At 31.2% G+C, this 72089-nt stretch overlaps 1 protein-coding gene and 5 pseudogenes across 6 annotated transcripts; all 6 read left to right on the top strand.

Annotated features, from left to right (window-relative positions):
* Window positions 1-3644: 3644 nt before the first annotated feature.
* LOC149515627 (uncharacterized) lies at window positions 3645-7096 on the top strand (annotated as a pseudogene). The gene is made up of 2 exons (XR_016346867.1): window positions 3645-6003; window positions 6963-7096. The product of XR_016346867.1 is annotated as an uncharacterized LOC149515627 (transcript).
* LOC149515626 (tubulin alpha-1 chain-like) lies at window positions 6351-8737 on the top strand (annotated as a pseudogene). Its single transcript, XR_016326323.1, has 4 exons — window positions 6351-6442; window positions 6963-7177; window positions 7268-7467; window positions 7571-8737. The product of XR_016326323.1 is annotated as a tubulin alpha-1 chain-like (transcript).
* A 23370-nt stretch (window positions 8738-32107) lies between these two features.
* LOC149515625 (uncharacterized) lies at window positions 32108-35447 on the top strand. Of its 2 annotated transcripts, XM_089769201.1 has the most exons (3): window positions 32108-34350; window positions 34717-34855; window positions 35311-35438. In XM_089769201.1, the coding sequence occupies exon 1, from the start codon at window positions 32325-32327 to the stop codon at window positions 34113-34115; it is 1791 nt and encodes a 596-aa protein (XP_089625327.1). In that variant the 5' UTR covers window positions 32108-32324; the 3' UTR covers window positions 34116-34350; window positions 34717-34855; window positions 35311-35438. The 2 variants fall into 2 exon arrangements, with proteins under 2 accessions (XP_089625327.1, XP_089625326.1); XM_089769200.1 differs by lacking the exon at window positions 34717-34855 and having other exon boundaries at window positions 35311-35447.
* On the top strand, window positions 34135-37087 carry LOC111297952 (tubulin alpha-1 chain-like; annotated as a pseudogene). Its single transcript, XR_016326322.1, has 6 exons — window positions 34135-34139; window positions 34502-34597; window positions 34717-34855; window positions 35291-35525; window positions 35616-35815; window positions 35919-37087. The product of XR_016326322.1 is annotated as a tubulin alpha-1 chain-like (transcript).
* A 21620-nt stretch (window positions 37088-58707) lies between these two features.
* Window positions 58708-60852, top strand: LOC149515624 (uncharacterized; annotated as a pseudogene).
* Window positions 60853-60989: 137 nt separating this feature from the next.
* On the top strand, window positions 60990-63351 carry LOC149515623 (tubulin alpha-5 chain-like; annotated as a pseudogene). Its single transcript, XR_016326321.1, has 5 exons — window positions 60990-61087; window positions 61579-61794; window positions 61885-62084; window positions 62188-62696; window positions 62844-63351. The product of XR_016326321.1 is annotated as a tubulin alpha-5 chain-like (transcript).
* The last annotated feature ends 8738 nt before the right edge of the window (window positions 63352-72089 follow it).

Genomic DNA, 72089 nt, shown 5'->3' with positions numbered 1-72089 from the left:
TCGCTAGTCATTGCGAAGGCATTAAAATCTCACGAAAGCATAGGTACTTTACTCCCTCCTAGAGGGATGGAGCTCGGGTATAGAGCTCATGTTATGCTCATACATATGAATGACATCAAAATAAAGGAATAGAGTGAATGAATGAACAAAGATCTTTAAAAAAAATCAATTTTATTAGGCTTTTGGATAACATAAACTTATTTGTTGGCCTGACTCTTAGCTTGTCCCCAGTAGAGTCGTCAAACTATCGTAACGTCTAGATCTAGGGATCTATCATTAGATATTGACTTGAGGAGTTATCACCAAATTTTTTTTATTTACGTACAATTGGCCACCTGATTGAATCTGTCCATCTTTAAAGAGAAATCCTAAGTTTGGCTTAGACATATTTAAAAGGTAGATTCAATGTCTGCAAAATCAGAACTAGGTCCGAAAGTACAATTACATGTGAGAAAAGTTATAGCACCTTCACAACGCTCATCGAAAGATGGTACCAACTCAATTTTGTGTTATCCATTAAGCCTTAAAAATTTTATCAAATGATTAATTATTGGAAATAATTCTTAATTGACTCCAATACTTTTGACAGAAAATTAAGAAAATTTTTTCACCTCAAGAGTATACAAGAAAACTACTATTTCTCTTACAAAAGCTCTATCGTCAAATTATTTAATATTAAAATTTTTTCAAGAAAAGAAAAAAAAATGAGAAAGGAATGCTGATTTGACTTTCGATATAGATCTTTTTTTTGTTTTATAAGAAAAAACTCATGCTTTTATACAAGAAAAGATAGTACCAACTCAATTTTGTGTTATCCATTAAGCCTTAAAAATTTTATCGAATGATTAATTATTGGAAATAATTCTTAATTGACTCTAATACTTTTGATAGAAAATTAAAAAAATTTTCTCACCTCAAGAGTATACAAGAAAACTACTATTCTTTTACAAAAGCTCTATCATCGGATTATTTAATATTAAAAATTTTTCAAGAAAAGAAAAAAGAAAAAATGAGAAAGGAATGATGATTTGACTTTCGATATAGATCTTTTTTTATTTTAGAAGAAAAAACTCATGTTTTTATGCAATGAAAATTGATATTTTCAACTTTTCCTTAAAGCATTTTAAGGTTTTTTTTTTTATTTTTAAGAAAATTGATACTTTCAATTTTTTCTTAAAATTTTTTTTTGAAAATTTTATTTTTAAGGAAATTTGTACTTCTAACTTTTCCTTTAAAATATATATTTTTTTGAAAATTTTATTTTCAAGGAAAATTTATACTTTCAACTTTTCTTCAAAAATATTTTTTTTTGAAAATTTTATTTTCAAGGAAAATTGATACTTTTAACTTTTCCTCAAAAATATATTTTTTTAATTTTACTTTTTATATTTTCAAGAAAAATTGATACTTTCAACTTTTCTTCAAAAGTATTTTTTTTTTTGAAAATTTTATTTTAAAGAGATCATTGAAAATTAAAAAATGTTTAATTAAATGAATAAATGATTTCAATTTAATACATAGATAAATTGGCATAAAAAAATCATATTAATAGATAAATAAGAAAAAAAAAAGAAAATAAATAAAAAACCTTGGAGGTGCTCGGCTCAGCATGACAAAAGTGCGGCTCGAGAGACAGAAGCGACGGATGGCTTGATACGCGGCTTGGCTCAATAACTTAACAACGGCTAAACGAAATGGGTTGAAATGCTGCGGGTCGGGTCCGATTTTGGGCAACGCGTAGATCCTATCCACTTCAACTTCCCTAAAATAGCATCGTTTTCAAGTAATATAAAAGGTAAAAAATTTTCTTTTTCGCCAGATGCTTCATTCCTTTCTTTCTCTTTCCTTCAGTTTTTTATGTATCTCTCTTTAGATACAAAGAACACTGGTGAAATTCTCGTCAGTTTTTGGGTTTTTCGCCATAAAAGTTACCGAAAAACTTGAATTTTATTGAAAAATTCATTGGAATTTGGAATTTTTTAGAAATTTTTCAGAAAAAGAAAAAAATCACCAAAAAATTTAAAAAAATTCCTAAAAATCTTAAGACCACTTATGCACCTTTTAAACACCTTTTTTTGCTTCTCTTTTATCTCTATTTGCTTTCTGTGTCTGTGTTTGTCTGTTCTGTCTCTGATCTATGGATATTTATAGGGTGAAATCCGAGAGTTCTAAAACTAGATGGGATTTCAATCCCTTTTAAGCTTTAACTACAGGCTTTAATCCAACTAAAATGCCTCAACCTAGTCTTACCCAAATTCAACCATATTTTTTTTTCATTTTTTTAGCTTTTTTATTTTTTATTTTTTTATAAAATCACTTAGACCCCTCTGACAGATTGGGGTGTCTACAAAATTTAAATGAAAGTGTTCTAAAATGAATTAATTATTTGAATAAATATTTTTATAAAGGAATTTTGAATATTAAAATTGGATGAGAGTAATTATAATAAAAAATAATGATATTAAAAATAGAATAAACATGAAAAAATGCAACATACATGTCATTATATTTATAAAAAAGTATAGATAACACTAATAACATAAACAATAAAAAATAAATTTTTAAAAGAATTTTGTAGTTAGAGTTGAAAAAAAATAAAAGTTATATAAAAAACGAAATACAATAAATTAGTTTATTACTCGTGCAATACAATAATTGTCTATAATTATTTAAATGTGTGTAAAAGCATAATTAACATTCTTTAATTATTTATATATTCAAAATATATGTGAAATACATATAATATAATTAAGATATCAAATCATTATAGAATTAAATTTTTTTATTAAAAATTTAACAAATTTTTAAAATATGAAAAATATTATTTAAAGAAGAATAAAATATTCAAAAGATATCATATATATAATATATATTATATTAAAAGTAAAGAATGCAGTTAAATATTAATCTAAATGTCTGTTGATGAAATGTCTCAAACAAAGTGCTTACATATTCATCTATTCTCTATTAGCATCTAATATTGGAAACAAAAAGTTTTATATATTTTAAAAGAGAAAGATGTAAATAAGCATTAAAATAAAGTAGTAGTAAAGCATCTAGATACCAATCATTCTTTGTATAAGATTGGTGTATGTAAAACTGTGACATAGTATCATTGCTTATGATACCGTCACTTAATGCTTGCAAATAAATTTATCAATCATCATTTTTATTAGTATTATGAAACATAAAACCTATTTTAAAAATTAAAGTGATTATTTAAAAAGTAAATTTAATGTAGATGTTTGTAAGTTAAAGTTAAGAAACTTAACATCAATAGTTATAAAAGAGAAAAATAAATGCTTTTGTAAATTTTAACTTTATACTTCACAAAATATAAAATAGTAAACATAAAGATTTGAGAAAAAATATAAAGAAATATAATTGGCTTTAAGAGTTTCATTGAATTGTTTACTCTAATATGTTATACGTGATCTTAATTATTATTTTAATATAATTTAATATATATCAATATTTTGATTCAATAAATTTTTAAGATTTTAAATATTAAAGAACATCAAAATATATATATAAATTAATTTACTATTACATTTTTAAATCAAAATCTTTAATAATAATTATCTTACTAACATTGTTGCTGCTTTTAAATTTAAACGTATATTTTAATACTGATTTTATTTCTACTACTAAGACGTTATATCATCTCTACGATTATTTTCAATATCAACAGATATAATTTCACTCTATATCCAAATTAACCATCATTCAAATATCCGAGTTGGGATAGACGAGAATTTGAATGATAGATTTTAAGCAGCCCTAAATTGGCCAGATCCGATCTCGGCTTTTGAAACAGGTAAATGGTTTAAATGGAGCGCATCAATTAGGCGTGGGTCCGAAATCAGGTTTGGACTTTTGGCAGCAATTTATCATTTGAGCGCGGTGCGTGGGTGTCTCATCCGACAACGAAGCAGCTGAAGGAAGAAGAATTGGAGCTTTCGGTTTGTTTTTTTGATGACGATGATGATGATGATGATGATGATGAGGGGTTGGAGAAGCTCTTCTCTCTCTTCTTTTTCTTCTGCCTTTGATCATCTCCGACAATTGGGATCGGGTAACCCTAGATCTGCCACTTCTCTCTTTTATTCCCAAATCTCTTATTTCTCTACTACCCATTGCAAGAAGAAACCCAAGTATGTGTTTGATCAAATTGATGGTGCCTTAAACAAGTTTGATGAGATGCTACATGTGCATCGACGTCCTTCTATTGTGGAATTTAGTCAATTATTAAGGGCCATTGTTAGAATGAAGTATTATGAAACTGCGGTTACTCTGTTGAGAAAAATGGAATTACTAGGAATTAATCCTGATGTTTATACTCTCAGCATTTTGGTAAATTCTTTTTGCCGCTTGCATCGTGTGGATTTTGGGTTTTCGGTTTTGGGGAAGATGTTGAATTTGGGCATTGAACCAAATACTATAACACTCTCCACTTTGATCAATGGACTTTGCATTGGAGGTAAAGTAGCTCAAGCTGTGAGGTTGTTTGATGACATGATTCGAGAAGGGTATCAGCCTAGTTTAATCACTTATACTACGATAGTAAATGGTCTTTGTAAAATCGGGCTATTAGATTGCTAAGGACTATGGGAGAAATAGGTTATGCACCTAACATTGTAACATACAGCACTATCATCGATAGCCTTTGTAAGGAAAAGAATGTAACCGAGGCTTTGAAGCTTTTCTCGGAAATGAGAGGTGAAGGCATTCCACCTAATGTTTTCACTTATAATTCCTTAATTCATGGTATGTGTAATTCATGTCAGTGGAAGGAGGTCACAAGATTATTGAATGAAATGATGGTGAACAATTGCAAACCTAATGTCATCACATATAGTATTGTGGTTGATGCCCTTTGTAAAGAGGGTAGGGTTTTAGAGGCTCAAAATATTTTTGATAGAATGATTCAACAAGGTGTTGAGCCTGATATAGTTACCTATAGTTCATTGCTTGATGGATATTGTTTGCAAGGTAAAATGTACGCGGCTAGAAAACTATTCAATTCAATAACTAACAAGGGTTGTGCACCTAATGCATTTAGTTACAGCATCATTATCAATGGATATTGTAAAGCTAAAAGGATTGATGAGGCAATGGAACTTTTTCATGAAATGACTCGAAATGGATTAATCCCTAATGTTGTTAGTTACAACACTCTTATAGGTGGCATGTCACAGGTTGGGAGACTTGCATTTGCACAAGAACTTTTGAAAGAAATGAGTGCTCGTGGCCTAGTTCCAAACGTGATCACTTATTGTATGTTGTTGGATGGCTTATGCAAGCGTGGTCATATTCATGAGGCATTGGGACTTTTTCATGTAATGCAGAATAGTGGGTTAGATGCTAACATTGTCCACTATTCTATCTTAATTGATGGCTTGTGTCGAGTTGGGCAACTTAAAGTTGCAAGGAAATTATTTTATGCTCTCAAAGTCAAAGGGATACACCCTAATGTTCACACATATAATATAATGATCAGAGGACTTTGTAAAGAAGGGCTGCAGAATGAAGCATACAAACTGTTTAGTAAAATGGAAGTGGATGGTTGCATGCCAGATAGTCGCTCTTATAATGTAATGATTACAGGATTTCTTCAAAACAATGACATATCAAGGGGAATCCAAATTCTTCGTGAAATGGTTAACAAAGGATTTTCTGCAAATGCATCTGTAGCAGCCATGCTAGTGGATCTAATCTGTCGTGATTCAATGGGTGAATATATTCGTGCAGTAGTTCAGAAACTTTGAAGACTATCAAAGTTCTAATATGGAGTGATTTCTTCCCAGCCAATATTAGTGCAATATATCCAAACAAGTTTTATAATCTGTCGGGGTTGCTAATAAATATCTAAGCAGTCCCTAATTCCGTCATATGAACTTCATATGGATGGCAGTATTTTACTCCTTGATTAGGCATTAGGCCGCATGCAAGTATCCTATTAAATTCAGGAAGAGGGCTGATTTTGAATTTTTCAGCCTGCAGGTACTCTTTTTTCTTCTGTTTTTCTCCTCCTTTTTTTTTGTTTTTTTTTCTTCTAGGGCACCTATAGGCATAGCAGTTTTGGGCTCTATTAATGGTTTACCATTCATTCTAGTTTTGATAATCTTGCAAAACGTATAATATTCTCCTTTGCAGAACAAATGTCAATGCTCGTTCATCCTGCTTTATAATCATATTGTCTTTTCCTGGTGGTGTTTCTTTGGAACTGGTAGCATTAGAAAGTTTTTTGTTGTGAGTTTGTTGCATGGAAATGAGATATTTGGTTTGAATTGAAGTGAATGGTAAGAATTTAAATAATTCTTTTTTATTAACATAAATTTCCATTTGAAATGCATTTCCAATGCTCAGATGGCGAAGTCACCAGAGCTATCTCCTGTGGTGGTGCAGGATTTCTGTTGATCCTCCACCATTTGGGGAACTGGCATGGCTAGCCGCCTTGTCTGCTCTAACTGAACATCTTACAGGGATAGGATCACATTGTGGAATTGTATGTAATGAAATTCAAAAAATTTCCCTGGATCTATTATGAATTGACATGATTCTAATATAATGCATCTCTGTTTTCCTTTATTCTTCTTATCATATAAATTTATGTAGTTATGTTCTTATAGTTTTCCTCTCGATTTTTCCTCTACTTTATAGTTCCTAGTGAGGGACTTTGAACAATTTGATTAAACTTCTTGCCTTGCAATTTTCTCTTTTTGTTGGTGTCATTTCTTTTGTGCTACTTGCCTTACTCTTTGCTTATCATTCTCAGATGTATGGTACAAATTTAATAGCAACAAATGCATGCCGGAAACTACTTATTTTTCTTAATATAAATTTCAGATCAAAGTGGACATAAACATTGAATGGGATTTATAAATGGATCACTGAATTATGGTTTTACCTCTGTCATTTCATGATCTGAACCTATAAAACTCGTTTGTGTTTGCTTGCAGTGACACCACCTTAGGTGTTTGCCACGATGATTTTAATACTTTCTTTAGTGAGACTGGGTCTGGCAAGCATGTGCCAAGAGCTATATTTGTTGATCTAGAGCCCACTGTCATTGATGAAGTTGGAGGAGGGACTTTTAGACAACTCTTTCACCCAGGGCAACTTATTTCTGGCAAGGAAGATACTGGTAATAACTTTGCTAGAGGACATTATACAGGTACAAGCATCTTTTCTGCATTTCCACAGTACTGGCAATTTTGTTATATTTGATCACTGGCTTAAACTTCTTTGGTGTTGTATACTGCAGTTGGTCAGGCAATTGTGGAACTTTGCCTTGACCAAGTGAGAAAATTGGCTGATAACTGCACTGGTTTGCAAGGAATTTTTGTGTTTAGTGCTTTTGGCAGTGGAATTGGTTTTGGTTTGGGCTTGTTGCTTTTGGAGTGCTTGTCCGTAGATTATGGAAAGAAGTCAAAACTTGGCTTCACCATCTACCCTTCTCCTCAGGTAATTTCTTGAAGACTTCAAGGAAAAGTACAGGTTTCTTTTACCCTATGCTTGAACTATTATGTTTGTGCAATTCACTGAACAATTATCCCCAATTGTGCAGGTTTCTACTGCTGTTGTGGAACTTTTTAATAGCGTGCTCTCAACTCATTCCCTCCTTGAACACACAGATGTTGCTGAGCTTCTTGACAATGAAGCTATATACGATATTTGTAGGAGATCCTTAGACATTGAAAGACCAACTCAAACAAACTTGAACCACTTGATATCCCAAATTATCACTTCTTTGACCAGTTCATTGAGGTTTGATGGTGCCATAAACATGGACATCGCAGAGTTTGGACATTTTAGAGTTTCAGAATAACCTCGTGCTGTATCCTTGTATCCATATCGTGCTCTCATCATATGCCCCAGTAATCTCAGCTACAAAGGCTTACCATGAGCAGCTATCAGTTCCTGGGATTACAAGTGCTGTTTTTGAACCATCAAGCATGATGGCTAAATGTGATCCAAGGCATGGGAAGTACATGGCGTGCTGTTTAATGTACCTAAGGATGTCAATGCTGCCGTTGCTACCATCAGAACTAAGCGGACAGTTCAGTTAGTAGATTGGTTAGTAGACATCTCTTACATTTCATTTCCAAATAATTATGTATAAGCAATCTGATTATCATTAGTGCACAGAGTTCGCCAAGGGGAAAACATTGATTTTGCCTTCGGTTTGTTATCTGAATGATTGCGATGCGTCTTTTATTTGAGGTGCCCCACTGGTGTCAAGTGTGGTATCAACTATCAGCCACCCACTGTGGTGCCATGGGGTGATCTTGCTAAGGTACAATGTGCAGCATCCATGATCAGCCACCCACTATGCATGATTGGCAGAGGTTTTCTCCCGAATTGACCACAAGTTTGATCTCATGTATGCCAAGAGAGCATTTGTTCACTGGCATGTAGGTGAAGGAATGGAGGAAAGTGAATTCTCAGATGCCCGTGAAGATGTTGCTGCTTTCTAGAAACAGAAGATTACTAGATCCATATTTCATGAAAGCAGCAGCTAACGGTCCATCATGTTCCTCAACTCATTTCAGTTCATCAGCTATTCTTATTCTTGTAAATTTGTGCATGTGTACTTCATGTCTTGAATTTGTCTACCTTTGTATGTCTTTGCTCTGAACGTGAATGGTTTTAAGTCTGGTTGTGAGAACCTATAGTTTCTGTGTTATAAGATGTGGCCCCTTTCAATGTCTAATAAAGCTTCTGCTTTGTGCCACGATTTATATAATGCAAGTCGAAATTTCCAGAAAAATAACAGAAACAATAAGAAAGTAAAGATTTCCCAATTTTCTGTTTGGTGAGTGATTAAATGTTTTGCTACGGACTGTATGTAATTGGAAACATAAGTTTTCCATTCAAGAACAACAATATTTAAAAAAAATAATAAGGATTGATGAATAAGGTCCAACTTGTTGTCAAAAAATTTTAAATGATTTTTTTTTATATGTAATTACTAATCATGTTTATTCATCAAATAAATAACTTGACTAGATGAGAACTTTACTTATTTTTTCCTATTATAATGAGAGACAAGACTTAATGAAATTTTTATTTACAACTTGTGAAATTCAATATTAAAAATAATTTATTAAAAATTTTAATCTAAAATTGAAATTCATAAATTAAAAGATTTTAGATTAAAAGTTTTATTAAATCATTTTTAATATTAAATTTCATGAATTTCATTTAAATTTTTCTATAAAAAAATAGCTATCTTGACTTGTGAGCAATTTTTTAAGGGTTCAAAAATAACTTAATTAATCAACTATTTACTTATATTTTTGTATTTAAAATTGCTTAGAATTGAAATTTTATTATTAAAATTAAAATTTTAACATTTTATCAAATTATTGACTAAAGACTTTTTTAAATCTAATGTCTACAAATACTAATTAATTTCTATCAACAATAAAATTTATTGGTCAATGGTTGTCAAACTTGATTCAATAAAAAGTGGATTTTGCTAATGATGATCTCGGGATAGTTTTTAAAATTATAAGTTTCCATGGAATGGACGGCTGATTCTCTCTCCCTTTTTTTTATTATTATTTTATCCACGTCAATCTTCATAAGTTTCTCTCTTTAAAAGTTTTAGACTTTTTTTTAACCTTGAAAACTTTTTTCCTTAGAGTTAGCTTTAACTTTAAGAAAAGGATAATTTTTGTTGAGCTAAATGCTCAAATCAAAATCAAACGTTTGGATGTTTGCTCAATTCAGGATCAAACGTTTTAATTCATACAAATAAAGATCAAACGTTATTTATTTGTAACAATATACGATTTATTTCAACGGTAAAAGGAATGCGTATCTTACGCGTTATTATAACACATAAAAAGAATAAGAAACAACTGATGAGGAAAAATTATACTGATTTAGATTTTTTTAATGAAAAACACTTTGAGTACTAACGTCATAAAAATTTATGAAAGGATTATTGAAGGCATTTTTTACAAGAAATGCTTTTAATAACCTCATTAAATTTTTTTTGGGTATATTTAAGACATTTTTGACGAAAAATACCTTAAATAATCATATCATAAACATTTATGAGAGGATTATTGAAGATGTTTTTTACCAAGATTGCTTCAATTTTCTTTGGGTTTGCCTTTATCCCCCTCTTATTGATTATATAGCTGAGAAATTTACCCGACACAACTCCAAAGGCATACATGCTCGAGTTAAGCCTTACATTGTATTTTTTTAATGTGTTAAAGGCATTTTCAAGTCCTTCAAGTGTTCAGCCAGGCTCTTTACTTTTTACTATTATATCATCCACATATACCTCCATATTATGATCGATTTGATTTTTTAAAATCTTGTTGATTAGTCTTTAATAGGTTACCCCTACATTTTTCAAAACAAAAGGCATCATCTTGTAGCAATAAAGACTTTTTTTCAGTAATGAAAGCCATTTTTTCCTCATCTTCCTTCAATATTTTAATATGGTTGTAACCAAGGTAAACATCCATAAAATTGAAAAGGTTATGCTTAGTATTATCATCCACTAATTGATCTATGTTAGGGAGAGAAAAATCATATTTTAGGCATATTTTGTTAAGGTCGGTAAAGTCAACATACATCTTTTATTTTTCATTGTATTTCTTGACCATGACTACATTGGCTATTCATTCGGGATAGTAAACCTCCCTAATGAAACATGTTTATAGTAGTTTTATTGACTTTGTCCTAAATAACCTTTTGCCTTTTCGGGGCAAAAATCCTATTCTTTTGTTGAATTAGTTTCATATTAGGTTGGTATGCAACTTATGGACTATTACCTCGATGTTAATACCAGGTATATCGAATGGTGTCCAGGTGAATAGGTCAATATTATTCCTCAAAAGTTGGATTAATTGCTCTTTATATTCAAGTTTAATTCTAATATATATATATATATATGTTTTCCCAGAATGGGATGAATACAAGGTTTTTTCTTGACTCAGTTCAGTTTTCATTTGCCTCAAGTTTTTGATCAATTTTTTTTATCTAGTTAAGTTAAGACCACTTTATGTGGAGACAAATCTTAATGTGACAGATAGTATATTATTGATAAAATGATTAGAATGTAGAACTAAAAAAAATGTGTGTATATTTCAATTCAATTTTTCAAATTTTCTTTTGATCGACATGTTAGCTCAATCCCATTAACACGTGAATATTCATTAGCTTAAGAGCTTTGTCATTTTCAAGATCTATTCAAAAATTACAAAAAATTATTGTTATCTTCTGTTGGAGTGGAGCTTAAAAGCTTAAAGCAATTTAAAAGAGTGCTTTATCAGGTCGATTTTCTATTGTTGTAGGTGTTTGCTCTTATTTTCTTGCTTCTCTTTGGTTTCAATTGTTTGCTTCTCTTTTTTAACCTTTTCAGCCTCAGTTGAACTGTTAGTCTGCTTTTTAGCCCTTTATTTCGTTATTGTAACATAGCATTGTCATGCCATGAAGTGGTCTCCTCTTACTTCTCTAATCCCAAAAAAGGTTGGAAACTTTACTTTTAGATAGGGAGCTAAGCCCATAAGCCACATAATAAATTGACAAGGTTAGCTCAGTATCATGTTATAAGCAGATAGGATATCTATAACCATAAATTCTATGATCGACGTGATCGTTCTCGATTTTATCTCCAAAGAGATTGGTAGTTTGATAGTTCATTTAATTGTTACTTATTCATTTCCAAATTCAATAAGGGTAATGGTGATCGGTTGTAGCTAGTTTTCTCTAATTTTTATCTTTTTCTTACTGGCATGGTACGAGACGTCAGTTAAACTTTTATTATTGAACAAGATCTTTCTAACCATACATTATTACTCTGATCACTATAGCATCATCATAAAAGATTGGGTTTCTTCTAAGTCCTTCGAACTGATTAAGATTGGTTTGTCCCTTTAGTCTTTTTTTTTTTTTGAGAAATCAATAGCCATAACCATACCTCGATCAAATTTTTTTTTCATTGAAGTGGAGCTTCCTTCAGTGGTCACGTTGATTACCATGGTAATTGATCTATTATTCGTAGCTTAGCCCTCGTTCTATCTTTACTCATCTATCAAAACTTTTCATCTTTTGTTTTCCTCTGGCCTACCTTTTCTATCATTTGTGGGGTTTCTTCAATCCCTTATGTAGTATGATCTATTCTGCCTCTGCCTTTATTGGTCCACAAACCTCGATAGTTGACTTTTTTTATTAGAGCTTCAATATCATTTTTCAAGTCAAAACGATTTTCGATGTTGTGATTTATGTCTCTATGGAAGATACATCTTTTGATCAAATCCCTTATTATGTCTTGCCTCAATAGCTTCGACCATCTGAGCTCTAGATTTCTTTCAATTTGCATCAAAATCCTCTCTTGATGAGATATTCGATATTGTGTAGTTTTTTTTTTTTTTTACTGGAACTCTTAACCCTGTCTCATTTTCCTTTTGGGATAGGATCGTAAAAATTCTTTCTGTTTTTACAACCATGAAGGACGGATAAGCTTTTCTCACCTCAATCGCAGAGAAAAGGGATGAGCTTCTCTTACCTCAGCTATTTCTCATCGTAGCTTTAATATTTATGTATTTTTTAGCTACAAGTAGCACATCGACCAAAGTTTTAGGCAGGTCTAAGGACAAGGTCAGCTCAAGGTGATACTCTCTGTCATTAAGCCCACTTGTTAAGGTGGCTACAACAACCGTTTGTTACAGGTCTTTCACTTATAAGGCTTTTCGTGTTAAAATGTGTGATATAATCCTTTAAAGATTCATTCAAGCCTTGATGAATCGACATCAGGTGCAATGTCATTTTTTTCATTCTTCAGCTACTCACAAATTAGGACAGGAATGAGTGGCTAAGTTCTTTAAATGATGTGATCGACTGTAGCTTTAAGCTATTATATCAAGACCAAGCTATGCCCTAGAGGGTAATAGCAAGGCCTTTACATATCATAGCTTCGTCTGCACCATGCATCATCATATTCTAAGTTTCAATTATTTGAATTTGCATGGTTAACCTAGATATTATAACCCATGCAGCAAAAAAATGAAAAATAGTAGTAGAGACATGAGACAGATATTAACCTAGATCTTATTCTATGTATTCAATCAAGCACAAATAAAAGGAAATATCATTTACCTCATGTTGTGAATTTACTCCCTTGCGTAACATGTAGAATACCTTTTTTATTCTTAAAGAAAGAGCTAGAACTGATGATTTTCTGTATATATAAGATAGTAGCAATTGATAAATATGAAACTTTCTATAACATAACATGACAGAAGCTCATTTATCTCATTGGGCTTTTCTAGATTTTAAACTTATGTTTAAGGCTTTTTACCCTCTCACTTTAACACTCATAACATGATCTAAAGCACAATTGATTCCCTAGTAATTGAGTAATTTGATCTTTCATTAAAATATATCAATTTTTAAAATATGACTGTGAAATAAGAAAAGCTGTCAAATGATAGCAATTCTTTGTAATGAATTATCAAATTCATTTAATGAAAATATCTCAATATAAAATCATTTAATGAAATAAATAATGAAAAAAGATTTCAAACCATAATTGAGTGCTACCAGCATATCAACAAGAAGTCAGAGCTTTGAATCACATTTCAGAGAGAAAAAGAATAACGAAGTTCAAATAGACCAGCTTAAAACTTATAAATTTTATCATTTTAACTACAAGCTAAATTATCATGGTTGAAACTATGTATCATTTCAATCCTACACAAGAGTACAACCAAGAGCGATTTTTGTCCACTATTGAATCTTAATTGAATTGAAATATGAGTAATTAAAGTCATATAAAATGTTAAACCTTTTTATTAATTGACCATATGAACTATTATTCTTGTACTAAACAAAATTATCTAAATGATAGTATGAGGTAATCATTGGTCTACTTTAACAAATAGTCCATAAATGGCATAAAAGGTTTTGCAAAATTTTGTCATACATACTACAAGACAAAACATTCACAACAAAATATTATTGGTTTTAATGACAGAATTTTACTTTTGATCTTGGCCTTTTTAGTGCAATTCTATCGATTTTGCGGAGAATTTCTCCGATCGAGGCACTTCTACGTACAAAACTTATTTTACTTTTAAAGTAGTTGAAATGAAAAATAAAGGATGTTAGTATGATAAGAATAAATAATAAATTATATTCATTACAACATATACATCCACCTAAATCCATTTTCATAACACACATTCATGGATAGATTATGTAAAAGAAAAATAAAATAGAATAATTTAATTTATTTATATTAATTTTGATTAATACAATAAAACCATAATATTTCAATAATTAATATTGTATAAATTTCACTAAACTATCAAATATATATAAGTTATTTCAAAACAAATATAAATCTTAATAATATATAAATTATTTCAAAATGGGATAATTCTTAGTAATATATAAATTATAACATCAAATCAGCATAAATAATTTTAATTTCTATAATTATTATTAAACTGTAGAAAATATCAAATATAAAACATCAATCAAAATATATTTAAATCTTAATATACATTAAACCCAAATTAACTAATATAAATCTTAAACATAAAAAAGTTAATAAATTTAAAACAAAACCCAACAAATCTCAACAAAACTTTCACAAATAAAAAATAAATAACTCAACAAATAAAAAATCCAAATAATACTAAAATAAAATAAAAAAAATTAACAATACTCAATATTAATACTCAACAAAAAAATCCAACAAAAATATATAACCAACAAATTGCAACAAAAATTTAACCACAACCCAAATAAATTTCAACAACTATAAAACTAATTGATATTCAAAACCCAAATAAATTTCAACAAATGAATAACTAACAAAACCTCAACACATTAGTAATCAAAACTCAAACAAGTTTCAACAAATTTATAACAAAAAATTAAACCCTAAACTCAACAAATATATAACATTAAATACAACATAAAATAAAATAATTAAAAAAAACTTAATAGATGGAAGAGACACATTTATGCCGGTCAATGTGTCACGGACCTAAGGATGAGTCCTGAATCCCACATCGAACATAATAGAAGGGTCACTGGGGTGTATAAGGGTTCACACCACCTCCGCCTTAAGAGGCACCTTTTGTAGGACAAAACCGTAAGGTCAGAGGGGGTCAGAGCAGACAATACCTCACAAGGGTATGAACCGTGGCAGTTAGGCTGATCTGAGACGTCGGAAGGGTGAATGCCCGGGTTTCGGAGCTGTGCAGGTTCGGAGCTTAAGTCTCGACCCGTGACAAATGCACTTGGATGGCGGTGTAGGATGGCAAGGTGGCAGGGAGAGAAGGAGAGAGGGAAGGGGAAAGAAAATTAGGGATTTAGGAAAGAAATTGGAGGAAAAATGAATTGCCTTCAATAGGGGATTTGAATTTTTGTAACTCTTCGCGATGGTTTTATTTACGAAAATTTCGTCAATAATATTAAAAGTTTTTAAAAATACTTTTAACGATGGTTTTAGCGATAAAATTTCCATCGGTTACGTCAAAATTTTTTTTTTTTTAATTTTTTACCAATGAAAATTTTCGTTGGTAAATCCATTAATAGCTTTTAATGACGAATTTATAGATGAAAAAAATTCATCGATAAATTTGGCTGTAATTCACTTCACACTTTTAGTGACGGACTATCAACGGATTTAATTTCGTCAGTAATTTGTTCAGTAATCTATCAGTAAAAGTTTTTCTTTTTAATTTTATCAAAATTTTATCGGTAATTAATGATGAAAAAATTATGTTTATAAAATTTTTTCGATAATGCTTAAAATTCTAATGGTTATTAAACTACAAACTGTTTAGTGAAGGTAACTAATCCAATTTTCATGTACCCCATTAAATCAAATTTATAAAAATTATCTTGATATCTTAATATGATATCATTATAAATTTTGTAAATTTCAAGTATAATAAATAACTATTTATGTAAATTAATGTAAACTTAATAATGCAAGATTTTGATATTTTTAAGGCAAAATTCCCTAAAAAGGAAGGCATGTGAGCCAAAAGTCGAGTTAACCAAAACAAATATGTTGTAACATTAAATGCAACATCAAATTATACAAGTTCTTAAGTGTGAGTTTGTATAAAAGTCCTAAAATTTTTTAAAAATTTTTGTTGCAACATCTAGATCTAGGGATCTATCACTAGATATTAACTTGAGGAGTTGCCACCAATCTTTTTTTATTTAGGTGCTATTGGCCACCTAACTGAATCTGTCCCTTTTTAAAGAGAAATCCTAAGTTTGGCTTAGGTATCTTTAAAAGGTAGATTCAATGTTTGCAAAATTAGAACTAGATCCAAAAGTACGTTTACGTGTGAAAAAGGTTATAGTACCCTCACAACGCCCATCGAAAGATGGTACCAACTCAATTTTGTGTTATCCATTAAGCTTTAAAAATTTTACCAAATGATTAATTATTGGAAATAATTCTTAATTGACTTCAATACTTTTGGTAGAAAATTAAAAAAATTCCCTCACCTCAAAAGTATACAAGAAAATTATTGTTTCTTTTATAGAAGCTCCATTGTCGGATTATTTAACATTAAAAATTTTTCAAAAAAAGAAAAAAGAGAAAATGAGAAAGAAATGATGATTTGACTTTCGATATAGATCTTTTTTTTTTTTTTTATAAGAAAAAACTCATGCTTTTATACAAGAAAAATTGATACCTTCAACTTTTCCTTAAAAATGTTTTTTTTTTTAGAATTTTATTTTTAAGGAAATTGGTACTTCCAACTTTTCCTTAAAAATATTTTTTTGGAAAATTTTATTTTCAAGAAAAATTGATATTTTCAACTTTTCCTCAAAAATATTTTCTTTGAAAATTTTATTTTCAAGAAAAATTAATACTTTCAGCTTTTCCTTAAAAATATTTTTTAAAAATTTTATTTTCGAGAAAAATTAATGCTTTCGACTTTTTCTCAAAAATTTTTTTTTGAAAATTTTATTTTAAAGAGATCATTGAAAATTAAAGAATGTTTAATTAAATGAATAAATGATTTCAATTTAATCTATAGATAAATTGGCAAAAAAAAATCATATTAGTAGATAAATAACAAAAAAGAAAAGAAAAAAAATAAAGAAAACCTTGGAGTGGCTCGGCTCAACGTGACAGAAATGTGGCTTAAAAGACAAAAGTGATTGGATGGCTTGATTCATGGTTCAGCTCAGCGGCTCAACAACGGCTAAGCGAAATGGGTAAATAGGTTGAAACGCTACAGGTCGGGTTAGATTTCGGACGACGCACGAATCCTATCAACTTTAAGCTTCTCCAAAAATGGTGTCATTTTCAAGTAGTATAAAAAGCAAAAATTTTCCTTTTTCGTCAGATGCTTCACCCTTTTCTCTCTCTTTCTTTCAGTTTTCTCTCCATCTCTCTCTAGTCGCAAAGAACACCAATGAAATTCTCATCAATTTTTGGGTTTTATCACCGAAAACTAGGTTTTTTTGTTAGAAAAGTCATTGAAAAACTTGAATTTCGTTGAAAAATTCACCAGAATTTGAAAGTTTCCAAAAATTTTCTAGAAAAAGAAAAAAAATCGTCAAAATTCAAAAAAATTCCTAAAAATCTTAAGACCATTTCTGCACCTTCTAAACACTTTTTTTTACTTTTTTTTCCTCTCTGTTGCATTATGTGTTTGTGTTTGTCTGTTTTGTATATGATATATGGATATTTATAGGGTGAAATCTGAGAGTCCTAAAACCAAATGGGATTTTAATCCCTTTTGAGTTTTAACTCTAAGCTTTAATCCAACTAAAACGCCTCAACCTAGTCCTACCCAAATTCAACCACCCTTTTTTTTCATTTTTCTAGCTTTTTTTTTTTTATTTTTCTATAAAATCACTTAGACCCTTAGACAGATTGGGGTATCTACAGCTGCCCCTCTTTTCACATTTTTTGTGAAACAAAAATTGTACAAAGACATAGACAACCCAATCCACTCAACACGTATTTTTTATTTTTTTTTGAAAAAGTAAACAAAGCTCTTCTAAACAGAGGCTCAATGACTTTGAGAAAAATAAATGCTCTTCTAAATAGAGGCTCTACAACTTTTAAAAAATAAATTGCTCTTCTAAGCAGATGTACCATAACTTTTGAAAAATAAAATGCTCTTTTAAATAAAGGCACCACAACTTTAAAAAAATAATTGCTCCTCTAAACAGAAGCAACATAAGTTTGAAAAATAAATTGCTCCTCTAAATAGAGGCACCACAACTTTGGAAAAATGAACAAGGCTCCTATAATCAGAGGCTTAGCAACTTTGAAAAAATAAACAAAGCTCCTTCAATCAGAGGCTAACAGCTTTGAAAAAATAAACAAAGCTCCTTCAATCAGAGGCTCAACAGCTTTGAAAAAATAAACAAAGCTCCTTCAATCAGAGGCTCAACAGCTTTGAAAAACTAAACAAAGCTTATCGACAATCATGTCCAGAGGAGTTGTAAATCGTGTTTAAAGAAATTTTAGGAGATTATGTCCGAAGGTCTTACAAATCAGTCATAATACTAAGAGATATCATTTTTCAAGGATTAGAATCTTACCTCACAAGCTTTTTTTCAAACGAGAATTTGAAACTTTTACATCGAAAAGTCTTCATATTTGTTTTCTCCATGTGGGATCCTGGAATATCTTTATTTCTTGAGTTTATGCACTAGACTTTCTAAATGCCGTATATGCTATACACTAGGCATTTAGAAATGCAATGCATGCTAAACAAATATTGATTAATTGTGGTACTTAAGCTTTTTAAGCTCTTTTCTTAGGCCTCAAACCCTTTAATCTTCAAATACTAAGACCACATCAATGTGACTCTCAATCATCCCTCTTTTTTAATTCTCATATTCTCTTTGCAAGAAATCTCTTTTCGAATTCAATGTCCTTATCAGGAACTAAACATTTCAAAAATTTTTTTATCACTCTCAACCTTTCCAATGTAATGTAGAAGTCTTTCATGCTATTATTCATTTATCAATCATTATTTCAACCTTAAAAAGTAAAAAAGTACTCACACATTTCTTTCAGTATAAAGTATAAAAAAAAAAGTAAGAATGGCTGAAAAATAATCAACAAAAAGAGAAACTCAAAGAATGAAATGGAATATCTTTTATTAGTAAAAATGCTGGCAAACTTTGGCACAGAAAAGAAAACAAAAGAATTACAATAATGGTTATGGGGAGACAATGCCCAAAAATAAACAATCAGACAATCATGATAACATATCTCAAAGTCCTTTTGAAAAACTCAACCACCCGATGCACTTAACAACTTAGAGCTCTTCAGAATATGCTAGCCTCCATGCCAATGAATTTTTAAATTTGATGCTGTATTTTCTTTACCTAAGCTGCCTTCTTAGGTTTTCAACTTAGATAAACCCCTTTTGACTCAAACCGTCCTTTTGAAGTTTTCGCCTTAAATCCTACTTTTTTCGTTTTTCGTTTTTCATTTTTCATTTTTCTTTTATTTTTTATTTTTTTCATTTTTTTTTTTTTTAAGCATAATTTTTTTTGTAGCATTAGAATTTATAAGATGAGGCAAATTATTTCTATCCATCTTAGCTAATATCAATGCTTTGCTTTAGAAAGCTCATTTCATGACATATGATCCTTCTCAATTCAGAGTCCATTTTTCTCTATTATCTTATTAACTTGAAAGAATTCTTTTCAAGACCAACTTTCCTTCCCGGAAACAATGAGGTCGAACCATTTTATCATGAGCCCTCATTATTCTTTTTTGATATAGTTGACCATGGTATGGTGTTGTTAATCTCTTTTCCTAAATGAAATTCAACTGTTCATAGCGCTTTTGAATTCATTCAACTTTTTTCAATTCAACCTCTTTTAGAACCCTTAAGGATGAGATTTTCACTTCCACTGGTAATACAGCCTTTATCCCATAAACTAAAGAGAATGGGGTTGCCCCAATAAAGGTACGCACTGATGTTCGATATGTATACATGCAAATGGTAACTTCTCATGCTAATCTTTATAGGTCGCGATCATCTTTTCAAGAATTTTTTTATATTCTTGTTTGCCGTCTCAATTGTCCCATTTATTTTTGGATTGTATAGCGCTGAATTATGATGTTTGATCTTATACTGGGCATATATTTCTTACATCATCTTACTATTTAGATTCTTAACATTACCTAAAATAATTTTTTTTTGGAAGTTCATATCTACAAATGATCTTTCTTTTTATGAACTTGCAGACCACAGATCGTGTTACATTTCTAAATGATGCTACCTCCACCCATTTTGTGAAATAGTCTATCATCACGAAAATGAACATATGCCCATTAGAAGCTTTTAGGGTAATAAGACCAATGACGTCCATGCCCTACATTAAGAATGGTCAAGGTGGTACCAAAACATGTAAAGTAAATGGCAAAGCATGGATCTTGTCAGCATAGGTCTGACATTTATGAAATTTTTGAGCATAGTCAATGCAATCACTCTTCATTGTTAACCAATAGTACCCTGCTCTCATGATCTATCTTGCTATCATATATTCATTGGCATACGCCCCACATATTCCATCACGTATCTCTTCAATAATTTTTTTACCTCAGCTTTATTTATGCATCTCAATAATACTTGATCCCAGCTTTTTTTGTATAAAACATCCCCATTCCGAAAAAAACTCATAGCTAGTTTTCGGATGACTTTTTTATCGTTCTCCGTTGCTTGGATGGAGTATTGTTGGTTCTTAATATACTGTAAGATATCATAATACCAAGGCTTTCCATTCTCTTCTTCTTTCATATTAGAGTAGTGAGTCAGTATATCTTTGACATCTAGCCTGATGGGTTGAATGTCAGCGCTATCATTAATTCAAACCATTACTGCTAAAGTAGCCAAAGAATCAGCAATTAGATTTTCCTTCTGAGGTAAATGATCAAATTGAATATCTTTGAACTAGTTGATCAACTCTAGAAGATACTTACGATATAAAATGAGTTTCGAGTCTCTTATCTCCTATTCTCCTTTTAATTGATATATAACTAGAGCTGAGTCTCCAAACACTTTTAATGTTTTAACTTTTCTAACTATAGGAACTTGTAAACCCATGATACATGCCTCATATTCAATGATGTTATTTGTGCAATTAAAATTCAATCTCACTGTTATAGGGTAGTATTATTCTACAGGAAAAATTAGAATTACCCTAATCCTATGTCTTAAAGCGTTGGTGGCTCCATCAAAATACATTTTTCAACACTTCTCTTCATGCTTTTCTTTCTCTAATTGGGAAACAGTCATAAGATCTTCATAAAAAAACTTCAATCTCATTGGTTCATAATCTTGGATAGCATAATCTATGAGAAACTCGACTATAGCACTCTTTTTTACTGCCTTTTAGCTTACATCTATGATATCATACTCTGAGAGCATTACTTGCCATCTAGCAATTTTTTCAGACATAGAAGGCTTCTCGAAGATGTATTTAATTGGATCCAACTTTGCTATAAACCAAGTGGTGTGATAGAGTATGTATCATCTGAGTCTTTTGATAGTCCAAACTAATGCACAACACATTTTTTTCAAAGAAGAATATTTGAACTCATATTCTGTGATTTTTTACTCAAATAATAAATAGCTTTATCTTTTCAGCCATATTCATTTTATTGTCCCAGCACACATCTTATTTAATTCTCACACACCGTTAGGTATAAAATTAGAAGTCTCCTTGGAACAGGTGGCACCAATAATAGAAGATTTGATAAATATTACTTAATTTTATCAAAAGCTACTTGGCATTCCTTATTCTATTCTCTAAGGTTGTTCTTGCGGAGAAGCTTAAAAATAGGATCACATTTATAGGTAAGCTAAGACATGAACCGTGAAATATAGTTCAATCTTTCTAGAAAACCTCAAACTTCTTTTGGTGTACTTGGAGGTGATAAATTTTGAACGGCCCGTATTTTATTTGGATCAACTTCAATACCTCTTTCACTGACCACAAAGCCTAGTAACTTCCCTATCTTTACCCCGAAGGTGCACTTGGCTGGGTTTAACTTGAGTTGAAATTTTTTCAACCTCTCAAATAGTTTTTTGAGGTTTGTGACATGATCTACATCTTCTCGAGATTTTGCTATCATATCATCCACATATACCTTAATCTCTTTGTGCATCATGTCATGAAAGAGTGTCACCATGGCTCTTTGATATATTACCAAAGCATTCTTTAACACAAAGGGTATGATTTTGTAGTAAAAAATTCCCTACATGGTCATAAGAATGGTCTTTTTCATGTCAACTACGGCCATCTTTATTTAGTTATACCTGAGAACCCATCCATAAAGGAGAACATTGAATGCTTAGTCGTATTATCCATCAGGGTGTCAGTATAAGGTAAAAGAAAGTTATCTTTTGGGCTAGCCCTATTCAAATCATAATAGTCTACACACGTTTGCACATTCTCATTTTTTTTAAGAACTGGTACTATATTCGCTACCCATTTTGGATATTTAGTCACTTGTAAGAAACCTACATCAAATTACTTTTTCACTTCTTCTTTGATCTTTAGCAACATTTCAGGCTTTATTCGCCTTAGTTTTTTTTGTACTAGCTTACAATTTGGCTTTAGGGGTAGTCTGTGCTCTACTAACTCTGTACTAAGCCTTGGCATATCTTGGTAAGACCAAACAAATACATTTACAAATTCTCAAAATAGATTTTTCAAACGTTGCCTGTCTTTCGATAAAAGTGAGGTATCAATTTTAACCTCTTTCTTATTCTCTTCATCTCTTAGATTCACCTAGTCAGTTATCTCCTGATGAGGCTCAGTTGGCTTACTTTCTTGCTCCATCAATCTCATTAGATCTGGAGGTATAACATACTCTTCAAAATCATCTTTATTGTCAAGTTCATCAGTGTTAATTGAACTCTTAAAATTAACCTCTTGATCATTATCATAATTATCTTCTTGTTCATTTAAAGACTTAAAATTGAATGAGATGAGATATGTTGGCAAGACATGTTTAGAAAAATGAAAAAATGACAATAATAAGGGCACAAGAAAAAATGAAAGAAAATGTATTCTTCTTAATCTTTATTAAAATAATAAAATATATATGGTCCAAACAAAAAAGATCACCTTAATACCTTGGGTAATAGCTATTGGGATATATAATTACATTGAATTAGTCTCAAGGGTAAAAGGCATTTTAATGATACTCCAATTGTTCAACTCATAATCTGGCAGACAAGGGTAGACCCATCCTTCTTATTCAAGCCCCTTTTTATCTTCAATAGCATGGATGGATAATTGAACAAATGTTTCTTCCATACTTTGTTCAAAATCTCTTTTTAAATTTGAGTACATAAATTCTCCAAGCATGAAGGTCTTGTACAAGTGTGGGATGATCATTAGTCTTGTTATTTTACTTGTTTATCTTCTTCTGATCTCTCATCCTTCTATTTCATAATCTAAGCATAACCTTTCACTATTGTCCACCATTGTTGGGGGCTCTCTTATTCCCTGTAAGTTTTTACTTAGTCCTACTCTAGGATACTAGCCCTTATTGATGACTTGACTCAACACTATCTTTAAAAATTATCAATTTTTAGGTCATTTTTCCTATAAAGTTGACTAGTTTAAAAGATCGATAGGAACACTCCACTACTTTTTCAGTAGCTTCCATATATTGAGCAGTCAAGGGTTGGGTCACTAGCATGTCTTCCTTCTTAAATACCACTACTAATCGACCTTCTATATTAAACTTGATCTTTTGGTGTAGGGTAAAGGGCATAGCACTTTGCCATGTGAATCTATGGCCTTTCTAGCAAACAATTATAAGATAGAGAGATATCCATCACTTAAAACTTCACATTAAAATTACACGACCCAATTTGTAAGGGCATCTTGATATCTCTCAAGACTTCTCATCTGGTCTCATCAAAAGCTCGCACGACCATTTGACTGTCCTTCATATGAGAGTAATCGATAGATAACCTCACCAAAGTTGACATGAGCATGACATTGATAGCGAAGCTATTATCAATAAAGATTTTGGCTATGATATGGCTCTTGCACTTGACTGTGATATACAGAGCCTTGACGTTTTCCCTTCCTTTTGAAAGAATCTCTTCATCACTGAATGATATATAATTTGGCATGACAAGTTTCCGGCTAAATGGTTCACATACTTAATAGACACATTATGTGCCACATATGCTTGGTTTAACACCTCCAGCAAGGCATTCTAATGTGGTTTTGAATTTAATAATAATGATAATAATGAGATTCATGCTGGCATCTTGTTTAATTACTCAACCACTGAGTATTCACTATGTTTTACCAGCTTTAAGAATTCACAGGCCTCTTTTTTTGATATCGAGTTTTGGGTTTCTTTTTCGGGTACCATATTTGGATTATTTTATTCATCTTCCACCTTAGCTTTCTCTCTTCTAGCCTTTTCTAATATTTTGAGAGTGTAGCATTTTTCACTTTGGGTGATTCCTCTTACACTAGTTATATTGGCAGTATCAGACTTAAAAGCATTCTCTTCTTGCCCTTGAACTATCGTATCACAGCCATATTTTTAGGGTACAACTTTGTCATCCTTATATGGAATGAAGCCTGGACTTTAAAAATCACTGGCCTGGGAATGAATTTGTCTATAATTGACTTTGGCTTATTCCTACAATGAATTGTTATCGACTTTGAAAATAGTTTAACAAGCCTATTAGTCATAGATACTTCAACACTCTTTGAGACCTCTCCCTTTTCATAGAGTTCTATTTGGTATGAATCCATGAGCTTTTGTACCTCTTGGCAAAACTACTCATAATTTTCAATAGAGTGATCAATTGCCCTATTATGATATTTACAGTTTGTACCTATCATATATGCTCTATGATAACCATGCGGACCTACTGGTTGTATCATATCAGCTTTTCATAAAGTATCAAATAGCTGACTAATAGGTGTTTTAATATTTGTCACTTTTTTCTTCAAATGATACTCATGTTCCTTACTCAGAGCATTCACGTTATGATTAGGTAAAAGATTGCCACTAACATTTGGTGTAGTTATCCCTTCTGTATCGAAGTTAATCATTCCATCCTCGATCAATCGTTGCACTTTATGTTTCAAAGTAGTGTAATTCTTAGTGAAATGATCGGTAATCCTATAGCGATAGTTACAATGGGCTGTGGGATCATACTACTTAGGGTAAGGCAGTTTGAGTGGCTCTAGTCGGCTAGAAGCAATCAAATTATTGTTGTAAAGCTCATGATATAACTTTGTATAGGTCATGGAAATTGGATCAAATACAGGCTTTTCACGAGTAGTTCATAACTCCCGTGAACCACCTATTGGGCTATTCAAATGGGTCTGAAGTTTTAGAGTAGGTTGAATGTTAAGATTGTATGTGAAATTTTGAGGTCTAAAAGAATGTTGATATATTTAAGGGTAAGATGACTATAGGATTGGTTGGTATAGGTAAGGGGAAGCATTATTCATAACAGGATAATATGAAGAATATCCTTATGGTAGGTAGGGTTGATAACCCCTAAATTGTTACCTATCAAAACTCACAGCTTGAACTTCAGTATCCTTTTTCTTTGGGGCTCTTTTAGTGGATGCTTCCCCTATCTCTAACTTGTCATTCTTGATGGCACTCTCAATAATTTCTCCCAAAATTACCATATCGATAAAATTCTTGGTTGCATTCCCTATCATCTTTTCATAATAGAGAGATTTTAGAATGCTAATGAACAATACTGTATTTTTCTTTTTAGTTAAAAAAGGTTGCACTTAAAAAGCTACATCCCTTCACCTTTGAACGTATTCCTTAAAAGATTATTTTACCTTTTTTCCATGTTTTGTAAAGATAAAAGATCAGAAACCAAATCCATGACATACTGATATTGACTGATGAAGTCATGGGCCATATTACTCTAGGAACAGATACGAGTTCTATCTAGCTGGATATACCACCTAGCAACGAAATCCGTAAGGTTATCTTAAAAAATATGCATTAGTAGTTTTTCATTATAGGCATGGGCTGTCATCTTTTGACAGTACATGATAATATGAGTCTTTAGGCACTTTGTATTCTAGTACTTTAAACTTGAGAGGAAAAATCATATCCGAGACTAAACAAAGCCCAGCAGCATCGACAGAACCATAAAATCCAATTCCTTCTACAGCTCGTAACCTTTGTTCTAGCGTACTAATTTTTTAGTTTTCTTGAAATTCAACCACTTTTGACTGTTCTTTCTCTTTTTCTTTCAAGTCATCCAGATCAGGAACTTGGATCGATTATACTACCTTTTCAATAAAAATAAGATTCAGATAGCTATGGTAATGCCCTAGGTTCGAAGTTGATGGCATTCCAAGGTATACAGGATATGTGAACTACTGTGGTGGTATATCCTGTGTGGATTAAGCTTATTGTGGATCAAAATCCAGAGGATACAGAGGGTTAGCCACTTCTTATAATGGAGTACCCTATTGGCTTGTGTTCTCTTCTACTCCCTTTCTCTTGTTTAACTTGTTGAGAGCATCCAAATCTTACTCAACTCATTTTCAAGCTTTTTTTATACCTTTTCTATTTTTTTAAGTCGATGAGAGTTTTCTTACTCCATTTATCTAGCTCTGGCTCTTATGTTATATCGGTGGGTAAAGTTCCTACTGGATGGAGCTATCTTTTAACCTTAAATACCATATTTCAGAATTAGCAGGTTTATACGACTATCTCATGAAAACCTAAAATGGTTATTTTGTTAAATGTAATGAATGAGAGTGCAATGAATGAAAATGCATGCATGCGAAGAACATTTACCTTAAGACAGTGTTCAACCAAAAGATTTCATTTATTCCAAAAAACTTTGTTCACATAGAATTTATCATCCTAGAGTTATAACCATATAATCATTTGATCTACTCATACTGGTCTTTTGTTTCTTCAATGAAATTCAGTAGGGTTGTCTATGTTCCGCTACTAGGGCCAACACTTATTTCAATGTTTTTGCCTCTTCGACCATTTCTCTTATCTTACATACCCTTTTGTAAATTTGGGTTGTTAAGTGCTCAATATACTTCTGTCTTTCTAGGTTTTTCCTTTTACCATACCATACTTGGTATGATAACTCTTTATGCTCTCTAACCAATATAGTAATATAGTCATATTGTTCGTTCAACCTTTGTCTCAACCTACTTAGGTAACCGTTCAACATATTATTTTTTATCTGTACCTAGGAATTTTCTTCTTCTAATTCAGCCATTCTTACTTGAATCACTCACTTTCATCTATCAGCTGAGTGATTGTTATCTCTTTGGCTTTTACCTTTACACATAACCTTTTATGTTCATGGTATAGCTCCATTAGCTTTTTGACAGCTGTATAACATTCTTTAGCAATCTTGCAAACTTTGACTTCATGCTTTTCAACTCTATCTTTCCATTAATCTCTCTCCTCTCGAAGCTTCTGAATCTCTTACCTTAGCCTATCCTTTTCGATCTTGAATTTTTTCTTCATAAATTCTAATTTTGATGGTGTTTCTTCAAGCATTTCTTCTGTTGGTTATAAAAAACCTTCAAGAGTGAACACAACTTTCTGTCCTCGTCTTGATCTCCAAACTAAGTACCCATAAGTAACTTTATCAGTGAACGGTTTAAGACTCACCTTGTAGGGGTTTTTTCATGCTTTAATCACATCATTGATCCTTTGAAATACTTTTGGCTCATTATAAGAAAATTTTGACAGATGAAGCTGGTGTCATGGGAATGAACTATTCTGCCCTAACTGTCTTTTCACTAGAAGTGGCACATAACTTGTTGCCTCTCATAAGCCCAAAAGTGGGACTACAGTGTTATCTCTACACTGATATAGCATAGGTTCATGACTCATTCACAGGGCCAACCATTTCACTTCAGTGCTTGTCATCTTTATTAAAGATGTTATCCACTATTTTTTAGACTTTTGTTATGGCCATTCACTTTCATAGAATTTTTTGATTGGACCTCGATTATGGAAATAAAGCTTTGGAAAAACACCTATTTTCCATTCGAAGTGGCTTTTTATCCATAGGTACAATAGTTGTATATAGCTTGTCAAACGCCCTCCATTCTGGCGATAATAACTCAACGATCTAATGGTCTCTGCATCATTGTTAACGAGTTACAGCCATTGATCACACTTTCGAAGAAGTCAACCACTGCTATTTCAATATAACCCAAAACCTTCAAAAAAATCACCATTTCGTATAAGGCTAAGGCAAACACGTCTAACCCCTGCTCTTCATCGACATGTTATACTAGAAAATCATGAAAGAACTTTCAAGATAGGTAAACCTGCTCTTGTTTTTTCTTTGTATGAGAATTCATAATCTCCTTGTTTATCCCCATAAGATGGGCCAGTTTCTTATGGAATGTTGATTTGTGTTTTTTGGCATATATCTTGTCAGGAACCTGGAGGTGCAGACTCAATAAAGTTGAATATTCTTTAATGGTCAGTGTCATATCAATTTCATTGAAGGTGAAACACTTGTATGAAGGATCTCGAAATTGCACTTTAGCTTTAATTAGTTGATTCTCAACATTCACTGTAAGGAGGTGTGTTATATGTCCATGCCTCTCGTAAAACTCCTTTTGTCTTGATGGGCTCATCTTCTTCCATATATTAAGTAAATCCTCTAAATTATTTTATTTGAGGAGGATGGATGTTTCTTGAGACAAGGTGGAAGCATAGCCGATTGGTAGACAATCTTTCTCCTTTTATTAAATCTTTTCTGATTGAACCTTTACTTTGTTGGGTGAATCACAATGAGCTAATACAGATGAAGAGCAAACTAGTCATTCTATGGAGTCCATGAAAAACTCTTTGTTGAAGATCGTCTTTCAAGTAAGTGTTTTTTATGTAACTTTATGATATGAGCATGAATCAATGCAAAAATGAATAAGATAAGAGGTTAGTATACCAAATAAAGAGAAATAAATAAATAATTAACTAAATAAATTAAAACATCACACACAATAAGAGGAATGAATCCTATGTTTTTGGTCAATTCTAAAGGGAATGAGATGGTTCTATCTATAGGTTAGGCACTTCTAAGGTTCACTATATATGGTTCAAGGTTAAAGTCTAAAAGGTTCCTAAATTGCTCCTTACATCATTGTCCATCACAGATTAGTAAGGTATCTCAATCCTCACTCATTACAGGCTACAATAAAAAAGATTTAATTTGAGTGGGAGTATTTCGCTAGTCACTGCAAAGGCATTAAAACCTCATGAAAGCATAGGTACTTTACTCCCTCATAGAGGGACGGAGCTCGAGTATAGAGCTCATGTTATGCTCATACATATGAATGACATCATAAGCAAAATAAAGGAATAGAGTGAATGAATGAACAAAGATCTTTAAAAAAAATCAATTTTATTAGGCTTTTAGATAATATAAACTTATTTGTTGGCTTAACTCTTAGCTTGTCCCCAGTAGAGTCGTTAAACTGTCGTAACGTCTAGATCTAGGGTCTATCACTAGATATTGACTTGAGGAGTTATCACCAATCTTTTTTTATTTAGGTACAATTGACCACCTAACCGAATCTGTCCATTTTTAAAGAGAAACCCTAAGTTTGGCTTAGGTATCTTTAAAAGGTAAATTCAATGTCTGTGAAATCAAAACTAGATCCGAAAGTACAATTACGTGTGAGAAAAATTATAGCACATTCACAACGCTTATCGAAAGATGGTACCAACTCAATTTCGTGTCATCTATTAAGCCTTAAAAATTTTACCAAATGATTAATTATTGAAAATAATTCTTAATTGACTCTAATACTTTTGGCAAAAAATTAAGAAAATTTCCTCACCTCAAGAGTATACAAGAAAACTAATGTTTCTCTTACAAAAGCTTTATCGTCGGATTATTTAATATAAAAATTTTTTCAAGAAAAGAAAAAAGAGAAAATGAGAAAGGAATGATGATTTGACTTTCGATATAGATCCTTTTTTGTTTTATAAAAAAAAACTCATGCTTTTATATAAGGAAAGATTGTACCAATTCAATTTCGTTTTATCCATTAAGTCTTAAAAATTTTATCAAATGATTAATTATTGAAAATAATTTTTAATTAACTTCAATACTTTTGGAAGAAAATTAAAAAAATTCTCTCACTTTAAGAGTATACAAGGAAACTACTGTTCCCTTACAGAAGCTCTATCGTCGGATTATTTAATATTAAAAATTTTTCAAGAAAAGAAAAAAGAGAAAATAAGAAAGGAATGATGATTCGACTTTCGATATAGATCTTTTTTTGTTTTATAAGAAAAAACTCATGCTTTTATACAAGAAAAATTGATACTTTCAATTTTTGCTTAAAGCACTTTAAGGTTTTTTTTTTTATTTTTAAGGAAAATTGATACTTTCAATTTTTCTTTTAAATTTTTTTTTGAAAATTTTTTTTTTAAGGAAATTGGTATTTTCAACTTTTCCTCAAAAAAAAATTTTTTTTTTTGAAAATTTTATTTTCAAAGAAAATTTATACTTTCAATTTTTCCTCAAAAATATTTTTTTTAAAAAAATTTTATTTTCAAAGAAATTTGATACTTTTACCTTTTCCTCAAAATTTTTTTTTTGAAAATTTTTTTTTATATTTTCAAGAAAAATTGATACTTTCAACTTTTCTTCAAAAATATATTTTTTTGAAAATTTTATTTTAAAGAGATCATTGAAAATTAAAGAATGTTTAATTAAATGAATAAATGATTTCAATTTAATCCATAGATAAATTGGCATAAAAAATCATATTAATAGAAAAATAACAAAAAAAAGAAAGAAAAAAAATAAAAATCCTTGGAGCTGCTCGGCTCAGCATGAAAGAGGTGCGACTCGAGAGACAGAAGTGACAGATGGCTTGATACGTGGCTTGGCTCAACGATTCAACAACGGCTAAACGAAATGGGTTGAAACACTGTGGGTCAAGTCCGATTTCGGGTGACGCGCAGATCCTATCCACTTTCAACTTCCCTAAAACAACATCGTTTTCAAGTAATATAAAAGGTAAAAATTTTTCTTTTTCGCTAGATGCTTCACTCCTTTCTCTCTCTTCCCTTCAGTTTTTATGCATCTCTCTTTAGACACAAAGAACACTAGTGAAATTCTCGCCAGTTTTTGGGGTTTATCGCCAGAAATTGGGTTTTTCGCCAGAAAAGTCACCGAAAAACTTGAATTTTGCCGAAAAATTCATTGGAATTTGGAATTTTTTAGAAATTTTCTAGAAAAAGAAAAAAAATCACCAAAAAATTTTTAAAAATTCCTAATAATCTTAAGACCACTTATGCATATTTCAAACACCTTTTTTTGCTTCTCTTTTCTCTCTATTTGCTTTCTATGTCTGTGTCTGTCTGTTTTGTCTCTGATCTATGGATATTTTATAGGGTGAAATCCAAGAGTCGTAAAACTAGATGAGATTTCAATCCCTTTTAAGTTTTAACTCCAGGCTTTAATCCAACTAAAACGCCTCAACCTAGTCTTACCCAAAACGCCACTTAATGCTTGCAAGTAAATTTATCAATCATCATTTCTATTAGTATTATGAAACATAAAACCTATTTTAAAAATTAAAGTGATTATTGAAAAAGTAAATTTAATTTAGATGTTTGTAAGTTAAAGTTAAGAAACTTACTAACAGTTATAAAAGAGAAAAATAAATGCTTTTGTAAATTTTAACTTTATACTTCACAAAATATAAAAAAGTAAACATAAAGATTTGAGAAACAATGTAGAGAAATATAATTGGTTTTAAGAGTTTCATTGAATTGTTTACTCTAATATATTATATGTGATCTTAATTATTATTTTAATATAATTTAATATATATCAATATTTTGATTCAATAAATTTTTAAGATTTTAAATATTAAATAACATTAAAATATATATAAAAATTAATTTAGTATTACATTTTAAAATCAAAATCTTTAATAATATTTTTTTTACTATAATTTATCTTACTAACATTGTTGCTTTTAAATTTAAACGTATATTTTAATACTGATTTTATTTCTACTACTCACCTCTACGATTATTTAACCATTATTTAAATATTCAAGTTGGGATAGACGAGAATTTGAATGATAGACTTTAAGCAGCCCTAAATTGGCCAGATCCGATCTCGGCTTTTGAAACAGGTAAATGGTTTAAATGGAGCGCATCAGGTAGGCGTGGGTCCGAAATCAGGTTTGGACTTTTGGCAGCAATTTATCATTTGAGCGCGGTGCGTGGGTGTCTCATCCGACAACGAAGCAGCTGAAGGAAGAAGAATTGGAGCTTTCGGTTTGTTTTTTTGATGACGATGATGATGAGGGGTTGGAGAAGCTCTTCTCTCTCTTCTTTTTCTTCTGCCTTTGATCATCTCCGACAGTTGGGATCGGGTAACCCTAGATCTGCCACTTCTCTCTTTTATTCCCAAATCTCTTATTTCTCTACTACCCATTGCAACAAGAAACCCAAATATGTGTTTGATCAAATTGATGGTGCCTTAAACAAGTTTGATGAGATGCTACATATGCATCGACGTCCTTCTATTGTGGAATTTAATCAATTATTAGGGGCCATTGTTAGAATGAAGTATTATGAAACTGCGGTTACTGTGTTGAGAAAAATGGAATTACTAGGAATTAATCCTGATGTTTATACTCTCAGCATTTTGGTAAATTCTTTTTGCCGCTTGCATTGTGTGGATTTTGGGTTTTCGGTTCTGGGGAAGATGTTGAAGTTGGGCATTGAACCAAATACTATAACACTCTCCACTTTGATCAATGGGCTTTGCATTGGAGGTAAAGTAGCTCAAGCTGTGAGGTTGTTTGATGACATGATTCGAGAAGGGTATCAGCCTAATTTAATCACTTATACTACGATAGTAAATGGTCTTTGTAAAATAGGTGAAACTATTCGGGCTATTAGATTGCTAAGGACTATGGGAGAAATAGGTTATGATCCTAACATTGTAACATACAGCACTATCATCGATAGCCTTTGTAAGGACAAGAATGTAACCGAGGCTTTGAAGCTTTTCTCGGAAATGAGAGGTGAAGGCATTCCACCTAATGTTTTCACTTATAATTCCTTAATTCAGGGTATGTGTAATTCATGTCAGTGGAAGGAGGTCACAAGATTATTGAATGAAATGATGGCGAACAATTGCAAACCTAATGTCATCACATATAATATTGTGGCTGATGCCCTTTGTAAAGAGGGTAGGGTTTTAGAGGCTCAAAATATTTTTGATAGAATGATTCAACAAGGTGTTGAGCCTGATATAGTTAGCTATAATTCATTGCTTGATGGATATTGTTTGCAAGGTAAAATGGGTGCGGCTAGAAAATTATTCAATTCAATAACTAACAAGGGTTGTGTACCTAATGTATTTAGTTACAGCATCATTATCAATGGATATTGTAAAGCTAAAAGGATTGATGAGGCAATGGAACTTTTTCATGAAATGACTCGAAATGGATTAATCCCTAATGTTGTTACTTACAGCACTCTTATAGGTGGCATGTCACAGGTTGGGAGACTTGCATTTGCACAAGAACTTTTGAAAGAAATGAGTGCTCGTGGCCTAGTTCCAAATGTGATCACTTATTGTACGTTGTTGGATGGCTTATGCAAGCGTGGTCATATTCATGAGGCATTGGGACTTTTTCATGTAATGCAGAATAGTGGGTTAGATCCTAACATTGTCCACTATTCTATCTTAATTGATGGCTTGTGTCGAGTTGGGCAACTTAAAGTAGCAAGGAAATTATTTTGTGCTCTCAAAGTCAAAGGGATACACCCTAATGTTCACACATATAGTATAATGATCAGAGGACTTTGTAAAGAAGGGCTGCAGAATGAAGCATACAAACTGTTTAGTAAAATGGAAGTGGATGGTTGCATGCCAGATAGTTGCTCTTATAATGTGATGATTATAGGATTTCTTCAAAACAATGACATATCAAGGGGAATACAAATTCTTCATGAAATGGTTAACAAAGGATTTTCTGCAAATGCATCTGTAGCAGCCATGCTAGTGGATCTAATGTGTCGTGATTCAACGGGTGAATATATTTGTGCAGTAGTTCAGAAACTTTGAAGACTATCAAAGTTCTAATATGGAGTGATTTCTTCCCAGCCAATATTAGTGCAATATATCCAAACAAGTTTTATAATCTGTCGGGGTTGCTAATAAATATCTAAGCAGTCCCTAATTCCATCATATGAACTTCATATGGATGGCAGTATTTTACTCCTTGATTAGGCATTAGGCCTCCTGCAAGTGTCCTATTAAATTCAGGAAGAGGGCTGATTTTGAATTTTTCAGCCTGCAGGTACTCTTTTTTCTTCTGATTTTCTCCTTTTTTTTTGTTTTTTTTTTCTTCTAGGGCACCTATAGGCATAGCAGTTTTGGGCTCTATTAATGGTTTACCATTCATTCTAGTTTTGATAATCTTGCAAAACATATAATATTCTTCTTTGCAGAACAAATGTCAATGCTCGTTCATCCTGCTTTATAATCATATTGTCTTTTCCTGGTGGTGTTTCTTTGGAACTGGAAGCATTAGAAAGTTTTTTGTTGTGAGTTTTGTTGCATGGAAATGAGATATTTGGTTTGAATTGAAGTGAATGGTATAGAATTTAAATAATTCTTTTTTATTAACATAAATTTCCATTTGAAATGCATTTCCAATGCTCAGATGGCGAAGTCACCAGAGCTATCTCCTGTGGTTGTGCTGGATTTCTGTTGATCCTCCACCATTTGGGGAACTGGCATGGCTAGCCGCCTTGTCTGCTCTAACTGAACATCTTACAGGGATAGGATCACATTGTGGAATTGTATGTACTGAAATTCAAAAAATTTCCCTGGATCTATTATGAATTGACATGATTCTAATATAATGCATCTCTGTTTTCCTTTATTCTTCTTATCATATAAATTTATGTAGTTATGTTCTTATAGTTTTGCTCTCGATTTTTCCTCTACTTTATAGTTCCTAGTGAGGGACTTTGAACAATTTGATTAAACTTCTTGCCTTGCAATTTTCTCTTTTTGGTTGGTGTCATTTCTTTTGTGCTACTTGCCTTACTCTTTGCTTATCATTCTCAGATGTATAGTACAAATTTAATAGCAACAAATGCATGCCAGAAACTACTTATTTTTCTTAATATAAATTTCAGATCAAAGTGGACATAAACATTGAATGGGATTTATTAACGGATCACTGAATTATGGTTTTACCTCTGTCATTTCATGATCTGAACCTATAAAACTCGTTTGTGTTTGCTTGCAGTGACACCACCTTAGGTGTTTGCCATGATGATTTTAATACTTTCTTTAGTGAGACTGGGTCTGGCAAGCATGTGCCAAGAGCTATATTTGTTGATCTAGAGCCCACTGTCATTGATGAAGTTGGAGGAGGGACTATTAGACAACTCTTTCACCCAGGGCAACTTATTTCTGGCAAGGAAGATACTGCTAATAACTTTGCTAGAGGACATTATACAGGTACAAGCATCTTTTCTGCATTTCCACAGTACTGGCAATTTTGTTATATTTGATCACTGGCTTAAACTTCTTTGGTGTTGTATACTGCAGTTGGTCAGGCAATTGTGGATCTTTGCCTTGACCAAGTGAGAAAATTGGCTGATAACTGCACTGGTTTGCAAGGATTTTTTGTATTTAGTGCTGTTGGCAGTGGAATTGGTTTTGGTTTGGGCTTGTTGCTTTTGGAGCGCTTGTCTGTAGATTATGGAAAGAAGTCAAAACTTGGCTTCACCATCTACCCTTCTCCTCAGGTAATTTCTTGAAGACTTAAAGGAAAAGTACAGGTTTCTTTTACCCTATGCTTGAACTATTGTGTTTGTGCAATTCACTGAACAATTATCCCCAATTGTGCAGGTTTCTACTGCTGTTGTGGAACTTTATAATAGCGTGCTCTCAACTCATTCCCTCCTTGAACACACAGATGTTGCTGAGCTTCTTGACAATGAAGCTATATACGATATTTGTAGGAGATCCTTAGACATTGAAAGACCAACTCAAACAAACTTGAACCACTTGATATCCCAAATTATCACTTCTTTGACCACTTCATTGAGGTGTGATGGTGCCATAAACATGGACATCGCAGAGTTTGGACATTTTAGAGTTTCAGAATAACCTCGTGCTGTTTCCTTGTATCCATATCGTGCTCTCATCATATGCCCCAGTAATCTCAGCTACAAAGGCTTACCATGAGCAGCTATCAGTTCCTGGGATTACAAGTGCTGTTTTTGAACCATCAAGCATGATGGCTAAATGTGATCCAAGGCATGGGAAGTACATGGCGTGCTGTTTAATGTACCTAAGGATGTCAATGCTGCTGTTGCTACCATCAGAACAAAGCAGACAGTTCAGTTAGTAGCTTGGTTAGTAGATATCTCTTACATTTTATTTCCAAATAATTATGTATAAGCAATCTGATTATCAATAGTGCACAGAGTTCGCCAAGGGGAAAACATTGATTTTGCCTTCGGTTTGTTATCTGAATGATTGCAATGCGTCTTTTATTTGAGGTGCCCCACTGGTTTCAAGTGTGGTATCAACTATCAGCCACCCACTGTGGTACCATTGGGTGATCTTGCTAAGGTACAACGTCAGCATTCATGATCAGCCACCCACTATGCATGATTGGCAGAGGTTTTCTCCCGAATTGACCACAAGTTTGATCTCATGTATGCCAAGAGAGCATTTGTTCACTGGCATGTAGGTGAAGGAACGGAGGAAAGTGAATTCTCAGATGCCCGTGAAGATGTTGCTGCTCTCTAGAAACAGAAGATTACTAGATCTATATTTCATGAAAGCAGTAGCTAACGGTCCATCATGTTCCTCAACTCATTTCAGTTCATCAGCTATTCTTATTCTTGTAAATTTGTGCATGTGTACTTCATGTCTTGAATTTGTCTACCTTTGTATGTCTTTGCTCTGAACGTGGGTGGTTTTAAGTCTAGTTGTGAGAACATATAGTTTCTGTGTTATAAGATGTGGCCCCTTTCAATGTCTAATAAAGCTTCTGCTTTGTGCCACGATTTATACAATGCAAGTCGAAATTTCCCAGAAAACTAACAGAAACAATAAGAAAGTAAAGATTTCCCAACTTTCTGTTTGGTGAGTGATTAAATGTTTTGCTACAGACTGTATGTAATTGGAAACAGAAGTTTTCCATTCAAGAACAAAAATATTTAAAATAAATAACAAGGATTGATGAATAAGGTCCAACTTGTTAAAAAATTTTTAATGATTTTTTTTATATGTAATTACTAATCATGTTTATTCATCAAATAAATAACTTAATTAGACGAGAACTTTACTTATTTTTTTCTATTATAAAGAGAGATAAGACTTAATGAAATTTTTATTCAAAACTTGTGAAATTCGATATTAAAAATAATTTATTAAAAATTTTAATCTAAAATTGAAATTCATAAATTAAAATATTTTAGATTAAAAGTTTTATTAAATCATTTTTAATATTAAATTTCACGAATTTCATTTTAATTTTTTTATAAAAAAAATAGTTATCTTGACTTGTGAGCAATTTTTTAAGAGTTCAAAAATAACTTAATTAATTAACTATTTACTTATGTTTTTGTATTTAAGATTGCTTAGAATTGAAATTTTATTATTAAAATTAAAATTTTAACATTTTATCAAATTATTGACTAAAGACTTTTTTAAATCTAATGTTTAAAAATACTAATTAATTTCTATCAACAATAAAATTTATTGGTCAATGGTTGTCAAACTTGATTAAATAAAAAGTGGATTTTGCTAATGATGATCTTGGGATAGTTTTTAAAATTACAAGTTTTCATGGAATGGTCGACTTATTTTTTCTCTCTTTTTTTTATTTTTTATTATTTTTTAATCCATGTCAATCTTCATAAGTTTCTCTCTTCAAAAGTTTTAGATTTTTTTTTAACCTTGAAAACTTTTTGCCTTAGAGTTAGCATTAACTTTAAGAAAAGGATAATTTTTGTTGAGCTAAATGTTCAAATCAGAATCAAACATTTGGATGATTGCTCAATTCAGGATCAAACGTTTTAATTTATACAAATAAAGATCAAACGTTATTTATTTGCAACAATATACGATTTATTTCAACGGTAAAAGGAATGTGCATCTTACCGTCGTTATAACACGTAAAAAGAATAAGAAACGACTGATGAGGAAAAATTATGCTGATTTGGATTTTTTTGAAGAAAACCACCTTCAGTACTCACGTCATAAAAATTTATGAAGGGATTATTGAAGGCATTTTTGGCAAGAAACACCTATAATAACCACATTAAATTTTTTTTGGGTATATTTAAGACATTTTTGACGAAAAATACCTTAAATAATCATATTATAAACATTTATGAGAGAATTATTGAAGGTGTTTTTTACCAAAATTGCTTGGATTTTCTTTGGGTTTGCCTCTATCCCCCTCTTATTGATTATATAGCTGGGAAATTTACCCAACACAACTCCAAAGGCATACTTGCTCGAGTTAAGCCTTATATTGTATTTTTTTTAATATGTTAAAGGCCTTTTCAAGGTCCTTCAAGTGTTCAGCCAGGCTCTTTGCTTTTTACTATTATATTGTTCATATATACTTCCATATTATGATCAATTTGATTTTTTAAAACCTTGTTGACTAGTCTTTAATAGGTTACCTTTACATTTTTCAAAACAAAATGCATCATCTTGTAGCAATAATGACCATTTTTCAGTTATGAAAGCCATATTTTCTTGATCTTTGTTCAATATTTTAAAATGATTTTAACCAAGATAAACATCTATAAAACTGAAAAGGCTATGCTCAGTATTGTCATCCACTATTTGATCTATGTTAGAGAGAGGAAAACCATCTTTTAGGCATATTTTATTAAGGTCGATAAAGTCAACATACATATTTTATTTTTCATTGTATTTCTTAACCATGACTACATTGGCTATTCATTCTAGGTAGCAAACATCCTTAATGAAACATGTTTGACTTCGTCCTAAATAGCCTTTTGCCTTTTCAAGGCAAAAATCCTATTTTTTTGTTGAATTAGTTTCGTATTAGGTTGGTATGCAACCTATGGACTATTACCTCGATGTCAATACTAGGTATATCGAATGTTGTCCAGGTGAACAGGTCAATATTATTTCTTAAAAGTTGGATTAACTGCTCTTTATATTCAAGTTTAATTCTAATCTATATATATGTTTCCCAGAATGGGATGAATACAAGGTTTTTTCCTGACTCAGTTTAGTTTTCATTTGCCTCAAGTTTTTGATCAATTTTATTTTTGTCTAGTTAAGTTAAGACCATTTTTTATGGAGACAAATCTTGATGTGACAGATAGTATATTATTGATAAAATGATCAGAATGTAGAACTAAAAAAAATGTGTGTATATTTCAATTCAATTTTTCAAAATTTCTTTTAGCCATCATATTAGCTCGATCCCATTAACACGTGAATATTCATTAGTTTAAGAGTTTTGTCATTTTCAAGATCTATTCAAAAATTACAAAAAATTATTGTTATCTTTTGTTGGAGTGGAGCTTAAGAGCTTAAAGCAACTTAAAAGAGTGCTTTTATCAGGTCGATTTTCTATTGTTGTAGGTGCTTACTCTTGTTTTCTTGCTTCTCTTTGGTTTTTATTGTTTGCTTCTCTTTTTTAACCTTTTCAGCCTCAGTTGAACTATCAATCTATTCTTCAGCCCTTCATTTCATTATTGTAACATAGCATTATCATGCCATGAAATGGTGTCCTCTTACTTCTCTAATCCCATAAAAGCTTGGAAACTTTACTTTTAGATAGGGAGCTAAGCCCATAAGCCATATAATAAACTGACAAGGTTAGCTTAGTATCATATTATAAGCAGATAAGATATCTATAACCATAAATTCTATGATTGACGTGATCGTTCTCGATTTTATCTCCAAAGAGATTAATAGTTCATTTAATTGTTACTTATTCATTTCCAAATTCAATAAGGGTAATGGTGATCGGCTGTAGCTAGTTTTCCCTAATTTTTATCTTTTTCTTGCTGGCATGGTACTAGATGTCAATTGAACTTTTATTATTGAATAACATCTTTCTAACCACATAATTATACACTATTACTATGATCACTATAGCATCATCATAAAGGATTGGGTTTCTTCTAAGTCCTTCGAACTGATTAAGATTGGTTTGTCCCTTTAGTCTTTTTTTTTTTTTTGAGAAATCGATAGCCATAACCATAACTTGGTCAAATTTCTTTTTCATCGAAGTGGAGCTTCCTTCAGTGGTCACGTTGATTACCATGGTAATTGATCTATTATTCTAGCTTAGCCCTCATTCTATCTTTACTCATCCATCAAAACTTTTCATTTTTTGTTTTCTTTTGGCATGCCTTCTCTATCATTTTTGGGTTTTCTTCAATCCCTTATGTAGTATGATCTACTCTGTCTCTACCTTCATTGGTCCACAAACCTCGATAGTTGACTTTTTTTTACTAGAGCTTCAATATCATTGTTTAGGTCAAAACGATTTTCGGTGTTGTGATTTATGTCTCTATGGAATATACATCTTTTGATCAAATCCTTTATTATGTCTTGCCTCAATAGCTTCGACCATCTTTGCTCTAGATTTCTTTCAATTTGTATCAAAATCCTCTCTCGATGAGATATTCGATATTGTGTAATTTTTTTCTTTGCTGGAACTCTTAGCCCTGTCTCATTTCCCTTTTGGAAGAGGATCGTAAAAATTCTTTCCTTTTTTACAACCATAGAGGATGGATAAGCTTTCCTCACCTTAATCGCAGAGAAAAAGGATGAGCTTCTCTTACCTCAGCTATTTCTCATCGTAGCTTTAGTATTTATGTATTTCTTAGCTACAAGTAGCACATCGACCAAACTTTTGGGTAACTCTAAGGACAAGGTCAGCTCAAAGAGGTACTCTCTGTCATTAAGCCCACTTGTTAAGGTGGCTATAACAACCGTTTGTTACAAGTCTTTCACTTATAGGGCTTTTTGTGTTAAAATGTGTGATATAATCCTTTAAAGATTCATTCAAGCCTTGATGAATCGACATCAGTTGCAATGTCATTTTTTTCATTCTTCAACTACTCACAAATCAGAACAGGAATGAGTGGCTAAGTTTTTTAAATGATGTGATCGACTTTAGCTTTAAGTTGTTATATCAAGACCAAGCTATGCCTTAGAGGGTAATAGCAAGGCCTCTACATATCATAGCTTCGTCTGCACCATGCATCATCATATTCTAAGTTTCAAGTATTTGAATTTGCATGGTTAACCTAGATATTATAACCTATGCAACAAAAAAAATGAAAAATAGTAGTAGAGACATGGGACGGATATTAATGAAAAGTTGTCTTTTATTCTATGTATTCAATCAAGCACAAATAAAAGGAAATATCATTTATCTCATGTCGTGAATTTGCTCTCTTGCGTAACATGTAGAATACCATTTTTATTCTTGAAGAAAGAGCTAAAACTAATGATTTTCTGTATATATAAGAAAGTAGCAATTGATAAATATGAAACTTTTTATAACATAACATGACAGAAGCTCATTTATCTCATTGGGCTTTTCTAGATTTTAAACTTTTGTTGAAGGCTTTTTACCTTCTCACTTTAACACTCATAACATGACATAAGCTTTTTACCCTCTCACTTTAACACTCATAACGTGTGAAAAAGGTTATAGCACCCTCACAACGCCCATCGAAAGATGGTACCAACTCAATTTCGTGTTATCCATTAAGCTTTAAAAAATTTATCAAATGATTAATTATTGAAAATAATTCTTAATTGACTTCAATATTTTTGGTAGAAAATTAAAAAAATTCCTTCACCTCAAGAGTATACAAAAAAACTATTGTTTTTTTTATAGAAGCTCCATCATCGGATTATTTAACATTAAAAATTTTTCAAGAAAAGAAAAAAGAGAAAATGAAAAAGGAATGATGATTTGACTTTTGATATAGATCCTTTTCTTTTGTTTTATAAGAAAAAACTCATGCTTTTATACAAGGAAAATTGATAATTTTAACTTTTCCTTAAAGCATTTTAAGGTATTTTTTATTTTTTTATTTTCAAGAAAAATTGATACTTTCAACTTTTTCTTAAAAATATATTTTTTTAGAAATTTATTTTTAAGTTCCAACTTTTTCTTAAAAATATTTTTTTTGAAAATTTTATTTTCAAGAAAAATTGATACTTTCAACTTTTCCTCAAAAATTTTTTTAAAAATTTTATTTTCGAGAAAAATTAATACTTTTGACTTTTCCTCAAAAATATATATATTTTTGAAAATTTTATTTTAAAGAGATCATTGAAAATTAAAGAATGTTTAATTAGATGAATAAATGATTTCAATTTAATCTATAGATAAATTGGCAAAAACAAATCATATTAATAGATAAATAACAAAAAAAAAGAAAAAAAAATAAAGAAAAGCTTGGAGTGGCTTGGCTCAACGTGACATAAACGTGGCTCAATAGACAAAAGTGGTCGGACGGCTTGATTCATGGTTCGGCTCAGCGGCTCAACAACGACTAAGTGAAACGGGTAAATAGGTTGAAACGCTGCGGGTTGGGTTGGATTTCGGGCGACGCACGAATCCTGTCGACTTTCAGCTTCTCCAAAAATGGTGTCATTATCAAGTAGTATAAAAGGTAAATTTTTTTCTTTTTCGTCAAATGCTTCACCCCTTTCTCTATTTTCTTTTCAGTTTTTTTTGCATCTCTCTTTAGACGCAAAGAACACCAGTGAAATTTTCATCGATTTTTGGGTTTTATCACCGAAAACTGAGTTTTTTGTCGAAAAAGTCATTGAAAAACTTGAATTTCGTTGAAAAATTTATCGGAATCTAAAATTTTCTAAAAATTTTCCAGAAAAGAAAAAAATCACCAAATTTTAAAAAAATTCTTAAAAATCTTAAGACCAGTTCTACACCTTATAAATGCTTTTTTTTTGCTTTTTTGTTTCTCTTTGTTTGCTTTCTGTGTTTTTGTTTGTCCATTTTGTATATGATATATGGATATTTATAAGGTGAAATCTGAGAGTCCTAAAACCAGATGGGATTTTATTCCCTTTTGAGTTTTAACTCTAAGCTTTAATCCAACTAAAACGCCTTAACCTAGTCTTACCCAAATTCAACCGTTCTTTTTTTTTTTTTTTTCATTTTTCTAGCTTTTTCATTTTTTTTATTTTTTCATAAAATCACTTAGACCCCTAGACAGATTGGGTATCTACAGCTGCCCTTCTTTTCACATTTTTTGTGAAACATGAATTGTGCAAAGATATAAACAACCCAATCCACTCAGCACGCATTTCTTATTTTTTTTTTTTGAAAAAGTAAACAAAGCTCATCTAAATAGAGGCTCAACGACTTTGAGAAAAATAAATGCTCTTCTAAATAGAGGCCTATAACTTTTAAAAAATAAATTGCTCATCTAAGTAGAGGTACCATAACTTTTGAAAAATAAAATGCTCCTCTAAATAGAGACACCACAACTTTAAAAAAATAAATTGCTCTTCTAAATAGAGGACCACAACTTTGGAAAATAAATTGCTCATCTAAACAGAAGCATTACAACTTTGAAAAAAAAATTGCTTCTCTAAATAGAGACACCATAACTTTGGAAAAATGAACAAGGCTCTTATAATCAGAAGCTCAATAACTTTGAAAAGCTAAATGAAGCATTACAACTTTAAAAAATAAATTGCTTCTCTAAATAGAGACACCATAACTTTGGAAAAATGAACAAGGCTCCTATAATCAGAGGCTTAACAACTTTGAAAAAATAAACAAAGCTCTTTTAATCAGAGGCTCACCAGCTTTGAAAAAATAAACAAGACTTATCGACAATCATGTCCAGAGGAGTTATAAATCATGTTTAAAGGAATTTTAGGAGATTATGCCCGAAGGTCTTACAAATCGATCATAATACTAAGAGATATCAATTTTCAAGGATTAGAACTTACTTCACAAGCTTTTTTTTAAACAAGAATTTGAAACTTTTACATCGAAAAGTTTTCATATTTGTCTTCTCCATGTGGGATCCTGAAATATCTCTATTTCTTGAGTTTATGCACTAAACTTTCTAAATGCCGTATATGCTATGCACTAGGCATTTAGAAATGCAATGCATGCTATACAAATATTGATTAATTGTGGTACTTAAGCTTCTCAAGCTCTTTTCTTGGGCCACAAACCCTTTAATCTTCAAATACTAAGACCACATCAACGTGACTCTCAATCATCCCTCTCATTTAATTCTTATATTCTCTTTGCAAGAAATCTCTTTTCGAATTCAATGTCCTTATCAGGAACTAAACATTTCAAATTTTTTTATCACTCTCAACCTTTCTAAAGTAATGTAGAAATCTTTCATGTAATTATTTATTTATCAATCATTATTTTAACCTCAAAAAGTAAAAATGCACTCACACATTTCTTTCAGTATACGGTATAAAAAAAGTAAAAATGGCTAAAAATAATCAACAAAAAGAGAAACTCAAAGAATGGAGTGGAATATCTTTTATTAGCAAAAATGCTGGCAAACTTTGGCACAGAAAAGAAAACAAAAGAATTACAATGATGGTTACGGGGAGACAATGCTAAAAAATAAACAATCGGACAATCATGATAACATATCTCAAAGTCCTTTTGAAAAACTCAACCACTCGATGCACTTAACAACTTAGAGCTCTTCAGAATATGCTAGCCTCCATGCCAATGAATTTTTAGATTTGATGCCGCATTTTCTTTACCTAAGCTGCCTTCTTAGGTTTTCAACTTAGATAAACCCCATTTGACTCAAACTATCTTTTTGGAGTTTTCGCCTTAAGTTTTATTTTTTTCAGTTTTTTATTTTTTATTTTTCTTTTATTTTTTTATTTTTTTTATTTTTGTTTTTTTTTTAAGCATAGTATTTTTTCACAACATCATAATTTATAGGATGAGGCAAATCATTTCTATCTATATCAGCTAATATCAATGCTATGCTTGAGAAAGCTCATTTTATGACATATGGTCATTCTCAATTCAGAGTCCATTTTTCTCTATTATCGTGTTGACTTAGGAGAATTCTTTTCAAGACCAACTTCCCTTCTCGGAAACAATGAGGTCGAACCATTTTATCATAAGCCCTCATTATTCTTTTGAAATATAGTTGACCATGGTATGGTATTGTGAATCTCTTTTCCTAAATGAAATTTAACTATTCATAGTGCTCTCGAATCCATTCAATTTTTTTCAGTTTAACCTCTTTTAGAACCCTTAAGGATGAGATTTTCACTTTCACTGGTAATACAGCCTTCATCCCATAAACCAAAGAGAATGAGGTTACCTCAATAGAGGTACGCACTGATATTCGATATGCATACAGCGTAAATGGTAACTTATCATGCTAATCTTTATAAGTCTCGATCATCTTTTCAAGAATTTTTTTATATTCTTATTTGCCGCCTCAATTGTCTCATTTATTTTTGGACTGTATGGCGTTGAATTATGATGTTTGATCTTACTATTTAGATTCTTAACATTATCTGAAATAAATTTTTTTGAAAGTTTATATCTGTAAATGATCTTTCTTTTTATGAACTTGCAGACCATAGATCGTGTTACATTTTCAAATGATGCTACCTTCACCTATTTCGTGAAATAGTCTATCATCACGAAAATGAAGATATGCCCATTAAAAGCTTTTGGGGTAATAGGACCAATGACATCCATGCCCCACATTGACAATCGCCAAGGTGGTGCAAAAACATGTAAAGTAGATGGCAAAGCATGGATCTTGTCAGCATAGGTCTGACATTTATGAAATTTTTGAGCGTAGTCAATGCAATCACTCTTCATTATTAACTAATAGTTCCCTGCTTTTATGATCTGTCTTGTCATCATATGTCCATTGGCATATGCCCCACATATTCCATCATGCACCTCTTCAATATTTTTTTTGCCTCAGCCTTATTTACGTATCTTAATAATACTTGATCCCAGCTTTTTTTGTTTAAACATCCTCATCCCGAAAAAAACTCATAGCTAGTTTTCGGATGACTTTTTTATTATTTTTCGTTGCTTGGATCGATATTGTTGGTTCTTAATATACTGTAAGATATCACAATACCAAGACTTTCCATTTTTTTCTTCTTCTATATTAGAGCAGTGAGTCGGTATATCTTTGACATCTAGCCTGATGGGTTGAATGTCAATGCTATCATTAATTCAAATCATTGCTGCTAAAGTAGTCAAGGCATCAGCAATCAAATTTTTCTCCCAAGGTAAATGATCAAATTGAATATCTTTGAACTGGTTGATCAACTCTAGAAGATACTTACGATATAAAATGAGTTTCAAGTTTTTCGTCTCTCATTCTCCTTTTAATTAGTATATAACTAGAGCTGAGTCTCCAAACACTTTTAATGTTTTAACTTTTCTAACTATAGTAGTTTGTAAACCCATGATACATGCCTCATATTCAATGATGTTATTTGTGTAGTTAAAATTCAATCTCGCTGTTATAGGGTAATATTGTTCTTTAGGAAAAATTAGAATTGCCTTAATCCTATGTCCTAAAGCATTGGCGACTTCATCAAAATACATTTTCCAACACTTTTCTTAATGCTTTTCTTTTTCTAATTAAGAAACAGTCATTAGATTTTCATCGAAAAACTTTAATCTCATTAGATCATAATCTTTGATAGCATGATCTATCAAAAACTCGACAATGGCACTCTTTTTTACTGCCTTTTAGCTTACATATATGATATCATACTCTAAGAGCATTACTTGCCACCTAGCAATTCTTTCAGACATAGAAGGCTTCTCAAAGATGTATTTAATTGGATCCAGTTTTGCTATAAGATAAGTGGTGCGATAGAGCAAGTATCATCTGAGTCTTTTGATAGTCCAAACTAATGCACAATATATTTTTTCCAAAGAAGAATATTTGGACTCATATTCTATGATTTTTTACTCAGATAATAAATAGCTTTATCTTTTCAGCTATATTCATCTTGCTGCCCCAGCACACATCCTATTTAATTCTCACACACCGTTAAGTATAAAATTAAAGGTCTCCTTGAAACAGATGGCACCAATAATGGAGGATTTAATAAGTGTTACTTAATTTTATCAAAAGCTACTTGGCATTCCTCATTTCACTCCCCAGGGTTGTTCTTACAGAGAAACTTAAAAATACGATCACATTTATGGATAAGCTGAGACACGAACCGTGAAATGTAGTTCAATCTTTCTAGAAAACCTCAAACTTTTTTTTGTGTACTTAAAGGTGACAAATTGTGAATGGCCCGTATTTTATTTGTATCAACTTCAATACCTCTTTCACTGACCATAAAGCCTAGCAACTTCTCTGTCTTTGCCCTGAAGGTACACTTGGCTGGGTTTAACTTGAGTTAGAATTTTTTCAACCTCTTAAATAGCTTTTTGAGGTTTGTGACATGATCTACATCTTTTCAAGATTTTGCTATCATATCATCTACATATACCTCAATCTCTTTGTGCATCATGTCATGAAAGAGTGTCACCATGGCTTTTTGATATGTTACCCAAGCATTCTTTAACCCAAACGATATGATTTTATAGCAAAAAGTTTCCTACATGGTTACAAAAATGGTCTTTTCCATGTCATCTATGGCCATCTTTTTTTGGTTATACCCTGAGAACCTATCCATAAAGAAGAACGTTGAATGCTTAGTCATATTATCCATCAGGGTGTCAGTATGAGGTAAAGAAAAGTTATTTTTTAGGTTAGCCCTATTCAAATCACAATAGTCTGTACACATTTGTATATTCCCATCTTTCTTAAGAATTAGTACTATATTGGCTACCCATTTTGGATACTTAGCCACTTGTAAGAAACTTACATCAAACTATTTTTTCATTTTTCTTTAAACTTTAACAGCATTTATGGCTTCATTCACTTTAGTTTTTACTGTACTAGCTTACACTTTAGCTTTAAGGGTAGTCTGTGCTCTACTAACTCTGTACTAAGCCTTGGCATATCTTGGTAAGACCAAACAAACACATCTATAAATTCTCAAAATAGATTTTTCAAACGTTACCTGTCTTTCGATGAAAGTGAGGTGCCAATTTTAACCTCTTTCTTATTCTCCTCATCTCCTAGATTCACCTAGCTAGTTATCTCCTGATGAGGCTCAGTTGGCTTACTTTCTTCTTCAATCAATCTCATTAGGTCTGGAGGTATAACATACTCTTCAAAATCATCTTTATTGTCAAGTTCATCAGTGTTAATTGAACTCTTAAAATTAACCTCTTATAATTATCTTCTTGTTCATTTAAAGACTTGAAATTGTATGAAATGAGATATGTTGGCAAGAGGTGTTTAGAAAAATGAAAAAATGACAATAATAAGGGCACAAGAAAAAATGAATGAAAATGTATTCTTCCTAATCTTTATTAAAATAATAAAAGATATATGGTCCAAACAAGAAAGATCACCCTAATGTCTTAGGTAATAGCTATTAGGATGTACAATTACATTGAATTAGTCTCAAGGGTAAAAGGCATTTCAATGATACTCCAATTGTTCAGCTCATAATCTGGCGGACAAGGGCGGACCTATCCTTCTTATTCAATACCCTTTTTATCTTTAATAGCATGAATGGACAATTGAACGAATGTCTCTTTCATACTTTGTTCAAAATCTCTTTTTGAATTTGAGTACATAAATTCTCCAGGCCTGAAGGTTTCATACAAGTGTGGGATGATCATTAGTCTTGCTATTTTACTTGTTCATCTTCTCCTGATCTCTTATCCTTTTGTTTCATAGCCTAATCCTAACCTTTCACTGTTATCCACCATTGTTGAGGGCTCTCTTATTCCCTGTAAGTTTTTGCCTAGTCCTACTGTAGGATACCAACCCTTATTGATGACTTGACTCAATACTATCTTTAAAAATTATCAATTTTTAGGTCTTTTTCCTACAGAGTTGACTAGTTTAAAAGACTAATAGGAAAATTTCACTGCTTCTTCAGTAGTTTCTACATATGGAGCATTCAAGGGTTGGGTCACTAGCATGTTTTTCTTTCTAAATACCACTATCAATTGACCTTCTACATTAAACTTGATCTTTTAGTATAGGGTAGATGGCACAGCACCTTGCCATGTGAATCCATGGCCTTTCTAGTAAACAACTATAAGATTGAGAGATATCTATTACTTGAAACTTCACATTAAAAGTGCACGACCCAATTTGTAAAGGCATCTTGATATCTTTCAGGATTTCCTATCTGGTCTCATCAAAAGCTTGCACGACCATTTAACTGTCCTTCATATAAGAGTAATTGATAGGTAACCTTGCCAAAGTTGACATGGGCATGACATTGATAGTAGAGCTATTATCAATAAAGTCTTTGGCTATGATATGGCTCTTGCACTTGACTGTGATATACAGAGCCTTGGCGTTTTCCTTTCTTTCTAGAGAAATCTTTTCATCGTTGAATGATATATAATTTGGCATGACAGGTTTTCGACTAAATGGTTCACATACTTGACAGACACATTATGTGTCACATATGCCTGGTTTAACACCTCCAGTAAGGCATTCTAGCGTGGCTTTGAATTTAATAATAGTGATAATAATGAAATTTATGCTGGCATTTTGTTCAATTGCTCAACCACTGAGTATTCACTATGTTTTACTAACTTTAAGAATTCACATGCCTTTTTTTTTTATACCGACTTTTGGGTTTCTTTTTCAAGTACCACATTTGGATTATTTTGTTCGTCTCTCACCTTATCTTTCTCTCTTTTAGCCTTTTCTAATATTTTGAGAGTGTAGCATCTTTCACTTCGGGTGATGCCTCACACACTAGTTATATTGGTAGTATTAGACTTAGAAGCATTCTCTTTTTGCCCTTGAACTATTGTATCATAGCCATATTTTTAAGGTACAACTTTGTCATCCTTATATGGAATGAAGTCAGGATTTTAAAAGTCACTGGCCTGGGAATGAATTTGTCTATAATTGATTTTGGCTTGTTTTTATAATGAATTGTTACCGACTTTAAAAATAATTTAACAGGCTTGTCAGTCATAGATACTTCAACACTTTTTGAGACCTCTCCCTCTTCATAAAGTTCTATTTGGTATGAATCCATGAGCTTTTGTACCTTTTGGTAAAACTACTCATAATTTTTAATAAAGTGGCCAATTGCCCTACTATGATATTTACAACTTGTATCTGTCACATATGCGCCATGATAACCATGCGGACCTACTGGTTGTATCATGTTAGCTTTTCATAAAGAATCAAATAGCTGATTGAGAGATGTCTTAATATCTGTCACTTTTCTCTTCAAATGATGCTCCTGCTCCTTACTCAAAGCATTCACGTTATGATTAGGTAAAGGATTGCCACTAACATTTGGTGTAGTTATCCCTTCTGTATTAAAGCTAATAATTACATCCTTGATCAATCGTTACACTTTATGTTTCAGAGCAGTGTAATTTTTAGTGAAATGATCGGTAATCCTATAGCGATAGTTACAATAGGCTGTGGGATCATACTACTTAGGGTTAGGTAGCTTGAGTGGCTTTAGTCGACTAGGAGCAATCAAATTATTGTTGTAAAGCTCACGATATGACTTAGTATAGGTCATGGGAATTAGATAAAATACAAGCTTTTCATGAGTAGTTTGTTATTCTCGTGAACCACCTATTGGGCTATTCAAATGGGTATGAAGTTTTGGGGTAGATTGAATGTTAAAATTGTATGTGGAATTTTGAGGTCTAAAAAATGGTTGATATGTTTAGGGGTAAGATGACTATGGGATTGGTTGGTATAGGTAAAGGGAAGCATTATTCATAGCAGTATAATATAAAGAATATCCTTATAGTGGTTAGGATTTATAACCTCTGAATTGTTACCTATCAAAGCTCACAGCTTGAGCTTTAGTCTCTTTCTTCTTTGGGGCTCTTTTAGTGGATGCTTCCCCTCTCTCTAACTTGTCATTCTTGATGGCACTCTCAATAATTTCTCCCGAAATCACCATATCGATGAAATTCTTGGTTGTATTCCCCATCATCTTTTTATAATAGAGAGATTTCAGAATGCTAATGAACAATAGTATATTTTTCTTTTTAGTTAGAGGAGGTTGCACTTAAAGCTACATCTTTTCACCTTTGGGCATATTCCTTAAAAGACTCATTTACCTTTTTTTTCCATGTTTTGTAAAGACAAAAGATTAGGAACCAAATCTATGATATACTGATATTGACTGATGAAGTCATGGGCCATATTACTCTAAGAACGGATGCGAGTTCTGTCTAGCTGGATATACCACCTAGTAATAGAATCCGTAAGGCTATCTTGAAAAATATGCATTAGTAGTTTTTCATTATGGGCATAGGCTCCCATCTTTTGACAATACATGATAATATGAGTCTTTGGGCACTTTGTATTCTGGTACTTTGAACTTTGGAGAAAAAACCATATCCGGGACTAAGCAAAGCCCAGAAATATCGATAGAACCATAAAATCCAATTCTTTTTATAGCTCGTAACCTTTGTTCCAGCATACAAATCTTCGAGTCTTCCTAAAATTTAACCACTTTTGATTGTTCTTTCTCTTTTTCTCTCAAATCATCCAGATTAGAAACTTGGATTGGTTATACTACATTTTCAATAAAAATAAAATTCACATAGCTATGGTAATGCCCTGGGTTTGAAGTTGATGGCATTTTAGGATATACAAGATATGTGAACTGTTATGATGGTATATCCTGTGTGGATTGGGCTTATTATGGATCAAAATCGAGAGGATATAGAGGGTTAGCCACTTATTGTAATAAAGGACCCTGTTGGCTTGTGTTCTTTTCTATTCCCTTTCCCTTGTTTAACTTGTTGAGAGCATCCAAATCTTACTCAACTCATTTTCAAGCTTTTTTTATGCCTTTTTTATTTTTTAAAGTTAATGAGAGTTTTTTTGTTCCATTTGTCTAGTTCCGGCTTTTATGTTATATCGGTGGGTAAGGTTCCTACTGGATGGAGCTATCTTTGAACCTTAAATATCATATCTCATAATTAGCAGGTTTATACGACTATCTCATGAAAACCTAAAATGGTTATTTTGTTAAATGTAATGAATGAGAATGCAATTAATGAAAATGCATGCATGCGAAGAATATTTACCTTAAGACAGTGTTCAACCAAAAGATTTCATTTATTCCAAAGAACTTTGTTTATATAGAATTTATCATCCTAGAGTTATAACCATATAGTCATTTGATCTGCTCATACTGGTCTCTTATTTCCTCAATGAAATTCAATAGGCTTATCTATGTTCCCCTACTGAGGCCACCACTTATTTCAATGTTTCTACTTTTTTGACCATTTCTCTTGTCTTACATACCCCTTTGTAAATTTGGGTTGTTAAGTGCTCAATATACTTCTGTCTTTCTAGGTTTTCCCTTTTATCACACCATACTTGGTATGATAACTCTTTATGCTCTCTAACCAATGCAGCAATATAGTCATCTTGTTCATTCAACCTTTGTATCAACCTGCTTAGGTAGCATTTCAACATGTTATTTTTTATCGTACCTAGGTATTTTCTTCTTTTAATTTAGTATATTCTTGCTTCAATCACTCACTTTCATCTGTCAACTGAGTGATTGTTATCTCTTTGGCTTTTACCTTTACACATAACCTCTTAAGTTCATGGTATAGCTTCGTTAGCTTTTTGACAACTGTATAACATTCTTTAGCAATCTTACAAACTTTGACTTCATGCTTTTTAGCTCTATTTTTCCATTGATCTCTCTCCTCTCGAAGCTTTTGAATCTTATACCTTAGCCTATCCTTTTCGGTCTCGAATTCTTTCTTAACAAATTCTAATTCTGATGGTGTTTTTTCAAGCATTTCTTCTATTAGTTATAGAAAACCTTCAAGAGTGAATACAACTTTCTATCCTCGTCTTGATCTTCAAACTAAGTACCCATAAGTGACTTTATCAGTGATCGATTTAGGGCTCACTTTGTGGGGGTTTTTTCATGCTTTAATCACATCATTGATCCTTTGAAATGCTTTTGGCTTATTATAAGAAAAATCTGATTGATGAAGCTTGTGTCATGGGAATGAATTGTTTTGCCCCAACTGTCTTCTCACTAGAAGTGGCGCATAACTTGTTGCCCCTTATAAACCCAAAAGTGGGACCACAGTGTTATCTCCATACTGATATAGCATAGGTTCATGATTCATCCACAAGGCCAACCATTTCACCTCGGTGCTTGTCATCTTTGCTAAAGATGCTATCCACTATTTTTTAGACTTTTGTTATGGCCACTCACTTTCACTGAATTCTTTGATTGAAGCTCGATTATGGAAATAAAGCTTCGAGAAACACCTATTTTACACTCGAGTGGGCTTTTCATCCATAGGTACAATAGTTGTATATAGCTTGTCAAACGCCCTCCATTCTGGCGATAATAACTCAACGATTTATAATGGTCTCTACCAATATCATTGTTAACAAGTTGCAGCCATTGATCACACTTTCAAAGAAGTCAACCACTGCTATTTCAATATAACCCAAAACCTTAAAAAAAATCACTATTTCGTATAAGGCTAAGGCAAACACATCTAACCCCTACTCTTTGTCGACATGTTGTACTAAAAAATCATGAAAGAGCTTCCAAGATAGGTAAACCTGCTCCTGTTTTTTCTTTGTATGAGAATCCATAATCTCTTTGTTTATCCTCATAAGATGGGCCAATTTCTTATGGAATGTTGATTTATGTTTTTTGACATATATCTTGTTAGGAGCCTGAAGGTGCAGGCTCAATAAAGTCAAATATTTTTCAATGGTCGGTGTCATATCAACTTCATTGAAGGTAAAACACTTATATGAAGGATCCCAAAATTGCACTTCAGCTCTAATTAAGTGATTTTCAACATTCACTGCAAGAAGGTGTGTTATATGTCCATGCCTCTCGTAAAACTCCTCTTGTCTTGATGGACTCATCTTTTTCCATATATCAAGCAAATCCTTTAAATTATTTTGTTTGAGGAGGATGGATGTTTCTTGAGACAATGTGGAAGCATAGTCGATTGGTAGACCATCTTTCTCCTTTTATTGAATCCTTTCTGACTAAACCTTTACTTCGTTGGGTGACTCATAAAGAGCTAGTACAGACGAAGAGCAAACTAGTCATTCTGTGGAGTCCATGAAAAACTCTTTATTGAAGATCATCTTTCAAGTAAGTGTTCTTTATGTAACTTTATGATATGAGCATGAATCAATGCAAAAATGAATAAAAGAAAAGGTTACTACACCAAATAAAGAGAAATATATAAATAAATAACTAAATAAATTAAAACATCACACACAATAAAAGGAATGAATTCTATGCTGTTGGTCAATTCTAAAGGGAAGAAGATGGCTCTATCTATAGGTTAGGCATTTTTAAGGTTCACTATATGTGGTTCAAGGTTAAAGTCCAAAAGGTTCCCAAATTGCTCCTTACATCATTATCCATCACAGATTAGTAAAGCACCTCAATCCTCACTCATTACAGGTTACAACAAAAAAAATTCAATTTGAGTGGGAGTATTTCACTAGTCACTACGAAGGCATTAAAATCTCATGAAAGCATAGGTACTTTACTCCCTCTTAGAAAGACGAAGATCGGGTATAGAGCTCATGTTATGCTCATGCATATGAATGACATCATAAGCAAAATAAAGGAATAGAGTAAATGAATGAACAAAGATCTTTAAAAAAAATCAATTTTATTAGGTTTTTAGATAACATAAACTTATTTGGCCTGACTCTTAGCTTATCCCTATTAGAGTCATCAAACTGTTGTAACATCTAGATATAGAAATCTATCACTAGATATTAACTTGAGGAGTTATCACCAATCTTTTTTTATTTACGTACAATTGGTCACTTGACTGAATCTGTCCATTTTTAAAGAGAAATCCTAAGTTTGGCTTAGGTATCTTTTAAAGGTAGATTCAATGTCTGCGAAACTAGAACTAGGTCTGAAAGTACAATTACGTGTGAGGAAAGTTATAGCACATTCACAACGCTTATCGAAAGATGGTACCAACTCAATTTCGTGTTATCCATTAAGCCTTAAAAAATTTACCAAATGATTAATTATTGGAAATAATTCTTAATTGACTCTAATACTTTTGGTAAAAAATTAAAAAAATTTCCTCACCTCAAGAGTATACAAGAAAACTACTGTTTCTCTTACAAAAGCTCCATCGTCGAATTATTTAATATTAAAATTTTTTCAAGACAAGAAAAATGAAAAAATGAGAAAGGAATGATGATTCTACTTTCGATATAAATCTTTTTTTTTTGTTTTATAAGAAAAAACTTATGCTTTTATACAAGGAAAGATGGTACCAACTCAATTTCATGTTATCCATTAAGCCTTAAAAATTTTATCAAATGATTAATTATTGAAAATAATTATTAATTGACTCTAATACTTTTGGCAGAAAATTAAAAAAATTTCTTCACCTCAAAAGTATACAAGAAAACTACTATTCTCTTACAGAAGCTCCATCATCGGATTATTTAATATTAAAAATTTTTTAAGAAAAGAAAAAAGAGAAAAAGAGAAAGGAATGATGATTCGACTTTCGATATAGATCTTTTTTTATTTTATAAGAAAAAACTCATGCTTTTATACAAGAAAATTTTATATTTTCAACTTTTTCTTAAAGCATTTTAAGGTTTTTTTTTTATTTTTAAAGAAAATTGATACTTTCAATTTTTCCTTAATATTTTTTTTTGAAATTTTATTTTTAAGGAAATTGTTACTTCCAACTTTTTCTCAAAAAAATTTTTTTTTTTGAAAATTTTATTTTCAAAGAAAATTTATACTTTCAACTTTTCTTCAAAAATATTTTTTTTGAAAATTTTATTTTCAAGAAAAATTGATACTTTTAACTTTTTCTCAAAAATATATTTTTTTAAATTTTTATTTTTATATTTTCAAGAAAAATTGATACTTTCAACTTTTTTTCAAAAATATTTTTTTTTGAAAATTTTATTTTAAAGAAATCATTGAAAATTAAAGAATGTTTAATTAAATGAATAAATGATTTCAATTTAATCCATATATAAATTGGCATAAAAAAATCATATTAATAGATAAATAACAAAAAAAGAAAGAAAAAAAATAAAAAACCTTGGAGCTGCTCGGCTCAACATGACAGAAGTGCGGCTCGAGAGACAGAAGTGACGGATGGCTTGATACGCGGCTTGGCTCAACGACTCAACAACGGCTAAACGAAATGGGTTGAAACACTGCGGGTCGGGTTTGATTTCGAGTGACGCGCGGATCCTATCCACTTTCAACTTCCTTAAAACAACATTGTTTTCAAGTAGTATAAAAGATAAAAATTTTCCTTTTTCGCTAAATGCTTCATTTTTATCTCTCCCTTCCCTTCAATTTTTTATGCAGCTCTCTCTAGACACAAAGAACATTGGTGAAATTCTCATCAATTTTTGGGTTTTATCGTTAGAAATTGAGTTTTTCATCAGAAAAGTCACTGAAAAACTTCAATTTTGTCGAAAAATTCATTGGAATTTGGAATTTTTTAGAAATTTTTCAGAAAAAGAAAAAAAATCACCAAAAATTTTAAAAAAATTCCTAAAAATCTTAAGACCACTTATACACCTTTTAAACACATTTTTTTGCTTTTCTTTTCTCTCTATTTGCTTTCTATGTCTGTGTCTGTCTGTTCTATCTCTGATCTATGAATATTTATAGGGTGAAATATGAGAGTCCTAAAACTAGATGGGATTTCAATCCCTTTTAAATTTTAACTCCAGGCTTTAATCCAACTAAAATGCCTTAACCTAGTCTTACCCAAATTCAACCACTTTTTTTATTTTTTATTTTTTTATAAAATCACTTAGACCCCCCTGACAGATTGGAGTGTCTACAAAATTTAAATGAAAGTATTCTAAAATAAATTAATTATTTGAATAAATATTTTTATAAAGGAATTTTGAATATTAAAATTTGATGAGATTAAAAAAGTAATTATAATAAAAAATAATGATATTAAAGATAGAATAAACATGAAAAAATGCAACATATATATCATTATATTTGTAAAAAAGTATAGATAATACTAATAACATGAACAATAAAAAATGAATTTTTAAAAGAATTTTGTAGTTAGAGTTGAAAAAAAATAAAAGTTATATAAAAAATGAAATATAATAAATTAGTTTATTACTCGTGCAATACAATAAATGTCTTTAATTATTTAAATGTGTGTAAAAGCATAAATTAACATTATTTAATTATTTATATATTCAAAATATATGTAAAATACATATAATATAATTAAGATATCAAATCATTATAGAATTAAATTTTTTTATTAAAAATTTAACAAATTTTTAAAATATGAAAAATACTATTTAAAGAATAATAAAATATTCAAAAGATATCATATATATAATATATATTATATTAAAAGTAAAGAATGCAGTTAAATATTAATCTAAATGTTTGTTGATGAAAGGTCTCATACAAAGTGCTTACATATTCATCTATTCTTTATTAGCATCTAATATTGGAAACAACAAGTTTTACATAATTTAAAAGAGAAAGATGTAAATAAGCATTAAAATGAAGTAGTAAAATATCTAGTTGCCAATCATTCTTTGTATAAGATTGATGCATGTAACACTGTGACATAATATCATTGCTTATGAGACCGTTACTTAATGTTTGTAAGTAAATTTATCAATCATCATTTCTATTAGTATTATGAAACATAAAACCTATTTTAAAAATTAAAGTGATTATTGAAAAATAAATTTAATGTAGATGTTTGTAAGTTAAAGTTAAGAAACTTACCATCAACAGTTATAAAAGAGAAAAATAAATGCTTTTGTAAATTTTAACTTTATACTTCATAAAATATACAAAAGTAAACATAAAGATTTGAGAAAAAATGTAGAGAAATATAATTGGCTTTAATATATATCAATATTTTGATTCAATAAATTTTTAAGATTTTAAATATTAAATAACATTAAAATATATATAAAAATTAATTTATTATTATATTTTTAAATCAAAATCTTTAATAATAATTTTTTTACTATAATTTATCTTACTAACATTGTTGCTTTTAAATTTAAACGTATATTTTAATGCTGATTTTATTTCTACTGCTAAGACGTTATATCACCTCTACGATTATTTTCAATCCCAACAGATATAATTTCACTCTATATCTAAATTAACCATCATTTAAATATCCAAGTTGGGATAGACAAGAATTTGAATGATAGATTTTAAGCAGCCCTAAATTGGCCAGATCCGATCTCGGCTTTTGAAACAGGTAAATGGTTTAAATGGAGCGCATCAATTAGGCGTGGGTCCGAAATCAGGTTTGGACTTTTGGCAGCAATTTATCATTTGAGCGCGGTGCGTGGGTGTCTCATCCGACAACGAAGCAGCTGAAGGAAGAACAATTGGAGCTTTCGGTTTGTTTTTTTGATGAAGATGATGATGATGATGATGATGATGATGATGTTGAGGGGTTGGAGAAGCTCTTCTCTCTCTTCTTTTTCTTCTGCCTTTGATCATCTTCGACAATTGGGATCAGGTAACCCTAGATCTGCCACTTCTCTCTTTTATTCCCAAATCTCTTATTTCTGTACTACCCATTGCAAGAAGAAACCCAAGTATGTGTTTGATCAAATTGATGGTGCCTTAAACAAGTTTGATGAGATGCTACATATGCATCGACGTCCTTCTATTGTGGAATTTAATCAATTATTAGGGGCCATTGTTAGAATGAAGTATTATGAAACTGCGGTTACTCTGTTGAGAAAAATGGAATTACTAGGAATTAATCCTGATGTTTATACTCTCAACATTTTGGTAAATTCTTTTTGCCGCTTGCATCGTGTGGATTTTGGGTTTTCGGTTTTGGGGAAGATGTTGAAGTTGGGCATTGAACCAAATACTATAACACTCTCCACTTTGATCAATGGACTTTGCATTGGAGGTAAAGTAGCTCGAGCTGTGAAGTTGTTTGATGACATGATTCGAGAAGGGTATCAGCCTAATTTAATCACTTATACTACGATAGTAAATGGTCTTTGTAAAATAGGTGAAACTATTCGGGCTATTAGATTGCTAAGGACTATGGGAGAAATAGGTTATGCACCTAACATTGTAACATACAGCACTATCATCAATAGCCTTTGTAAGGACAAGAATGTAACCGAGGCTTTGAAGCTTTTCTCGGAAATGAGAGGTGAAGGTATTCCACCTAATGTTTTCACTTATAATTCCTTAATTCAGGGTATGTGTAATTCATGTCAGTGGAAGGAGGTCACAAGATTATTGAATGAAATGATGGCGATCAATTGCAAACCTAATGTCATCACATATAATATTGTGGTTGATGCCCTTTGTGAAGAGGGTAGGGTTTTAGAGGCTCAAAATATTTTTGATAGAATGATTCAACAAGGTGTTGAGCCTGATATAGTTACCTATAATTCATTGCTTGATGGATATTGTTTGCAAGGTAAAATGGGTGCGGCTAGAAAATTATTCAATTCAATAACTAACAAGGGTTGTGTACCTAATGTATTTAGTTACAACATCATTATCAATGGATATTGTAAAGCTAAAAGGATTGGTGATGCAATGGAACTTTTTCATGAAATGACTCGAAATTGGATTAATCCCTAATGTTGTTACTTACAGCACTCTTATAGGTGGCATGTCACAGGTTGGGAGACTTGCATTTGGACAAGAACTTTTGAAAGAAATGAGTGCTCGTGACCTAGTTCCAAACGCGATCACTTATTGTACTTTGTTGGATTGCTTATGCAAGCGTGGTCATATTCATGAGGCATTGGGACTTTTTCCTGTAATGCAGAATAGTGGGTTAGATCCTAACATTGTCCACTATTCTATCTTAATTGATGGCTTGTGTCGAGTTGGGCAACTTAAAGTTGCAAGGAAATTATTTTGTGCTCTCAAAGTCAAAGGGATACACCCTAATGTTCACACATATAATATAATGATCAGAGGACTTTGTAAAGAAGGGCTGCAGAATGAAGCATACAAACTGTTTAGTAAAATGGAAGTGGATGGTTGCATGCCAGATAGTTGCTCTTATAATGTGATGATTACAGGATTTCTTCAAAACAATGACATATCAAGGGGAATACAAATTCTTCGTGAAATGGTTAACAAAGGATTTTCTGCAAATGCATCTGTAGCAGCCATGCTAGTGGATCTAATGTGTCATGATTCAACGGGTGAATATATTCGTGCAGTAGTTCAGAAACTTTGAAGACTATCAAAGTTCTAATATGGAGTGATTTCTTCCCAGCGAATATTAGTGCAATATATCCAAACAAGTTTTATAATCTGTCCGGGTTGCTAATAAATATCTAAGCAGTCCCTAATTCCATCATATGAACTTCATATGGATGGCAGTATTTTACTCCTTGATTAGGCATTAGGCTGCATGCAAGTATTCTATTAAATTCAGGAAGAGGGCTGATTTTGAATTTTTCAGCCTGCAGTTACTCTTTTTTCTTCTGTTTTTCTCCTTTTTTTTTGTTTTTTTTTTCTTCTAGGGCACCTATAGGCATAGCAGTTTTGGGCTCTATTAATGGTTTACCATTCATTCTAGTTTTGATAATCTTGCAAAACGTATAATATTCTCCTTTGCAAAACAAATGTCAATGCTCGTTCAACCTGCTTTATAATCATATTGTCTTTTCCTGGTGGTGTTTCTTTGGAACTGGAAGCATTAGAAAGTTTTTTGTTGTGAGTTTTGTTGCATGGAAATGAGATATTTGGTTTGAATTGAAGTGAATGGTATAGAATTTAAATAATTCTTTTTTATTAACATAAATTTCCATTTGAAATGCATTTCCAATGCTCAGATGGCGAAGTCACCAGAGCTATCTCCTGTGGTTGTGCTGGATTTCTGTTGATCCTCCACCATTTGGGGAACTGGCATGGCTAGCTGCCTTGTCTGCTCTAACTGAACATCTTACAGGGATAGGATCACATTGTGGAATTGTATGTACTGAAATTCAAAAAATTGCCCTGGATCTATTATGAATTAACACGATTCTAATATAATGCATCTCTGTTTTCCTGTATTCTTCTTATCATATAAATTTATGTAGTTATGTTCTTATAGTTTTCCTCTACTTTATAGTTCCTAGTGAGGGACTTTGAACAATTTGATTAAACTTCTTGCCTTGCAATTTTCTCTTTTTGGTTGGTGTCATTTCTTTTGTGCTACTTACCTTACTCTTTGCTTATCATTCTCAGATGTATAGTACAAATTTAATAGCAACAAATGCATGCCAGAAACTACTTATTTTTCTTAATATAAATTTCAGATCAAAGTGGACATAAACATTGAATGGGATTTATAAATGGATCACTGAATTATGGTTTAACCTCTGTCATTTCATGATCTGAACCTATAAAACTCGTTTGTGTTTGCTTGCAGTGACACCACCTTAGGTTCTTGCCAATGATGATTTTAATACTTTCTTTAGTGAGACTGGGTCTGGCAAGCATGTGCCAAGAGCTATATTTGTCGATCTAGAGCCCACTGTCATTGATGAAGTTGGAGGAGGGACTATTAGACAACTCTTTCACCCAGGGCAACTTATTTCTGGCAAGGAAGATACTGCTAATAACTTTGCTAGAGGACATTATACAGGTACAAGCATCTTTTCTGCATTTCCACAGTACTGGCAATTTTGTTATATTTGATCACTGGCTTAAACTTTTTTGGTGTTGTATACTGCAGTTGGTCAGGCAATTGTGGATCTTTGCGTTGACCAAGTGAGAAAATTGGCTGATAACCGCACTGGTTTGCAAGGATTTTTTGTATTTAGTGCTGTTGGCAGTGGAATTGGTTTTGGTTTGGGCTTGTGGCTTTTGGAGCACTTGTCTGTAGATTATGGAAAGAAGTCAAAACTTGGCTTCACCATCTACCCTTCTCCTCAGGTAATTTCTTGAAGACTTCAAGGAAAAGTACAGGTTTCTTTTACCCTATGCTTGAACTATTATGTTTGTGCAATTCACTGAACAATTATCCCCAATTGTGCAGGTTTCTACTGCTGTTGTGGAACTTTATAATAGCATGCTCTCAACTCATTCCCTCCTTGAACACACAGATGTTGCTGAGCTTCTTGACAATGAAGCTATATACGATATTTGTAGGAGATCCTTAGACATTGAAAGACCAACTCAAACAAACTTGAACCACTTGATATCCCAAATTATCACTTCTTTGACCACTTCATTGAGGTTTGATGGTGCCATAAACATGGACATCACAGAGTTTGGACATTTTAGAGTTTCAGAATAACCTTGTGCTGTATCCTTGTATCCATATCGTGCTCTCATCATATACCCTAGTAATCTCAGCTACAAAGGCTTACCATGAGCAGCTATCAGTTCCTGGGATTACAAGTGCTGTTTTTGAACCATCAAGCATGATGGCTAAATGTGATCCAAGGCATGGGAAGTACATGGCGTGCTGTTTAATGTACCTAAGGATGTCAATGTTGCTGTTGCTACCATCAGAACTAAGCGGACAGTTCAGTTAGTAGATTTGTTAGTAGACATCTCTTACATTTCATTTCCAAATAATTATGTATAAGCAATCTAATTATCATTAGTGCACAGAGTTCGCCAAGGGGAAAACATTGATTTTGCCTTCGGTTTGTTCTCTGAATGATTGCGATGCGTCTTTTATTTGAGGTGCCTCACTGGTTTCAAGTGTGGTATCAACTATCAGCCACCCACTGTAGTACCATGGGGTGATCTTGCTAAGGTACAACGTGCAGCATCCATGATCAGCCACCCACTAGGCATGATTGGCAGAGGTTTTCTCCCGAATTGACCACAAGTTTGATCTCATGTATGCCAAGAGAGCATTTGTTCACTGGCATGTAGGTGAGGGAATGGAGGAAAGTGAATTCTCAGATGCCCGTGAAGATGTTGCTGCTCTCTAGAAACAGAAGATTACTAGATCTATATTTCATGAAAGCAGCAGCTAACGGTCCATCATGTTCCTCAACTCATTTCAGTTCATCAGCTATTCTTATTCTTGTAAATTTGTGCATGTGTACTTCATGTCTTGAATTTGTCTACCTTTGTATGTCTGCTCTGAACGTGGGTGGTTTTAAGTCTAGTTGTGAGAACCTATAGTTTCTGTGTTATAAGTTGTGCCCCTTTCAATGTCTAATAAAGCTTCTGCTTTGTGCCACGATTTATATAATGCAAGTCGAAATTTCCCAGAAAAATAACAGAAACAATAAGAAAGTAAAGATTTCCCAATTTTCTGTTTGGTGAGTGATTAAATGTTTTGCTACAGACTGTATGTAATTGGAAACAGAAGTTTTCCATTCAAGAAAAACAATATTTTAAAAAAATAATAAGGATTGATGAATAAGGTCCAACTTGTTAAAAAATTTTTAATGATTTTTTCTATATGTAATTACTAATCATGTTTATTCATCAAATAAATAACTTAACTAGATGAGAACTTTGCTTTTTTTTTTTCCTATTATAAAGAGAGACAAGACTTAATGAAATTTTTATTTACAACTTGTGAAATTTGATATTAAAAAAATTTTATTAAAAATTTTAATCTAAAATTGAAATTCTTAAATTAAAAGATCTTAGATTAAAAGTTTTATTAAATCATTTTTAATATTAAATTTCATGAATTTCATTTAAATTTTTTTATAAAAAAATAGCTATCTTGACTTGTGAGCAATTTTTTAAGAGTTCAAAAATAAGTTAATTAATCAAGTATTTACTTATGTTTTTGTATTTAAGATTGCTTAGAATTGAAATTTTATTATTAAAATTAAAATTTTAACATTTTATCAAATTATTGACTAAAGACTTTTTTAAATCTAATGTCTTAAAATACTAATTAATTTCTATCAACAATAAAATCTATTGGTCAATGGTTATCAAACTTGATTAAATAAAATGAGGATTTTGGTAATGATGATTTTGGAATAATTTTTAAAATTACAAGTTTTCATAGAATGGGCGACTGATTCTCTCTCCCTCTTTTTTTTATTTTTTTTTATTTTTTTATTCATGTTAATCTTTATAAGTTTCTCTCTTCAAAAGTTTTAGACTTTTTTTTAACTTTGAAAACTTTTTTCCTTAGAGTTAGTATTAACTTTAAGAAAAGGATAATTTTTGTTGAGCTAAATGCTCAAATCAGAATCAAACATTTGGATGATTGCTCAATTCATGATCAAAAGTTTTAATTCATACAAAAAAAGATTAAACGTTATTGATTTGTAACAATATACGATTTATTTCAACAGTAAAAGGAATGTACATCTTACGTGCCGTTATAACACGTAAAAAGAATAAGAAACGACTGATGAAGAAAAATTATGCTGATTTGGATTTTTTTGGTGAAAAATGGCTTCAGTACTCACGTCATAAAAATTTATGAAGGGATTATTGAAGGCATTTTTGGTAAGAAATGCCTTTAATAACCCCATTAAATTTTTTTAGAAATATTTAAGACATTTTTGACGAAAAATGCCTTAAATAATCAATCATAACCATTTATGAAAGGATTATTGAAGGTGTTTTTGATCAAGATTGCTTGAATTTTCTTTGGGTTTGCCTCTATCCTCTTCTTATTGATTATATAGCTAAGAAATTTACCCAACACAACTCCGAAAGCATACTTGCTCGAGTTAAGCCTTATATTGTATTTTTTTAATGTGTCAAAGGCCTTTTCAAGGTCCTTCAAGTGTTTGGCCAGGCTCTTTGCTTTTTAATATTATATCGTCCACATATACCTCCATATTATGATCGATTTGATTTTTTAAAACCTTGTTGACTAGTCTTTAATAGGTTACCCCTACATTTTTTAAAACAAAAGGCATCATCTTGTAGCAATAAAGACCTTTTTCAGTGATGAAAATCATTTTTTCCTCATCTTCTTTCAATATTTTAATATGGTTGTAACCAGGGTAAACATCCATAAAATTGAAAAGGCTATGCTCAGTATTATCATCAACTAACTGATCTATGTTAGGGAGAGGAAAACCATCTTTTAGGCATATTTTATTAAGATCGATAAAGTCAACATACATCTTTTATTTTTCATTGTATTTCTTGACTATGACTACAGTGGCTATTCATTCAGGGTAGTAAACCTCCCTAATGAAACATGTTTGTAGTAATTTATTGACTTCGTCCTAAATAGCCTTTTACCTTTTTGGGGCAAAAATCCTATTCTTTTGTTGAATTAGTTTCATATTAGGTTGGTATGCAACCTATGGACTATTACCTCGATGTCAATACCAGGTATATCGAATGGTGTCCAGGTGAATAGGTCAATATTATTCCTTAAAAGTTGGATTAACTGCTCTTTATATTCAAGTTTAATTCTAATCTATATATATGTTTTCCCAAAATGGGATGAATACAAGGTTTTTTCCTGACTCAGTTCAATTTTCATTTGCCTCAGGTTTTTGATCAATTTTTATTTTGTCTAGTTAAGTTAAGACCACTTTTTGTGGAGACAAATCTTGATGTGATAGATAGTATATTATTGATAAAATGATCAGAATGTAGAACTAAAAAAAATGTGTGTATATTTCAATTCAATTTTTCAAATTTTCTTTTGACTGACATGTTAGCTCGATCCCATTAATATGTGAATATTCATTAGCTTAAAAGCTTTGTCTTTTTCAAGATCTATTCAAAAATTACAAAAAATTATTGTTATCTTCTGTTAGAGTGGAGCTTAAGAGCTTAAAGCAACTTAAATGAGTGCTTTTATCAGGTTGATTTTCTATTGTTGTAGGTACTTACTCTTGTTTTCTTGCTTCTCTTTGGTTTCTATTGTTTGCTTCTTTTTTTTAACCTTTTCAACCTTAGTTAAACTGTCAGTCTGTTTTTCAGCCTTTCATTTCATTATTATAACATAGCATTGTCATGCCATGAAGTGGTCTCCTCTTACTTCTCTAATTCCATAAAAGGTTGGAAACTTTACTTTTAGATAGGGAGCTAAACCCATAAGCCACATAATAAACTGGCAAGGTTAGCTCAGTATCATGTTATAAACAGATAGGATATCTATAAACATAAATTCTATAATCGACGTGATCGTTCTCGATTTTGTCTCCAAAGAGATTGGTAGTTGGATAGTTCATTTAATTGTTACTTATTCATTTTCAAATTCAATAAGGGTAATGGTGATCGACTGTAGTTAGTTTTCCCTAATTTTTATCTTTTTCTTACTAGCATGGTACGAGACGTCAGTTGAACTTTTATTATTGAACAAGATCTTTCTAACCACATAATTATACACTATTACTATGATCACTATAGCATTATCATAAAGGATTGGGTTTTTTCTAAGTCTTTCGAACTGACTAAGATTGGTTTGTCCCTTTAGTCTTTTTTTTTTTTTTGAGAAATCGATAGCCATAACCATACCTTGGTCAAATTTCTTTTTCATCGAAGTGGAGGTTCCTTCAGTGGTCACGTTGATTACTTTAGTAATTGATCTATTATTCATAGCTCACCCCTCGTTCTATCTTTACTCATACATCAAAACTTTTCATCTTTTGTTTTCTTCTGGCATGCTTTCTCTATCATTTGTGGGTTTTCTTCAATCCCTTATGTAGTATGATCTACTCTGCCTCTGCCTTTATTGGTCCACAAACCTCGATAGTTAACTTCTTTTGATTAGAGCTTCAATATCATTTTTCAAGTCAAAATGATTTTCAGTGTTATGATTTATGTCTCTATGAAAGATACATCTTTTGATCAAATCCCTTATTATGTCTTACCTTAATAGCTTTGACCATCTGAGCTCTAGATTTCTTTCAATTTGCATCAAAATCTTCTTTCGATGAGGTATTCGATATTGTGTAGTTTTTTTCTTTGTTGGAACTCTTAGCTTTGTCTCATTTCCTTTTTGAGAGAGGATCATAAAAATTCTTTCCTTTTTTACAATCATAAAAGACGGATAAGCTTTTCTCACCTTAATCGCAGAGAAAAGGGATGAGCTTCTCTCACCTCAGTTATTTCTCATCGTAGCTTTAGTATTTATATATTTCTCAATTACAAGTAGCACATCGACCAAAGTTTATGATAGCTCTAAAGATAAGGTCAGCTCAAGGCGGTACTCTCTATCATTGAGCCCACTTGTTAAGGTGGCTACAACAACCGTTTGTTATAGGTCTTTCACCTATAGGGCTTTCATGTTCAAACGTGTGATATAATCCTTTAAAGATTCATTCAAGCCTTGATGAATCGACATCAAGTGCAATGTCGTTTTTTTCATTCTTTAGCTACTCACAAATCAGGACAAGAATGAGTGGCTAAGTTTAAATGATGTGATCGACTTTAGCTTTAAGCTATTATATCAAAACCAAGCTATGCCCTAGAAGGTAGTACCAAGGCCTCTACATATCATAGCTTCATCTGCACCATGCATCATCATATTCTAAGTTTCAAATATTTGAATTTGCATAGTTAACCTAGATATTATAACCCATGCAACAAAAAAATGAAAAATAGTAGTAGAGACATGAGACGGATATTAATGAAAAGTTGTCTCTTATTCTATGTATTCAATCCAGCGCAAATAAAAGGAAATATTATTTACCTCATGTGAATTTGCTCCCTTGCGTAACATGTAGAATACCATTTTTATTCTTGAAGAAAGAGCTAGAACTGATGATTTTCTGTATATATAAGAAAGTAGCAATTGATAAATATGAAACTTTCTATAACATAACATGACAGAAGCTCATTTATCTCATTGGGCTTTTCTAGATTTTAAACTTTTGTTTAAGGCTTTTTACCCTATTGCTTTAACACTCATAACATGATCTAAAGCACAATTGATTCCCTAATAATTGAGTAATTTGATCTTTCATTAAAATATATCAAATTTTAAAATATAACTATGAAATAAGAAAGCTGTCAAATAATAGCAATTCTTTGTAATGAATTATCAAATACATTTAATGCAAAATATCTCAATATAAAATCATTTAATCAAATAAATAATGAAAAAAGATTCCGAACCATAATTGAGTGCTACCAGCATATCAACAAAAAGTCAGAGCTTTGAATCAAATTTCAAGGAGAAAAAGAATAACAAAGTTCAAATAGACAAGCCTAAAACTTATAAATTTTATTATTTTAACTACAAACTAAATTATCATGGTTGAAACTATGTATCATTTCAATCCTACACAAGAGTACAACCAAGAGCGATTTTTGTCCACTATTGAATCTTAATTGAATTGAAATATGAGTAATTAAAGTCATATAAAGTGTTAAACATTTTTATTAATTGACCATATGAACTATTATTCTTATACTAAACAAAATTATCTAAATGATAGTATGAGGTAATCATTGGTCTACTTTAACAAATAATCCATCAATGGCATAAAAGGTTTTGCAAAAATTTGTCATACATACTACAAGACAATACATTCACAACAAAATATTATTGGTTTTAATGACAGAATTTTACTTTTGATCTTGGCCTTCTTAGTGCAATTCTATCGGTTTTGCAGAGAATTTCTCTGATCGAGGCACTTTTATGTACAAAACTTATTTTACTTTTAAAGTAGTTGAAATGAAAAATAAAGGACGTTAGTATGATAAGAATAAATAATAAATTATATTCATTACAACATATACATCCACCTAAATCCATTTTCATAATACACATTCATGGATAGATTATGTAAAAGAAAAATAAAATAGAATAATTTAATTTATTTATATTAATTTTGGTTAATACAATAAAACCATAATATTTTAATAATTAATAATGTATAAATTTCACTAAACTATCAAATATATTTAAGTTATTTCAAAACAAATATAAATCTTAATAATATATAAATTACTTTAAAATGAGATAATTATTAGTAACATATAAATTATAACCTCAAATCAACATAAATAATTTTAATTTCTATAATTATTATTAAAATATAGAAAATATCAAATATAAAACATCAATCAAAATATATTTAAATCTTAATATACATTAAACCCGAATTAACTAATATAAATCTTAAACATCAAAAAGTTAATAAATTTAAAACAAAACGCAACAAATCTCAACAAAACTTTCACAAATAAAAAATAAATAACTCAACAAATAAAAAAATCCACAACAATACTAAAATAAAATAAAAAAAATTAACAATACTCAATATTAATACTCAACAAAAAAATCCAACAAAAATTTATAACCAACAAATTTCAACAAAAATTTAACCACAACCAAACAAATTTCAACAACTATTAAACCAACAAAAACTCAACAAATTGGTATTCAAAACCCAAATAAATTTCAACAAGTAAATAACTAACAAAACCTCAACACATTAGTAATCAAAACTCAAACAAGTTTCAACCAATTTATAACAAAAAATTAAACCCTAAACTCAACAAATATATAACATTAAATACAACATAAAATAAAATAATTAAAAAAAAAAACTTAATAGATGGAAGAGACACATTTATGCCAGTCGATGCACTTGGATGGTAGTGTAGGATGGCAAGGTGGCAGGGAGAGAAGGAATGGGAGAGGGAAGGGGAAAGGAAATTAGGGATTTAGGAAAGAAATTGGGGGAAAAATGAGTTGCCTCAATAGGGGAATTGAATTTTTGTAACTCTTCGTGATGGTTTTACTAACAAAAATTTTGTCAATAATATTTAAAGTTTTTAAAAATACTTTTAACGATGGTTTTACCAATAGAATTTCCATCGGTTACATCAAAAAAAAAATTTTCAAATTTTTTTACCAATGAAAATTTTCGTTGGTAAATCCATCAATAGCTTTTAATGAAGAATTTATAGACGAAAAAATTCATCTATAAATTTGGCTGCAATTCACTTCACACTTTCAATGACGGATTATCAATGGATTTAATTTCGTCGGTAATTTGTTCAATAATCTATCAGTAAAAGTGTTTTCTTTTTAATTTTATCAAAAGTTTTTCGGTAATTAATGACAAAAAATTATGTTTATAAAATTTTGTCAATAATGCTTAAAATTCTAGTAGTTATTAAACTACAAACTGTTTAGTGAAGGTAACTAATATAATTTTCATGTAAACCATTAAATCAAGTTTATAAAAATTATCTTGATATCTTAATATGATATCATTATAAATTTTGTAAATTTAAGTATAATAAATAACTATTTATGTAAATTAATGTAAACTTAATAATGCAAGATTTTGATCTTTTTAAGACAAAATTCCCTAAAAAGGAAGGCATGTAAGCCAAAAGCCGAGTTAACCAAGACAAATATGTTGTAACATTAAATGCAACATCATATTATACAAGTTCTTAAGTGTGAGTTTGTATAAAAGTCTTAAAATTTTTTAAAAAATTTGTTGTAACATCTAGATCTAGGGATCTATCACTAGATATTGACTTGAGGAGTCGTTACCAATCTTTTTCTGTTTAGGTGCTATTGGCCACCTAATTGAATCTGTCCCTTTTTAAAGAGAAATCTTAATTTCGCTTAGGTATTTTTAAAAGGTAGATTCAATGTTTGCAAAATCAGAACTAGATCCAAAAGTACAATTACGTGAGAAGAAGGTTATAGCACCCTCACAACAACCATCAAAAGATGGTACCAGTTCAACTTCGTGTTATCTATTAAGCTTTAAAAATTTTATCAAATGATTAATTATTGGAAATAATTTTAATTGACTTCAGTACTTTTGGTAGAAAATTAAAAAAATTTCCTCACCTCAAGAGTATACAAGAAAACTACTGTTTCTCTTACAGAAAGCTCCATCGTCAGATTATTTAATATTAAAAATTTTTCAAGAAAAGAAAAAATAGAAAATGAGAAAGGAATGATAATTCGACTTTTGATATAAATCTTTTTTTTTGTTTTATAAAAAAAAAACTCATGCTTTTATACAAGAAAAATTGATACTTTCAACTTTTCCTTAAAGCATTTTAAGTTTTTTTTTTTACTTTCAAGAAAAATTAATGCTTTTAACTTTGCCTTAAAAATGTTTTTTTTTAGAATTTTATTTTTAAGGAAATTGGTACTTCCAACTTTTTCTTAAAAATATATTTTTTAAAAATTTTATTTTCAAGAAAAATTAATACTTTCAACTTTTCTTTGAAAATATTTTTTAAAAATTTTATTTTCGAGAAAAATTGATACTTTTGACTTTTACTCAAAAATATTTTTTTTTCAAAATTTTATTTTAATGAAATCATTGAAAATTAAAGAATGTTTAATTAAATGAATAAATGATTCCAATTTAATCTATAGATAAATTGACAAAAAAAATAATCGTATTAATAGATAAATAACAAAAAAGGAAAGAAAAAAAATAAAGAAAACCTTGGAGTGGCTCGGCTCAGCATAACAGAAACGTGGCTCGAAAGACAAAAGTGGTTGGATGGCTTGATACGTGGTTCGGCTCAACGGCTCAACAACGGCTAAGTGAAATGGGTAAACAAGTTGAAACGCTACGGGTCGGGTTAGATTTTGGGCGATGCACGAATCCTGTGACTTTCAGCTTTTCCAAAAATGGTGTCATTTTCAAGTAGTATAAAAGGCAAAAATTTTCCTTTTTCACCTGATGCTTCATCCCTTTCTCTCTTTTCCTTTCAAATTTCTATGTATCTCTCTCTAGACGCGAAGAACACCAGTGAAATTCTCATCGATTTTTGGGTTTTATCACCAAAAACTGAGTTTTTTGTTAGAAAAGTCACAAAAAAACTTGAATTTCGTTGAAAAATTCACCGGAATCTGAAATTTTCCAAAAATTTTTCATAAAAAGACAAAAAATTGTCAAAATTCAAAAAAATTCTTAAAAATCTTAAGACCACTTTTGCACCTTTTAAACACCTTTTTTTTCTTCTTTTTTCTCTCTATTTGCTTTCTGTGTTTGTGTTTGTTTGTTTTATATCTGATATATGGATATTTATAGGGTG

This window comes from Durio zibethinus, chromosome 12 (assembly GCF_047325235.1).
Source record: "Durio zibethinus cultivar Kanyao isolate XHJ-2024 chromosome 12, ASM4732523v1, whole genome shotgun sequence".
Taxonomy (NCBI): Eukaryota; Viridiplantae; Streptophyta; class Magnoliopsida; order Malvales; family Malvaceae; genus Durio; species Durio zibethinus.
The sequence above is the reverse complement of the archived record's forward strand: the minus strand, read 5'-3'. Positions and strand labels throughout refer to the sequence as shown.

Coding starts and splice junctions, on each gene's coding strand:
- LOC149515625 (XM_089769200.1), top strand. CDS start 32,325: ATGACGATGATGATGAGGGGTTGGAGAAGCTCTTCTCTCTCTTCTTTT.